This window comes from Leptodactylus fuscus, chromosome 1 (assembly GCF_031893055.1).
Source record: "Leptodactylus fuscus isolate aLepFus1 chromosome 1, aLepFus1.hap2, whole genome shotgun sequence".
NCBI classification, from domain to species: Eukaryota; Metazoa; Chordata; class Amphibia; order Anura; family Leptodactylidae; genus Leptodactylus; species Leptodactylus fuscus.
In genome coordinates, this window is record NC_134265.1 from 182,991,181 (window position 1) to 183,063,269 (window position 72,089).

Genomic DNA, 72,089 nt, shown 5'->3' on the forward strand with positions numbered 1-72,089 from the left:
GAACTTTTCTGCAACATGGGACCTTATCCTAAGGAATGGTGCTCCATATTGTGAAAACACATATTGTGTAAAAATCATGCTTTTTACATTACCTGCAAAGTGGATGGGATGCTAATCCCATCCATATACTGAAGAAAAAAAATGTCAAAACCACAAGCATGTCAATTATACTTACAGAAACACAGGAGTTTTCCATATCAGTAAAATAGAGACAGAAAGTCCACAGGGAAAAACCCTGTGGACTTTCTGTAAAAAAAACACTGACAGAAACAAACACAATGCATTTCCGCTGCAGTCTTTTACGCGTTTTTTGCATTGATTTACCCGATGGCTGGGGCCCCACATGCCGTGAATACTACAGTTTGCCCACGGCGTAAACACTGTTGAAAAAAAATGCAGTGGAAAGTGCAAGAATCCCATTCCCACATAGTGGAAAAATATTCGCAACAGACTCGCTGCGATTTCTACAACTGTTGCGGTTTTGGAAATCGCAGAAAGTCAATTACACCTATGGAAACGCCAGCGGTTGTCCTATAGCTATAATGGAAGCAGAAAGTCTTTCTGTGAAAAGTGCTGTGGGACACTACGTGGGGCTTTAGCCTTATGGAGTTAGGGGTCTGACACCTGGAACTTGCACCTATCAGCTTACCAAGCACAGCACTAAACATTATATAGCAGCTATGCATGATATTGCGGCTCAGCCCCATTCAGTTGAAGGGGAAACAGCCTATGTGACTGATGAATATAATGTCTGTGATGTCTCTTGCCTATGAAAGACAGCTGATCTGATAGTGACAACTTATGCTAAGGTCATCAATATTTAAGTCCCAGAAAATCCTTTTTTCTTTTTCTTTTTTGATTGTACAGTCCTATGAAAAAGTTTGGGCACCCCTATTAATCTTAATCATTTTTAGTTCTAAATATTTTGGTGTTTGCAACAGCCATTTCAGTTTGATATATCTAATAACTGCTGGACACAGTAATATTTCAGGATTGAAATGAGGTTTATTGTACTAACAGAAAATGTGTAATATGCATTAATCCAAAATTTGACCGATGCAAAAGTATGGGCACCTCAACAGAAAAGTGACATTAATATTTCGTAGATCCTCCTTTTGCAAAGATAACAGCCTCTAGTCGCTTCCTGTAGCTTTTAATCAGTTCCTGGATCCTGGATGAAGGTATTTTGGACCATTCCTCTTTACAAAACAATTCAAGTTCAGTTAAGTTTGATGGTGGCCGAACATGGACAGCCCGCTCTCAAATGATCTGAAAACAAAGATTGTTCAACATAGTTGTTCAGGGGAAGGATACAAAAACTTGTCTCAAAGATTTTGTCTGGAACACATCCATGTATCTCTCTTGCGTTTGTCATTACAAACATGGGAATATTGTTACAACACACAATTATACTCAACAAACAGTTTCATTTACTCAGCAGCCCAAAGGATACACATGCAAAATAAACTTGACAAGTGCTTAGTGTCTGTGACCTTATGTCAAAAGTAAGAGAAAGCCTGGTTTGTTATTAAACATTGTTTGCTTACTTCACCTTCATATCCTATTTGCTTCTTGTGGTCACCATGTCATTGTAGCCAAGTGTTTATGGTCATTAGAGTTTATTTTATGTTTGCATTAAAGGTTTGTTCACATCCAAGAAAGAATATATCAGGAAAGATAATGGGGCACATTTATTAAGAAAGCTTTCTGGCATTGAGGGGATGATAAATTCCCCCGTGTTCTAGAGATTTTCACTAATCTGAACCTGATTTTTCACTGATCTTCTCTTGACCTCTGTATTATTCTGTATAACCTGACACATTATGCATGCCGCCTATCTGCAGGCAGTTTGATACAGAGCAGGAGGAATAGAGAAGATTGATATATAGATGTGATTTATTATATAATCTGTCATTTATTAATTCTTATTTTTCTGAAGTTAGTTTTAAAGTAGCCGGTTCTAGCCAGTGATTGACAGCCCTCCATATATGTCTCTGTATACAGGGATGCTGCCTAAAACCTTAGGGAGTCACCTACTTGATAACTATGATCAGAATAAGCAGATATTTACCCCTCATTCACATCTGTGTTTGATAATCCGTTCGGGGAGTCCACATGGGGACCCCCCCTGAACGGAATACCGAATGCATTGACATGCGGTGATCAGTGAAAGCACACGGACCCCATAGGTCCGTGCGCTCTCTGTGTGGTGTCCGCACAGAACTTGTGGACAGAAAAGTAATTCATGATCTACTTTCATGTCCGTATGATTTGTGTGGGCAGCTAGCGAAAAGCACATGGACCCCATTATAGTCTATGGGGTCCATGTGCTTTCACTGCACACCGCTTGCCAGTGTGTTCGGTAGTCCATTCAGGAGGTCCCCATGCGGACTCCCCGAACGGATTACCAAACGCAGGTGTGAACGAGGGGTAAGATCAATAAAAACACTATTGCTATTTCATTAACTGAAATTTAAGTGTAAAACATGGTGTGAGTAAATTTACAGGAACATTTTATAAAGTAGATATTTTGTTTTATTATTCCAAATGAATATACAATAGTTTGCAAAAATGCATAAAAACCACAGAACAGTAATCTAACCAGGAGATAAAACACCACATTTCTATAGTACACTACTGTAATATTTAATAAAGATAACAATATATATATAAATATATTGACAAGTATATAAATCGTATATACTGTGCAATGTAAGAGAAATTGGAAAATTCGAGAAATCATTGTTCTAAAGTTCTATATCCAGTAAATAACATGAAGAATTCCTGCCTATGTAAAGGCAATCTACATTTATAGACCACACACATAGACCACAGACAGGGTACTTAGGAAATTTAGGACAATGGAGAGGGATATGTTTTCTCTTAACTTACATTATCCCTACAATAATCTGGTGATCATATTTCTGAAACTGAAAATGCTAAGAGCCAGTATGTACAATATTCTTACCATGGCCTGTTATGCAAATAAATATTCCTTATTGAGAATTAAAATGGGAAATATCTTACAATGATGCAAATAAGCATTAACATTTTTGGACAAAATACAGTCAATTAATAGAAAAAATAACACTAATAATAATAATAATAATAATCATAATAGCACCCAGCTCTAACATGTGTGTTGACAGAAAAATAAATTTTACTCAGCTACAACCCTGAAAGCGTGCAATACTTCTACCATACGCAATACACTTATGTGTACATTTTTCAGAAGGGATTTAGTAGTATTGAAATTAGGAACAAGAGCCCAGCAAGTATCCTGAGTGTCATTATGTGCTAATAGGGGCCACATATGGAGTGTTGAGAGAAAGCTTCATTCTGTAAAAACAGACATGTATCCGTACACGGGCATTGTTTAGATTTGGCTAAAGCCTGGTAATTACTTGATTGACATGTTATAGTCTGACCTTGGAAAGGATGCAGGACCCATTCAGCACAATATGAGCTGGAGAGCTGCAACCATTCAAGGATGTTCCGTCTGTGTAGCCGTGCATATTCACCTGGTATAAACGATCCTTGGAATTTTAGGAGTTCTAGAGCTAGGTGCATGGTCTGGTGGTGGGATTTCCATCAATCGGGAATTTATTTATTTTTTTCCCCCTATTAGTATGTCTTTGGAGTGTGGGAAGAAACCCATGCAAACACTGGGAGAACATACAAACTCCTAGCAGATGTCCTTGGCAGGATTCGAAACCAGGACTCCAGCACTGCAAGGATATAGTGCTAATCACTGAGTCACCATGTTTTCCATCAATCGGGAATTTATAGCACTTCCTGTGGATTTAAGTACTAAGCTTTAACAGGCTGAAGCCAATAACAATCAAGCCTGTCTATTGTTTAATGACCCAGTAATGTGATCAATTTTTTCATTCTTCCATTCAACAAGGTAGAGGCACAAGGGATTGATGTCTGTCATTGTTATTTCCTTTTTTCACCGTGACAACAACTATTGCACCAATATGTATTGTTTATCGTTAATGGGGGGGGGGGTTGTTATAAAAAATAAAATATTTTAAAGAAAAATTGTTTTATTTATTTTTTAGGAGGGACCATTTGTAATATAGTTACATAATACATGAGGTTGGATAAAGACATCAGTCCATCAAGTCCAACCTATAACCCTACAAACCCCTACAGTGTTAATCCAGGGGAAGGTAAAAAAACCCATGAGGCTCATGCCAATTGCCCAATTCAGGGGAAAAAAATCCCTTCCCGACTCCAATCTGGCAGTCAGTATAAAAACCCTGGATCAATGTGTCCTTAAAATCTAGAATCAATAACCCGTAATATTGTTCTCCTCAAGAAAGGCCCTCTTTGAACTTGTTCAGTAAATCCGCCATCACAACTTCCTGGGGCAGAGAGTTCCAGAGCCTCGCTGTTCTTACTGTGAAGAATCCCCTTTTATGTTACTGGTGAAACCTTCTCTCCTCCAGACGTAGAGGATGTCCTCTTGTCACTGTCACTGGCCTAGGAGTAAAAATATCCTTAGAAAGTTCTTTGTATTGTCCCGCCATGTATTTACACATTGTTATTAGATCTCCCCGTAGATGTCTTTTCTCTAAACTGAATAACCCCAAATTTGTTAATCTATCGTTGTACTCCAGTCCACCCATTCCCCTAATCATTTTGGTTGCTCATCTTTGAACTTTATCAAGTTCACTTATGTCTTTCTTTTATATTGGGGCCCAAAATTGCGCACAATATTCTAAGTGTGGCTATACCAGTGATTTGTATAGAGGCATAACTATGTTCTTGTCATGAGAATCTAGGTCCCTTTATATATGGTCTTAAACATAATTTTAGATTTTTCTTTTTTGTCTTCTACAGAGACTTTAAGATGCAATCGCTTAGCTAATACTTTTGGATGCAAAGTATTCCAAAGAATTATAGCCCATAACTATTGCATTGACAAGCAATCTACTAGTCCAGTGGTCCCCAACCTTTTTTTTGCACAAGGGAACGGTGTCAAGCTAGACCATTTTTCCATGACCCAACAGGGTGGGCTTTGGTCATATGGGGGCAGGGCTATGGAGGGGATTGGGTTTTAGTGCATACTTATCATTTAATTATGATAATTATAATGTGAATATGACTCAACTCACCATAGGTTCAGAATGAGTAGGAGAACCAGGGGGGCCAATTGACATTATATCTAGCTGCCCATTAGCATCCAGAGCTACTACCCCTCCAACTCGCAGAACATACAGCTAGCTGTAGGAGAAAGAGGGCTGGATACATATGACATTCTTGTCACTGCTTCTGTCTGAGCAAATTCTGAAAGTAGAGTAGCAGCATTGTATATTGAGCCTTAGTGTACAGCACTAGTACTTAGCAGAGCTATACAACAAACAGCACTATAGACCGGGGGTGCTGGCGGGAGCTTGGTGTACAGCGCTATAGACCAGGTCCCCGCCAGGAGCTATGCCAGGAGCAATGACATTGTGACCAGATTGCTGACCCACCCCACATAATGTGCTGTGCTGTGTCTACTGAGGCCAGCCCGCCACCCTGCGGACCAGCAAAAAACACCCAATGACTAAGTCCTGATCCACGGACTGGTGGTTGGAGACTCCTGTAGGCTACGAGCCTGGTGTGGGCCAGTAGACGGACACTGCTGGCAGAGCTGAGGGCTAGGGAACCCTGTGAACATTTAAAAGAAACATACCTTTGTGGCCACAAATCAATTAAACAATGCACAAATAATCATCTTTTTTGAGGTATGCAAATCAGCTTGCATGTACATTGATGGTTGAGCCGGATGTTCCAAATTTGCCTTAAGATGGCTGAAAGTGCCGTAACTCTCTTCTAGAATTGCTACTCAATACTGTTCCTTTAGCTGAGATTGCGCCTTTCAGCTTTGGCCCATATCATGAGTGTCTGTAGTCAAATCTGGTAAATGAAGCACACTTTGGATATACTTGCAGGCTGGTGTGCATGTCTATAAAAAGACGAGCTTCCCTATGTTACTTCATTGGTTTTTTGGCCACAAAATTATGTTTCTTATCCTAATGAAGACTCCAACACAATGTAAATAGTCTTTGGAGGCATTTTGTTTCTGACAGACACCCTTTAAAGTGGACCTTTCATGTCCTCAAAGATGTGCAGTATTATATACTGCTATAAAGCTGGCAGTGCACTGTATTCAGTACACTGTGGTCTTTCCCGATATGCGTCCTGGTGCAACTCCATTGAAAATAATGCCGGGTAAATCCATCACTACAGTGTCTAAACAACATGATGTCTCTGGTGCTTATTTCCGACTAGGTTCCTCCAATATTACCACATATTGCGAACTTCATTTGAGAAAAGCCAACATCTTTCTAGTAACTACAGAACAATGTTTAGTTTGCATTTGGTCTATTTACACACAATAATTCCCCTCCGTGTAAATGTCTAAATTGTAGAAGAAAAACTATTTCAGATTCATCACTATGAACTGAACTGTGAATAACTGGAAAATGAACAGAAAATACAACCGGGAATATCATATAAGAATGTCAAGGTATTTCTTATAGCCAACTTACTCTATTTTTATTAAATTATAAAATAAAATACAGTTTTGTTTTCAAAAGGTGCATTGTAAGGACGTGACAGGTTGGCTTGATATTTGTAACTAATGCATTAGGTCTACCAAAACTGGAGTACATGATCGACGAGCACTGTAAAATATGTTGTGTATATGTAAGTAGACATTATTTTTTGATACGTGATCTTATGGTGTGTGTGTGTGTATAATATATATATATAGTATAATTTATGTTGGAGCTTTATTTAGAAATACTTATATTATATGCTTTTTAACCTGCTCTTATATTGCATTCAGAACTTTACTAATGCCATAATTTAATATTCACAAGTAACCAGGCAAAAATGCTATTTTCATAATCTCCTCTATTCTAATATATACTAATATTCTTCTACTTCAGGCTGGTTGCTGTTTATTTGGTATTTTGTTTCGCATTGGTATAAAAAAAAAGCTACGACCAGATGTTTTAGTTTACTCAGTACTCAGTAGTAATTTCTGGAAAGCCCTAATACATTGCTTTTCATATTTTGGATTGTTCTGCAAATTTCCTGACGTCTTTTTGCTTCTCTGGAATTTTTCTTCAAAAAGCAGCATGATGTGGGTTTAGAGGTATTTCTTGCCGGCATTTTTCTATATACTTCTTCATAAGTAAAATGAAAGCCACAAAGACTACGTATATAAAATACATCAAAACATATAAACTCTAGAAAAGAAAAAAAAAGTAATCGATATGTAAGCGGTACTTGTGTTTTTTAAAGGCCTAAAAATGGAAGAAAACTGCAAAGGTAAAAACTAAGTGCTTCAGAAGCCTCATGTGATGATTTATTTGTAAAATGAATAATTATGAACTATAGAATATTATATATATATATATATATATATATATATATATATATACATATATATATATATATATATATATATATATATATAACAATCCGGTCTGCCAAGCAGTACACCACATATTGGTCCGCACTGGGACCTTTCTCAAGTTTTATTTTTATTTCCACTTCACTAATTGTTAGGATTGCTTTTTGGAGAAATATACATAAAACAGAATTCAAATTTATTTTACCTATACAGATGATTGACTAAATTGTAAAAAAAAGTTAGATTATCTCAACTCCCCTACATTGTAATATATATATATATATATATATATATATATATATATATATATATATATATATACAGAGAGAGAGAGAGAGAGATTGTATATTCACATATTTGAAATAATGAAGATTTTAAAGATATAAAAAAAGATGTAATTTGCACCTGTACCTACATTATGAGTTGTTCCAATGATATACAATCGAGCCAGGACAGGTGTATATATCACAGAAGACAACCTTGTTACCAGAACCACTTTGTTGTCTTGAGTATAGACCATCTATTTACATAGATCCATATACTCTAGCCAAATATTGACACAAGAAATGCCTTTATCTGCCTGACATTGTGTACCATCTACTATGGTTTGCTATTACATTACTGTACATAGAAGTACTTTATGGAAATTATCATATTGCAAATTTAGAAATTCCTTTATTTCATGCTGGAGAGAAGATTTACGTACAACTGGGTTGTCAGCTACTGCTATTACAGTCAGTGTATATCTGCGCATAACTCGAAATATAGACAGACAATAAAAAGTATAACATTTTTTAAATATATTCGATAGATAGATATTTTCTGCATGCATAAAGTAAATTTAACTAGCAAAAATTAATAGAACATGAATCTTTTTTTCATCTGACCCGCAAACAAGCAAATACGATTTGGCTTCTTACAATTATTCTACATACTGTTATTGCAGTTCTTATGCCTTTCCCATGTTTGTAGTGTTGTGTCACAGACATGTGTATTAGTAAAGGGTTAAATCTCTGCAAGGTGGGTGGCAGTTGTAAGGGATTGGGGGCTTTTACTTTGTCATCTCAACACGACTCGGAATCTCCAGGTGTGTATGTAGTGGGTGGGACTCTTATTGTGACAGCCAGGTATACAGCAGGCTGTACAGGTTCCAGGTATAGGCTGTGCCACTATTTAAAGCTGTGGAGTAAGTGGAAGCGAGACAGTACAGCTGATGTATTCTGTGTAAGAAGAGATTAAACTTCGTACCTTTGGCAATAAGGTAAGGCAAAAATACTACACAGTGCCTGACCATTTTACAACTACATATACAATTATTAGCAGTGTATATGTATATATGTGTGTGTGTGTTATGTGTGTATATACGTGTGTATATATATATATATATATATATATATATATATATATATATATCATACTAGGTCTATCGTGATCATGTCTTAAGATAGTAACGACAGTTAGAAAACAATATAATAATAGTATTAGATATATGATGAAAGGGTTATGGTTAGTAATATTAGTATTTGTTATAACGTTCATGCTATTAGTGGCAATAATAACAGAAGTGCTTCTAGAGAGTGGTTATGGGACTGCTGTTACTTGAAATATATTATTGATGGTCAATGGAGAATATACTTTGCATATGTACAATACCATACACTATTTCATTTAGAAATGTCTTATACATCTGCTTGCTGTTGTGCTTTTTTTTACATACAATTTTGTTTTTGTTCTACAGATTTCTGCCCCTGTGGCAACTGTTCATACCTGTCAAGGAGTACGTGCAAGAAGGGTTCCTAAGACTCTTCCATCCTATACACAATTGAACCTGCATATTTACCTTATCATATTTATATATTTGGACACAGGCTGACACAATTGTGGTACTTCAAATTGATTTTGTTTCCTGGGATTATACAAGGAGGAACCCACATAATCTAGCTCCTTATTTTTGTGAACACTTGTAGAAGGAAAGGACATTGTTTTTCTGCCTGATAACCGTAAGGAATAGATATATACTGAAGAGATGACAGCAGAGAGTCAACAGTCCCCTACTAGAGCTACTGGAGCAGGCACTAACCTGCAACAAGCAAGTAACTTTTCTATGCCAGTAGTCAAAGTGGAGAAGGAGTCAACATCTGAAGCAAATATGTCCAGTGGGCCTTCTGAAGTAGAAGACACCCCAAAAGGAAGAAGAAGGAAAAGACCGCTGCAGAGAGGTAAACCACCTTATAGTTACATTGCTCTCATAGCAATGGCCATTGCTCATTCTTCTGATAGAAAGCTTACCCTAGGAGGCATCTACAAGTTCATTATGGAAAGGTTCCCATTTTACCGGGACAACTCAAAGAAGTGGCAAAACTCGATCAGACACAATCTTACCCTCAATGACTGCTTCATCAAAATCCCTAGGGAGCCAGGGAGACCTGGAAAAGGCAACTACTGGGCCTTGGACCCTAATGCTGAAGATATGTTTGACAGCGGAAGCTTCCTTAGAAGAAGAAAGAGATTCAAAAGAACTGATCTCACCACATATCCAGCTTACATACATGACACTAGTATGTTCCCATCTCTGCAAGTGAGTAGGTCAACTTATCCTAATTCCGTCTACTCCAATATGACAATGAGCCCAACATATAGTCAACAGATCACCCCACATTCTTCTGTCTACTACCCATCTTCTTCACCTGCCTTTGGGTCTAGTCAGTCCAGAGTATTCAGCATCAATACACTTATAGGGCATTCCAGTGGCCCAGAGCATTCGCAGCAGGCAAGCAGATCCATGAGTCCAGATGTTATCTCTTCCAATACCAACTCTTGCAATTACACTGGTGCAAGCTATACCAACCAAGCAGGAGGGAGTAGCATGCTACAAAGACCTGCCAACCCCATGCCATATTCCTACCCAGTGCCTAACAGCCACCTGCAAGTCAACCAGAGTACTTATTCACATGCCAACACACAGCTGTTTGGCTCATCCAACAGAATAGCCATGCCCACATCTCCAGTCATGAACAGTGACAGCATGGACTTTTATGGTAGGATGTCTCCAGGACAGTACACTTCATTAACTGCCTACAATAGTAATGGACAACTAACTGGCACTAACGCCTACCTACGACATGCAACATACTCTGGGAACATGGACAGGTTTGTGCCTGCAGTTTAATGTATCATATTGCAACTATATGCAAAAAAAAATCTGTAATTGATAATAGCATATGCGCGACACCTTTTACTGATATGGCCAAACTTATTTACTATGTCATGAGGAGTCACAACAAAGCGATGGATATTATAACAGGATGATATTTTTTTTTAACGTCAATGCTATTATGTTTATAAGATGGACTATCAGATGTAATATCCATCATCTTTTTATTTTTCCCTATGGGATGAACTTAAAATCCAATATTTTGTATTGTGTATTAGTTACTTGATATGATCCTGCCTTTTCTACCACTGTAGGATAGTGACTACATTTATAAAACAGTAGCTCCGAAGGTAACTTCATAGACATAACATGAATGAATGGAAGCCAGTTGGAGTAGACACTGTTGTAAAACACTGCACTTATGTTTGGGGATGTGGGTCTTACACTTGTCTAAATCATGTTATATTGTGTTATTGTAAATAAAATTAATATTAATGTACACAACATGTCAAGATTACGTTATCTCATGTACGTTTCTTTTTCGCTATGCATAGTAAGATTGCCTAATAGACACATACACATGACCTGAGTTTATGACACGTTATAAAGACCTACACTATACTATATTAATAGATTTTCATTAATTTCTATATATTGCACAACACAAAATGTTATGGTCCTATACTACACACATCTAACTGATATGTGACATACAATTTGACATGTAGTGTAAGTTATAATTGAAACCCCAAGAGACATCTAACATTTACTAAAGAAGCCATGTACGATCCAATATATCAAATAAACGTCAATCACTAAATGTGTTATTCACATTTATAATGCTATATAATTCTTGCCAAACTTCAGAATCTAAGATATATTATTATTATTATTGTCGTTATTTTTATTATTGTATTCTTTATATACCTTTAAAATGTAATGAAAGAACATGAACGTAATCAGGAAAGTAAATCAAATAATGTTCTTTTATAGGATTATGGTACAAGATGTATATTGAATATAACATAATAACAAGCGCAGAGGAGAAAGAAACATATGGATAGATAGATGATAGATAGATAGATAGATAGATAGATAGATTAGATAGATAGATAGATAGATAGATAGATAGATAGATAGATAGATAGATAGATAGATAAAAAATGTAACCATGCTAATAAATTTAAAAGCAAAATTTCTGAAATATGGCCAAATAAGCCATAAGTGATTATAGTCCAATATAAGATAAGATAGATATGAAAGAGGGAGTGCTCATAAAGATAACTATTGTGTCTACCATTACAAATATTTATCCAATGTTCACAGTTTTTAATGATGCCTAAATGCAAACATATAATTCATGACATGAATTACAATACATGATGAGAAAAATTGGGTACGTATCTTCAATAGATAGACGCATGTACAAACATTTCTCAAAGTTTAATTCAAAAAGCCAAGTTTTGACCATTTTGTTTTCATTTTTTATTTATTTAGTTTTTTGTCCATGGCTAGGGCTAGTCACACAAAATTTGGCCGTTAATACCCACAAGATATGACAGTCAGTTTATATCCTATTTTCAATGTTAAGGCCTGGTGCACATCTGCATCTGGTATTCCGTTTGGGGGGTCTGCTTGGGGACCCCCGAACAGAATACTGAATGCATTGAAAAGTGGTTAGCCAAGAAACCACAGTACTTGTAGTACTTTTCTCACTACATGATTCGTGCGGACACCGCGCAGAAAATACATGGACCCCATTATAGTCTATGGGGTCTGCATGCTTTCATTGCTCCCAAATGGAACACTGAATGCAGATGTGTACAAGGCCTCGTTAATTTTTGTGAAACAACAAGAATGCTCATTTTCCAACATCATATAGTGAAATGCAAATACTGAAATAATGCTAAATAATATCTAAAATATTATACAAGAAAAAATACTAAACAACTCTTTGAAGTTACATTACTAAATTTAGATATAACGTTTGTGAAATAAGAGCTGCAAACTCCTAGCATGCTCCATTCACTTCTATGGGTAGCTCGAAGAAGAGCAGAGTAAGTAGTCATCCTGAGACTTGTAGTTCTACAAACAGCTGGTGTGCCAAGGGTTAGCTATCCTGTGTTAGAAGGTCTATACAGTATTTTGTTAAAGGTTTGTTTTGTCAAGCAACAGAACACAATGACTATTGAAGGCAACCTGTCAGTCATGGCTCATACAGTTATGCTTATGTCATACTAAAACAGCAAGATTTGTTTTCTGACCTGAAGCATTAAAATAAACTCTGGTACACTGACAGTTAAATCAGTTCTTTGGTACAATAATTCAGTGATACTTTTGATATTTTTTATTATGTGATCTGTATAGAAATTCACTGATTTCAAACAAATGTGTATATATTAGAAAGTTCACAGAGGGACAAATGATACTATCTGCACAAAAAAAAAATAAACACATAAAATTTCACTTTTATTGATATCCTTTAAAACCAATCCAAAAAGTAAAACAAAATGATTGTGTTCCACCTGTTCAGTCCATACAAAAGTGAAGAAATAACTAGGGAGGGGCAATTGTATATACACCTATATATGCCCTATAGGATATTGAAACCCTCACTCCCTAATAAACCACAGTGGCTTTTTTCCAAACAGCAACTTGTGAACAGGACCCAAAGCATGAACTGCCAGCAAATCACTCCCCCCCTCTGAGGTTACTGGCCTATTGCCACGCCAACAGAGAGGAGAGAGGCACTGACAGTCAGGTCACCGTACAACTGCTGAACTGGATGATAAGTCCACTGACTAACTGGGAATTTATGACCCTACGCAGCGTTTCTTCTATTAAAAAGAGTCATCAGGGGTCTTTTTCTCACTTCACAAAATAAACAGCTTAACACTGTAACACATGATAGCGGTGTGGTGTGCTGACCGCTGGCAGGACCGCCGCTCAAAGATTCAGCGGTCATTTTGTTTTACTTTTTGGATTGGTTTTAAAGGATATCAATAAAAGTGAAATTTTATGTGTTTATTTATTTTTTTGGGCAGATAGTGTCATTTGTCCCTCTGTGAACTGAATGATCTGTATAGAAACCACATAAATTTTAGAGTTTGGTTTCTTCTATTGCCCACAAGTGTGAACTAATGTGAAGGAGTAATGAATTTATTCAATAACAACCATTTATATCGACATATCACTGCAACCTATGCAACTTCCAACTGGGCTATGTAAACTCATCTCCATAATCTCTCATAAACTGCTTGAGAGACATAAGAGTGTGCCAAGGGTAGCTAACTGTAGGGTACATTGATCTATAAAACATACTACTAACATTGCCTATGTCTGTCCCTGAGGTCCTAGAATTATAATTATTGACTCAATGACCTCTAATTTAACCTGGTCTTTACATTTGTACCATTGTAAAAAATAAAATAATATATATATATCCCTTTGTTAATTTCAGCATTTCAGTATACACTGTCTACCAATAAGTATATTTGGACATCTGTGGTAGAATAGAAAAAAAACATTTATTTATATTCAATAGTTGGTAGTGCCTCCATGAGCGGCAATTACAGCCTCACCCCACAGGGACATACTTTCCACAAGTCCTTGTATGACGGCTAGTGGTATTTTATTCCATTAAGCTTGGAAAAGACAGGTAAGTTCTTTCCCCGATTTTGGATGGCTGCAGTTTCGGGAGTCTGCTGAATCAGGGCACATTCCACCAATCACAGTTCACCTTCCACTTCATAATCACATAGACCACTTTTGGGTAATTTAGTTCACTTGCTATGTCCCTTAAGGACTGACCATTTCTGTGGTACCCACAATTACCCCTTTCTCGAAATCAGACAACTCTGCACTTCGTGTCATCTTACATGCGAGTAATGCCAATGTACTAATGCCAATTCTGTTTCCTACATGATATTTAACGGCTGAAGGCGTGACGTACAAATACCTATTGGTAGACAGTGTATAACAGTGCACACAGAAATCACTATGAGACTTTGACATGACATAGAATTTGTGCCATTGTAAGTTTATGGCACAGGTTTAAAGTACCTTCCCTCTGTGATCAAACAGAAGTATGTGGGGCATTTAGCTAACCAGCAGGAGAATGACAGAAGTGGTTTACAACTGGTCACTCAGTGAGTATACGGGGGAAAAAAGTGCAGAAAAGCGGTATTTTCAAAAATGTGCTACCGTATATACTCGAGTGTAAGCCGACTTTTTCAGCACATTTTTCATGCAGAAAAAGCTCTCCTCGGCTTATACACGAGTCAGGGTCCACGGAGCACAGAAAACTGGAAGGACCTGGAAGGGGGAGGTCCTTTAGTGCTACTGCTCTGTGATTGGCTTGTCATGAGGTCACGTGACTGTGATGTCATCAAAGGTCCTGTAGCCACTGTATGTAACATCTGCAGATAAGGTTGAGTCTAAATCCTAGTAGCTCCGCCCACACCAGAGTCCGATCACATGGTCATGACGCCATCAGAGGTCCTTTAGCACACTAGGATTTAGCATCTACTCTGCAGATGAGTGGCCAGGGTTCATTGTGTCTTATGGAAGATGTCTGTTGTATGGAGGAGAGGAAGCTACAGTAAAGTGACACACACAGGGACCTTCCTTTAGTTACTCTGCCTATTAATGTCAGGCATTTGGGGTTATTAATTTAGTTTCAGTAACTCCATGTGCCTCACATTAATAACAGTTAACCCCATCATGTCCCTCATATTAACCCCTGTGTGCCCCATATAAGGGTTACATTTCGCAACGTGGGGCTTCAGCCTTAAGGTGCTTTGTATTTTAGAGAGCAAAACAAATTACAGAAAACATTTCAAATGCACAAGTCAATAAAAATGGTGACATTTCAGAATCCATTCACCACAGACTTTCTTCCAGGTGCCTGCAGTTATCCAAATGAAAAGTGATCCACTAAGACAAACAGTGACTCGTCTGGTCAGATAATAGCAGGCGGATTTCTGATTCCTCCATGAAACATGATCTTTTTCGATTACTCAGATTAGACTTATAGTTAACTTGTTAATGACTAGTGAAATCTATTGGTCTGGTGATTGATCGCTGCGTTCCCAGAGAATGTGCTGCTTCCTGAGCTCTCACTATTGTTCTCATTCATCTTCTGCTCCATTTTTGTATGACAGCAGTAGTCGCGGGCTGAGCATTGATAAATGAGTGGTGCACTAGTAGTGTGCAGTACAACCTTTAGCTAAGGCATACGGAGGTGAAACAAACACTACACATGTACAAAATTCGATTCATCTGGGCAATATCCCCATAACACTTTAATAGCTAAGATTTTGCCAATATACTTTGAAGGGCATGAATAATTAGCTATTTGCACTGTAGTGTCTAAGGTGTTTCTCAATATTTGTAGGTCAAATACTCCCTAGTGAAAATAAGTTCCAACCAAATATACTAAAGGTAGTGATCAGTTATAATTGTTAACGAAATTCATCTCCATTTGGAGCATCTGTTGGCAGATTTGATGGGAAGAATAACATGGAGTATTATTCATTCTAGCAAAGTGACAGACCCCATTATAAGGTTACAGAGAATAAGGAGGACGAGGGTTAGTTAATAGTGTCCATCTTATGATGGATTTAGCTTCCGATCAGAAGAGAGAACATAAACAGATGTATATGCTATGCCAAAAAATGTGCCTTATAGTTGGTACATACTGTTATGTAGGCATCTATGGCTGGTATACATCAGGGCCAGCTTGAGGTTTGGGCAACTGCAGTATGTTCCTGTAAAAGCTACAGTTGCAAAGACACCTGAAATTGAGTGTTTTTCACTGAAACACAACCAATAGATTTTCACCATGAAAAAAAAAATGGAAAGGGTGCAAACTATGGATGTGACCTGGTGCTATAATTGACATGTTATGCATTTATTCCTGCTGTGCTTATAATTGCCACAAGTAGGTGAGAGCTGTAGAACTCTCATCCACAGTGCTGGTAATGTAGATGGCAGTAGGTTAGCTGATGTTGAGTGTGCAGCATGGCCCCCTTATGCCACTAGACACGCTATATTTGTTGTCAGGTGACCTCTACACAAACAATCGAGTGGTCACAAGCCTTTTTTTGTAGACTTTAACCTGATCAAAAAAAGAACATGATCAGCAGACTTCAGGAAACAGCAGCAGGGAATAGGTTGCAACTAATGGAACAGTAGGACTTGTAAAAAGTGAGTTTTTTCTGCTCACATTATTGCCAGTTTAGATTTCAGTTTAGCTGGACAATTCCTTTAAGTCTGTAATACCAAAGAAATTGAGTATTATCTATAGAAGTGTGAAATAATGAGAGTCTGCACTGCATTGTGAGCATTGAGTGTGTTACTGTATAAAAGTCCTGTTTTATAAGCACTGAAATTTTGTTATACGACCACAAGAGTTTGTTAAAGCCATACCAAAAAATATATATATGAAATGTATAGATTGAGAGTCCTCATTAGTTTATACCTTTTTTAATGGCTAACAAAAATGATTACAGATTGCAAGCTTTCGAGACTACTCAGGTCTCTTCATCAGGCATGGTATAACAATTTTTAAAGGCATGCATATTTATACAGGAATAGAGTGTTTGATGCACCATTGATGGAACGCAGTACATATAAATAGATAAGTTAAAAAAAATATGTCAGTTGACGGGAAGGCTCTCTGAGTTTATGGTCTCTTTGATTAGTGATATGGTGTCTAGTTGTTGTAAAAGGACATAAAACCATGTGACAGATTTAACCCCCCCTTGGAGTGCGTCAAAGGTTGTCATGAGTTTATATTCCCATACCCTTCTATCATTTTTTGCTTTTTTTAAAATTTCCTTAGAACCAGGATCTTCATGTCATTGATGATATTATGATTTTGATTGCAGAAGTGTTTTGGCACAGGGAGGTCCAAAATGGGAGATGGTTGCTGTCAGAGACGTTGCTGAGGTAGCAAGTGGCAGCTCTTTGCAATATCATACACTCATCTGGAGGGGCCCCTTATCCGTCCGGACTTCTCGGTTTATCGTATCTGGGCATATCTGGGTCAGTAAGAGTACTACGGCCCAAAGCGCCATCACACCTCACCACTTCTTGGCGCCAAGCTACTTAGGACTGAGTTTGGGCATTAAATAGGCCACACTTCAGCAGTATCTAAAGAATTAGACTGCCAGATTCAAAATTACCTTCAATCCTAGCAGTTGCAGCAGGACCTGCTTTGGTCTCAGACTATGAGGGTACAATGTGCGCATGCACTGACAGCACCCAAGTGATCAACAAGATGAATATGTTCTAGTAGAGCGTTAACTAGAACTGTGAGATACATTTTTCGCTGTTGCTTGTTTTTCACAGATTAATGATGAAATGTCAGTTTCAATTGGATATATACAAAGGTGCATTTAACCAAAGCATATGACTTGTTTTTTTAATAAAACGTTTTGCCAAACGTATTGTACTTTTCAACAACTCCACATTTTCAACCCATCTATTCTCCAACATCCTGAACCCAACTCAAAATGAAGTAATAACAATTGCCAGTTTAAGAGATGTAGCTACAAAGTGAAGATAAGAACACACTTTCAGGTTTTGTTAATGCAGTTCTTTAACCGCTTCCAGACTGCCCATAGACAGCCGGAGCTCCCTTTTCGATCGCTGTAACTCAGCAGTCATGTGATCCGCCGGACTCAGTGTCTTACAAGAGGACCCTACAGGACCCAGATCAGCTCTATAAGTCTAAGAACAGCGTGCAGGAGGCTGGATTCTTCCTGCAATTGGGGCTAAATGTACCCTAGTTGCATGGGAAATCAGCCTACCTAACAAAGAAAAAAGAGATCAGATGTCCCCCAAGATCTCTTATAACCTTATGGGGACACGATCTGAAAAAAAAAATACTAAAGTTTAAAAAAAAAAAAAAAAAAAAAAAGTAAATAAAATAATTTAAAAAAATAAAACAAATACACCAATAAAATGCCGTTATTAAAGGTTATAGCCCTACCCCCAATTACACCATACAAAATAAAGTTTTACTGTAATGGAGAGGAGAAATTATTTTATAGAGTTTTTCAGTAGCATTTTGTGTTATTAAATTTAAAAAAAAAAAAAAAAAAGTGAAAACCAGACACAATTTCTCTCCTAATTTGTCTATATTTGTCCGGATATATATTTTTTTTAAATACGTTCAAAAACAAAACCCTATGTGTCCCCGAAAAAAGATGTAAAAGTTATTTGAATGAGACATGTGAGAAAAATGTTACAGCCCTCAAAACAACATACGGAAAAAAAACTAAAATGTGTCTGGTCCTGGACCAGAAATTGGCCCGGTACTGAAGTGATTAAAAAAAAAAAAAAAAAGTAACAGTTTCCAAATAAATTATAAAGATTCCTCTAATAGACCTATGTAGAATAGGAAATAGGAATGCGGCCATGAAGGACCTCCCTTTTTAGTACCAGTTGGTGTTCTCACGGTTAGGCTGTTAAAGAGAGACCAAGCTTTAATTTAAAAAAAAGCTGCCATTTTTTATCAAAAAGTCAAAGTTGTCAAAGTTGGCAAAGTTTTTGAAGCAAAAATCGGGTATGGATAATAAAGAGTGAGAATCTATAAATGATAGATGGTTCATCTCTTTTTTTTTTTTTTTCTCAACCCACTCCTGGTTTTGGCCTCAAAAACTACATAAAACAGAACGAGCTTCCTTATCCTTATCCACTTGCACATATGAGTAAAAAAAATGTTTTCTTTTGTGCTCAGGCTTTTAGAAACACGATTTTTCTCACAGTACGCCATTGAAGGAAGTTCTGGAGTCACATTTTAACATTTGCACAGATTTCTTACATGCTAACGCTGCACAAATCAAAGATCTGATCATTGTATATCTAACAGTATAATCACTTGTGTAGGGACAACATACCTTTCCAGTAAATAGCATGCATGCATATACTCTCCAAATATACTAGTTTTACTAGCCCCAAATATTCCTGAATGTAGGCCACAAAGGTTCTCTTTACAGCATATGCCTTGGCTTCGTACACCATCTTTTACGTGCCTCAGATGCCCCCCATCAATGCCTCAGGAGTGTCTCTGAGTGTTTCTATTACAGATGCTGTATTCCAACCACGGACCTCCTGTGATGGGCTTCGTCCTCTCTACATCTGATATACTGTAGTACTAATGCCCACCTGCCATACTCAGTAACAGTGTAGCAGTGCGCCTGCTTGTCCGTCACATTACCATAGACTGATTTTTATCTACTAGAAGTAAGCAGAATGAATGACAGGAAGAAAATATCTAGAAAACCATGATCAGTTGATAAAGAAAGTATATTGAAATATAGTATAACCTTTCGTTATAGAAACCATATTCATCCCTAAATATTTGGCTGAAACTGAACAATCCCTTTAATTGCACTAGTCCTCTTGATCACTAAACATTTGGGTTCTGATTTACAATTAGAATTTTACATACTCGTTTTTGTCCATATTTATTTTTATTTTTTATTTATTTATAGGGGAGTGCATCTTGTCTGCTTACTAAACAATACACAGAGTCTGAAACATATAGCATTGTGCCTTATATAGTATTACAGCTTAGCTTACAGCTTGAATTCAATGCAAATTGAATTGCACTAGTGGTGAATGGGGCATATACAGGGCACATAGCTATCTGCTTTCAGATCCATGCAATACATAGTATATGAATCAAAAGCAACCCTGAACAGTTGCTCCATGTTGGGACTGCCTTTTTGCTCCCCATTAAAGATGGGTTATAAATAAAAAATAAAAATATGACAATCCCTTTAACTCAATCCTGCAGTTCTCATGGTTGATTTGCTATACTGCAAGAGTCAGCTGGCACTCTACTGACCATTTTGTATCCTGTTCTGTTACAGAGAATCCCAAAATAAGCAGAAGACAGATTATTACAGTGCCAACCTGCTATCTGCAAGGAAATCTAGCAGTGAGTTTTACTTTGAAATTAATGAGAATTTTCCACAAAGCACAGATCTGTGGGGCACATGAACATCTATCAGATCATTGTTGTTAATGGTGGGCATTCTGAGGACAGAAAAGTTACAAGTGGTGAACCTCAGGGGTCTGTCCGAGTCCAATTCATTTCAATATTCTTGTAGGTGACATAAGAGAAGGTTTGGTAGGCAAGGTTTGCCTGATTGCTGGTGATACAAATGTGTGTAAAAGTTTATATTCCCGGAGGGCCTTGTAAGGCTGCATTCATACTGAGTTTTTTGGGTCAGGAATCCACCTCAAAATCCTCCTCCAAAAAACTCATCACCATACAGTCCTATGTAACCTGCTTTTTTTTCCCCCTACTAGCAGATTTTCAGCTAGCGGAAAAATAGAAGCGACATGTCCATTCTTCAGGCGTTTTCCACCTAAAAAATTCAATGCAAGTCAATGGGAGGCGGAAAAACTGCTACCGTTTTTTCTGAACGCCAGGCGGATTTTCTGCCTCCTATTGACTTGCATTCATTTTTTCAGGTGGAAAACTCTTCAAAAAAACGCTTCAGGAAAAGCCTTTTTTCCTGACCAAAAAACTCCGTGTGAACGCAGCCTAACGTTTGTGATCTAGCTTTATTGGATGAATAGTGCAAACAATGGAAACTGCAATTCAACATTACTAAATGTAAGATAATGCACTTAGTAGAAGAAATACTCTGAGTACAGTATTGGTCGTTCTTTGTTACCCAGGACTCCTCATGCATATGCGGTTTTATATACCACTAGAAAGCTAACACTGCGCTGAATTCAGCGCATTGTCGGCTTTCCTGGTATGTGTCACGGGGTGTAGATATCAGTGCATTTAGTATCAGCAGCGATATCTCTCCACTGTCAGAAGGGGGTTCCTCACAGCTGGGTCGTAAGAAACACCCCCTCTGACAGTATAGGGCTATGGAAGAGTACTGTCGAGGGGGGGGACTTTCCTCAAAGCCCAGTGATGACGCTGAGCTATGAGTAACACCCTTCTGACAGTGGGGAGATATCAGTGCCAAAATTAATGGCACCAAACTCTCCAGCCCTGAGGCAGATACCTGGAAAGCTGACAGTGAGCTGAATTCAATGCATTTTCGACTTTTTAGCGGTATCTAACACCGCATATGTATGAGGACATGAAAGGTCTTGATATCTGACAACATAAAAATGAGTGAAAAGTGCAGCCAGGCAGCAGGAAAAACAAGTAGGATGCTCAGCAGTATAGCTAGAGAAATAACCAGTAAAGAGAGAGCTTGTGATCCTGCAGTAGAGGCGCTGGAAAAACCATAACTGGAACACTGGGTGCACAGGTGGGCTCCAGCGTTTGAGGGTCTGAACCATAAAACATATCAGAAGAAGCTTAAAGAACTTCATCTGCATAGCCTAGAGGGAAAATGACTGTAAACTTGAAATAAGTTAGTGACGTTTACCAAGCACAAGGGAGCACAATCTGAAATTAGTTGGGAGTAACATTAGACATTATGTCAGGGAATATTATTTCACTGAAAGAACAGTCGAGGCTGGAACAGAATTCCAGCAGAAGTTGTTCACAAATCTATAGTAAGTCACTTTAAGCATGTACCTGCAAAAACATGTGTATTCTAAGATAAAAAGGAAATATAACAGACTAGATCGAAGTTTTCTTTCTGCCATCAATCTTACGGGTTTCTGTTTCAGAAACAAATATATATTGTGTAGTCCCTATCCACTATACCAGATGATCCCATGTACACAGTACATTTCTAGGTTTCTTTTTTAAATTTGTTGCCTCCAACTAACACTAATGATTGCTTCAATGATGAAAAACTAATAAATCCAAGTCAGGAGCTGCTCCTTTTACCATGAACAATGCACAAGATTAAAATCATAAAATTCATATAAGCATCCTGAAAGATTTAAAATGCTACTCTTACATCACCATCTAGTGGCCATTTTAACATATAACAGATGAATCACAAAAAGCCTTAAAGGGATTATCCGGTTTCTAACATTAAAGGCCTATCCTTAGGTCACTGGTACTGAGAGAGCGTGGTTTGCAGGATTGTTTACATACCGTGAGTTGCACTGCTCCATTGCCATACAAAATGTAGTGAAGAGTGTAGGCATACCTCCCAACTTTTGAAGAACCAAAAGAGGGACAAAATGTGCAGCGCGCGTAGCGCGCCGTGCCAAATTTAGCCCCGCCCACTTTTGTGTTGACACCGCCCACTCGTTAATTTTTCATGTGCCCGCACACAGTATAATCCTCCTACAGTCACCCGTAAATTATATGTCCCCCCTCTATCTCTCCCCCAGTTTCATATACACCCTTCATCTGCCCCCAGTTTCATGTCCCTCTTCCATCTCTGCCCCCAGATTCATGTCCCTCCATCTCTGCCCCCAGATTCATGTCCTCTCCATCTCTGCCCCCAGATTCATGTCCCCACATCTCTGCCCCCAGATTCATGTCCCACATCTCTGCCCTCAGATTCATGTCCCTCCATCTCTGCCCCCAGATTCATGTCCCCCATCTCTGCCCCCAGATTCATGTCCCCCATCTCTGCCCTCAGATTCATGTCCTCTCCATCTCTGCCCCCAGATTCATGTCCCTCCATCTCTGCCCCCAGTTTCATGTCCACTCCATCTCTGCCCCCAGATTCATGTCCCCCATCTCTGCCCTCAGATTCATGTCCTCGCCATCTCTGCCCCCAGATTCATGTCCCCACATCTCTGCCTCCAGATTCATGTCCCTCCATCTCTGCCCCCAGATTCATGTCCTCTCCATCTCTGCCCCAGATTCATGTCCCACATCTCTGCCCCAGATTCATGTCCCACATCTCTGCCCCCGATTCATGTCCCTCCATCTCTGCCCCCAGATTCATGTCCCTCCATCTCTGCCCCCAAATTCATGTCCTCTCCATCTCTGCCCCCAGATTCATGTCCCCCATCTCTGCCCTCAGATTCATGTCCTCTCCATCTCTGCCCCCAGATTCATGTCCCCCATCTCTGCCCCCAGTTTCATATCCACTCCATCTCTGCCCCCAGATTCATGTCCCTCCATATCTGCCCCCAGATTCATGTCCCCACATCTCTGCCCCCAGATTCATGTTCTCTCCATCTCTGCCCCCAGTGTCATGCCGTCCTCTCCATCATCTGCCCCCAGATTCACGTTCCACCTCCACATTAAACTTACCTTCTCCTCCGCTCCCTCGCCGCTCTCTGCCCGCCTCTCTCACTGACACATGCGGCTGAAGGAAGGAGCTGACACAGGTCAGCTCCTCGCTTCGCCGCTGCCTGCCTCTCCCTGACACATGCGGCTGAAGCTTCTCGCGTGCTCGCTTCGCCGCTGCGTCTCTCTCTCGCTGACACATGCGGCTGAAGCGAGGAGCTGACCTGTGTCAGCTCCTCGCTTCGCCGCTGCCGCCGGCTCCTGGCTTGTACATCGCGTCTACAAGCCAGGAGCCGGTGGCAGCAGCAAAGCGAGGAGCTGACACAGCCGCATGTGTCAGCGAGAGAGAGACGCAGCGGCGAAGCGAGCACGCGAGCAGCTTCAGCCGCATATGTGTCAGGGAGAGAGGCGGGCAGCGGCGAAGCGAGGAGCTGACCTGTGTCAGCTCCTTGCTTCAGCCGCATATGTGTTCAACTCAGATCTGCGTCCTCTGGACGCAGATCTAAGTTGAAATCGGGACATACCTCCCTCCAACCGGGACCACGGGACATGTCACCCAAATCGTGACTGTCCCACGGAAACCGGGACGGTTGGGAGGTATGGTGTAGGTACTGCAGCCCTGTCATATAGATTTCAATGGGACAGCGCTGAAGTACTTACAAGCCGCTAGTTTGTATAGTGAGTAAGCAGCATGGCTCACGGTATGTAAACAGTACTGCAAACCGCCCATCTCGGTAAAGGTAACCTGCGGGGGTTTTACACCTGGGTAACACCTCAGGATAGGCCATTGATGTTACAAACTGGATAACCCCTTAAAGGCTAAGGCCCCACTATGCGGAAACACAGCTTTTTTTTGTTGCAGATTTTGTTGTGGTTTTTTGAGCCAAAGTCAGTAGTGGCTACAAAAGGAATTCGAAATATATAGGAAGTTCTTATACTTCATCCTTTTGCTCAATCCTCTCCAGGCTTTGGATGAAAAAAACGCAACAAAATCTGCAACAAAAAAAGCTGCATTTCCACAATGTGGGGCCTTAGCCTAAAGTGGTTATCGGCCTAATATTGAAGGCCTAGCCTTAAGCCATCAATGCTACATCTGGGGGTGTCTAACTGTTAGGCCCCACAAATAAGCCTTTCTGAGAAAGCGTGGCTACTAACATGACCGGAGCTTGGTGCTCACTCGTCATATGTCTAGCACCGGGTTTAGGTACTGCAGAAGTGTTCAATTGAAGTCAATGGAACAGCGCTGTAGTACTTATGGCTTATGGCATGCTAACATTACTGATAGCCACACTGTCCTGGAACAGCTGATCTGCAGGGGTCTTGGCTGTTGGACTCTACAGATGTAAAACAGATGCTTATCCTAAGGCCATCAGTATTAGAAAGGTGGGGTTATCTCCTTTTAAGGCGGCCATATACATTAGATTTTAGTTGGCTAAAAAGATACAGTGAACAATTGTACACAAAGCTGAGACTTTTGTCTACCAAAAATAGATTGGCAGCATTGGATTTTTTTCATTTCAGTCAGTGGAAAATATTAGTGTTTGTCATAATCAGCCACTTTTATTGCATCATAAACCAATTTTTACAATCCACTTCTCTGTACTTATTCTATAATAACACTATCAGGGTTCGCTCACACCTGCACCCCAGTCTCTGTTTTGCAGGTTTCCGTTTCCTGCCCGAAACTGGACAGGAGACGGTAACCTGCAGGCATTTTTCAAACCCATTCATTTGAATGGGTTTGAAAAGTGTCCAGCCATGACTGCCGGTGAGCTTTTTGTGCTCTCCGCGGCAAAACCGTTTTTTTTTTTTTAGTCGGACATGCAGGACTTTGTGTCCGGTTAAAAGAAAAAAACAGTTTTGCTGCGTAGAGCAGAAGACGCTCACAGGCGCTCACGGCCGGACACTGTCTGCCAGGTTTCCGTCTTCTCTCGGCAGAAGACGGAAACCGGGCGCAAATGAACTGGCCTTATTGAAGACTAGTTTCATGTATCCATTTATTCAAACTTAACGTTTAATAAATATCATATCATATAAAACATGTATATTTCTAGGTAAGAATGTTTTCCTAGATAAGTCAGTATAGATAGGGTCCTGCTTTAGGTCTGCAGTGTAATATGGAGCTTCAGTATTTAAGTTGTTTATACCAGTGGGAAACTTTTGACAGGCAACCTAAAGTTGAGAGATGGAGTACGGTAGCATCTAAAGTATTCTTAGATCACAATTATACACAGCAAACTATTACCATAAATATTAGAAAAGTATTCAAAGAACTGATGAAGGTCTAACAGGACTTTGTGTACGGTTAAAAAAAAACGGTTTCGCTGTGGAGAGCACAAAACGCTCACTGGCTCTCACGGCCGAATACGGTCTGTTAGGTTTCTGTCTTCTGTGGGCAGAAGACGGAAACCTGAAAACTGAGATCGGGCGCTGCTGTGAACCCAGCGTCACAGTAGATTTAAGTTTACCTTTTTGACACTATTTAACATAGAAAAAAACATTTAAAAGGGTCTGCATTTTTAAACATTGATGGCATATCATTAGGATACCCTATGGCATCAATGAGTGAACTGTGGAAGTCCAGTTACTGGGGACCTCCTATAATCACAGGAAGGAAGGGACCCTGGAGCTATTACTAATAGGAAGAGATTTCTTTCTCAAGGACAGGCCTGATCAATATTGGTGTATCGTTAGGCAATATATGATAGACAAACTCATATACCCAAATACATATATCTCCAAAACCTCCTCATCTCATTATGTTAATGGCATATACTGTGATCTTATTTCTCATGCTATTGCTATTGGATATGTTGCGACTGACCTTCTACATTTTCCACACTAGACTTGATAATCCTTGCATTGTCAGAGTTTGTGCCATTTACAAATGATAAAACATAGCTTTTAATAAAGTAGCCAATAAAAATACAAATAAATTGTGGATTGTGCTCAACCAATGTGTGTGTCAAAAAACAGGCATACACCACCACCCAGGTACAAATCCTCCTCCTAGACTGCCCAATGATAGGCTGGATGACTACTAAAAGCCCTGTAAAATACCTTATACGCTTCCCTGGTATATCAGTGTCACCAGTCCCCCTCCATGCCCTGTTTTAGGAAAGTGGCATTCAGGACAAAGTTTTGTGTCCCCCTTTCTTACAGAAAAATTCTGAAATGCAACTATTTACATGGCTTGTAAACAAGTTTTTTGGCACCCAGACCATGATAATTCAGCCCGATAGCGTGGCAAAATTACAAATTAAGGGATGTATCTGGCAATTTAACCCCTTCCCTTCAGTGACATTTTTAATTTTCGTTTTGGACTCCCCACTTTCCAAATTCCTTACCTTTTTTATGGTTTTCAGAACGATATGAAGGCGTAATGTTTGCAGGACAAATTGTTCCAAATTCTGCATAATGTACTGAGAAGCTGGGAAAAAAAAAATCACAGTGGGGTGGATCTGAAGAAAAAGTGCATTTGTGCGACATCTTTATGGGCTTCGTTTTTACGGTGTTCACTTTGCAGCCAAAATAACATGTCAGCTATATTCTATGCTTTGGTATATCGGGGATACCAAATGTATGTTTTTATTTACATTTCAACCCCTTAACAAAAAACTAAAACTTAGCAAAAAATTTTTTTTTTTTTCTAAATGTCACCATATTCTGACATAGGGTGACTTTTTCTTGCGGGGTCAGGTGTACTTTTTAGTTACATACCATTTTGTTAAAAGTCTATTGCTTTGATCACATTTTATTCAAATTTTTGAATACATAAACAGTAAAAAAAAAAAAAAAAACAAAAAAAAAAAAAACACAGGACACAAGGATACCTAATCATTATGTGTTTCAAAGTAATATTTTACTTTTATTTGTATTCTAGGGAATTTTTATTTATTTTTTAAATCTATTTTATTAATTATCCCCCTAGGGGGCTTGAACCTGCAATCTCTTGGTAGCAAGACTAATAGACTGCAACATAACTGTATTGCAGTCTATGGGAGATTCACTACATAGCTATTGAGGCTGGTCATAGACCAGCCTCAATAGCTATAATGCAATGACAAGCCTGGCTGTCAGTGGAACAGGTCAGAGCGGACTCCCTGAACGCATACGTGAACCGGGCCTGAGGGTGCTGTGACTTCTAGATGCAAAAAATCCAACTGTACTCGATCTTTTTGTCAGTAGAAAGTACAGCGTATCAGGAAACATGGTGATCTTTGGTCGCATGGTAGGACTCACAACCAAAGTTTCCATGTGGTCCTAGCCTTATTAGTAAGGCTGGACTTCCACAATGTTTTGCAGGCTTTTTTTTTTATTTTTTAAATTGCAGTTATAAGTAGCATAATTTTTACTATGCCAGTGAACCAGAGTTATACAATTTAATGTAAATTAGTTTACTGTTGAAATATATGACAAGGTGCTAGTCGTTAATACAACAAAAAAAGATAAAAAATAAAAAAAATATATACAGTCCTATGAAATAGTTTGGGCACCCCTATTAATCTTAATTATTTTTAGCTCTTAATATTTTGGCGTTTGCAACAGCCATTTCAGTTTGATATATCTAATAACTGATGGACACAGTAATATTTCAGGATTGAAATGAGGTTTATTGTACTAACAGAAAGTGTGCAATATGCATTAAACCAAAATGTGACCGGTGCAAAAGTATGGGCACCTGAACAGAAAAGTGACATTAATATTTAGTAGATCCTCCTTTTGCCTCTAGTCACTTCCTGTAGCTTTTAATCAGTTCCTGGATCCTGGATGAAGGTATTTTGGACCATTCCTCTTTACAAAACAATTCAAGTTCAGTTAAGTTTGATGGTCGCCGAGCATGGACAGCCCGCTTCAAATCATCCCACAGATGTTCAATGATATTCAGGTCTGAGGACTGGGATTGCCATTCCAGAACATTGTAATTGTTCCTCTGCATGAATTCCTGAGTTGATTTGGAGCGGTGTTTTGGATCATTGTCTTGCTGAAATATCCAATTCCCGGCATAACTTCAACTTTGTCACTGATTCTTGAATATTATTCTCAAGAATCTGCTGATACTTAGTGGAATCCATGCGACCCTCAACTTTAACAAGATTCCCGTTTGGCATTGGCCACACAGCCCCAAAGCATGATGGAACCTCCACCAAATTTTACAGTGGGTAACAAGTGTTTTTCTTGGAATGCTGTTTTTTTTGGACACCATGCATAACGTCGTTTTGTATGACCAAACAACTCAATCTTTGTTTCATCAGTTCACAGGACCTTCTTCTAAAATGAAGCTGGCTTGTCCAAATGTGCTTTTGCATACCTCAGGCGACTCTGTTTGTGGCGTGCTTGCAGAAACGGCTTCTTTCTCATCACTCTCCCATACAGCTTCTCCTTGTGCAAAGTGCGCTGTATTGTTGACCGATGCACAGTGACACCATCTGCAGCAAGATGATGCTGCAGCTCTTTGGAGGTGGTCTGTGGATTGTCCTTGACTGTTCTCACCATTCTTCTTCTCTGCCTTTCTGATATTTTTCTTGGCCTGCCACTTCTGGGCTTAACAAGAACTGTCCCTGTGGTCTTCCATTTCCTTACTATGTTCCTCACAGTGGAAACTGACAGGTTAAATCTCTAAGATAACTTTTTGTATCCTTCCCATGAACAACTATGTTGAACAATCTTTGTTTTCAAATCATTTGAGAGCGGGCTGTCCATGCTCGGTGACCATCAAACTTAACTGAACTTGAATTGTTTTGTAAAGGGGAATGGTCCAAAATATCTTCATCCAGGATCCAGGAACTGATTAAAAGCTACAGGAAGCGACTAGAGGCTGTTATCTTTGCAAAAGGAGGATCTACTAAATATTAATGTCACTTTTCTCTTGAGGTGCCCAAACTTTTGCACCGGTCAAATTTTGGTTTAATGCATATTGCACATTTTCTGTTAGTACAATAAACCTCATTTCAATCCTGAAATATTACTGTGTCCATCAGTTATTAGATATATCAAACTGAAATGGCTGTTGTATACACCAAAATATTTACAACTAAAAATGATTAAGATTAATAGGGGTGCCCAAACTTTTTCATAAGACTGTATATATGCGCACACAGTTCTAAAAAAGCAATGTGCGAACCAAGTCCAAGAACTGTATCATGTGCAACTCTCACTTTCTCACACACAGTGCTGTCACTATTTAATAGCCTGTGTGTACTTGCTTTGCCCTGAAAGTTATCTGAAAGCTGAAAACAAAATGCAGTTGGCAAGTGGACTTTTTAGCTGGCATGGTGACCTACTGACTAGGCTTTGTCAAATCCCCGATGATAGGGTCTTCTAAAATCCTTCAACTTCAACTAAAACTTCCCCTTTGCCACAATCATCTAAATCGGGTTACATTTTTTTATACTGTTGTAACAGTAATCATCTTTTCAGTAATTAACCATTTAAAAACAGATACAAGCTTGCAAATCCGCACATATAAATATAAAATGCTTTAATGCAACCATGATACAAATGTATATTACAAAAAGATCTTTAATTTAAATAAATAGTTGACTTTTTATCCATCCATTTGTTTTGTTAACATTGAACTCACATTAAAAGTAACTATTTACAGCAGAATTTTGGAAAGAATAGTCGTACTATCAATATAAGCACATTTTTAAAGGGAGTCCTATTGTATCCAAAATCACTTGTAAACCACCTATATGCTGCTTTAGGACAGTTAGTGATACAGTGAACATACCTTCCTTGCCAAAGTGCTATCTCTCTGCTGAAAAATTCAACTCATATTTCATGTACTAATGAGTTGTTCAGTGCATACAGGGTGTGGCCATGCACCCATTTTCTGTTGTGGTTGCTCCCCAGAGGTGCCACTGAAACAGAAAGAATGGCATTGCCCATGGACAGCAGTTTTGCAACAGGCACAAAAAAAACCAAATATGGTACTTCGGCATATGCAGCCTACCCAGAGTACACCAAACAACTTATTATTGATATATTATAAAAATTTAATCTCTGAGTTGCAAGACTGAACAGTGACACAAAAAAGGAATGTTCACTACGTTACTCACCAGCCCAACAACGACATGTGTGGTGTAAAAGCTGTTTTGGTGTTGGTAGACTCCTTTTATAAAGAACATATAGTACACACACATTATATATAACGATATATATATATATATATATATATATATATATATATCTCTTGTGCACTGTTACATTCCCTCAATACAATGGATAGTCATCTGGCTTCTTGTACATAGAGTGTATAGTTGAACTTAGTAGAAAGGTTTACTTTTTATTACAGGAAGTCCATCATTCTATATACCCTTTTTTAACTCCACATGGTGGAATAACCTTTAGAAAGGCTATTCTAGTCCTACCTTTCTTCTTTTCTTGTTCCCAGCCATTTTTGAATAATTTTGTTATTTCGTTTATTTATGCTTCATTAGCATAACCCACAGAAAAAAAACAAAACCCAAAAATAAATCCTAAACCTGGAAGATCTTTTTAAAATCAGTCTCTGAAACAGGTTGTATTTTCAGTACTTCTGCAAACCCATCTCCAAACCAGCAAGTGATATGAATGGTATCAAGACTAAAGTAAAAGAGACGATCCAGACACTGGTTTCTTCTGTAGACTGATCGAGGGTCAGCAGACAGAACATTAGTTATTGCATATTTTGCCTCCTCAAAAGACTGAAAGAATCGAAATGACGGTTCTCCTAAAGAAAAAAAAAAATTAAATAAATCAGATGTATCTGTATACATTATTGATAGAAAGACACGTGTATGAAATTTGTTTCATTTCTGAGCAATTCTAAATTCTTAAATTACTATGTATCTTTGTTTTTAGATTAGAATATACCAGAGCAGATATCTCTGCAAGCTATCTCTGCAAGTTTAAATATAGGTACTATGCTAAAGGGGTTTTCAGAGTTCGTTTTGCCTCTGTAAAGGCTCAAAATAAAGAATATATATATACAAACGTCTCTGTTCAGCCAGGGATCCACTCCAATTGGGCAACAAGTTTTTTTGAGACCTTGTATCTGTTACAGCAGTAAAATGCATGAAGACCATAGCAAAAGTTCTCCCTTTTGGAATGTTGAGTTTTAAAGGTGATATTTCCAACAGAATACATGGGGTTTTCCCATTAGGCAAAACAGGAGAGATCATTTAAATGGATATTCCCATCTCAGCAAATCATGGTGCGCAGTACTGTGCCCACACAAGTGAATGGAAGGTATGGAAATTGTGCAGGACATTTAGCTATGCAGTTTACGAAATTGCGGAGCTACGGAAAGAGTGTAGTTCACCTGTCCTACGCAGTTTCCATAGCTCCCAATCGCCTTTATGATGGTTACGGAAATATCAATACAAATATAAAATATACAACAGCCCCTCTTGTCTGTTTCCATAAATCCGCCCTTGTGACCAGTTATTTACGCATCAATCATGTTTTGCCAAGACAGGAATAACTTAAATTTGAGTTAGTTTTTTATTTTTTTCATTTTAAGTTAAAAATACAATTCCCAAATTTTCCACAGCACCTATAGATAGTACGGTACTATAATAGACAACTGCAATCTGTATCTTTTTATTGTGTAATACACACAATGCGCAGTCTATACTTCATTACCACAGAAAAGAGAAAGAAACTTTTGACGTATACCAAGAACAAACATCTCTGGGTGAGACCTAGTGATCTTTACATATTGGTGAAGCTTTTCAATGTTATTTTCTCCACGCTTTCAGAACAGTTACGTTAAAACCTTTTAGAACAGTTACAGGATAACAAGGTGCACTAAAATCTTTATATCATACCCAAATCACATGGTGGTTTGAACTGTCGTAATTCTCTTTCTGCGTGGGGTGTGAATCTGACTGTCAAGCTGGGTACAGGCGATTCTGTTACCCATTTTGCGACAAAACTGTCACAGGTCCTGGGCTTGTCTTTGGTTTCAATTATGCTTGTAGCTCCATCAGAAGGAAAGTCTTGACTTAGTTTTAGTGTCTTGAAGTCCTCTACAAACTGTTTGGAAGGATATCCCTGCAAAGAGCAAGTGCCTTCATTAAGAGATGGATCACTAGAAGTCTCAAAGGCTCCTTCTTTTATCACTTTGGCTAATATATTGCATTTTGTGTCAGATATGTCATATTTATCTGCAGATGTGTCTTCCGTGTCCAAGAGAGGTCTGTTGTCAGCCTGATTGGTTCTTTCTTGGTAATGTTCTGGATTATTCTTCTGTAATACAGCACAAGTAACATCGCCATTTTCTTCTTGCAAAGATATTTTTTGTAGATTCTCCTTTGGAGAAATTGTAGAACGTGGCGAATCATACTCAGCAATGTAAGGTTTTATGTCAATAACTGGTGTTCCTTGTATCATATCAATTCCAGAAAGATGCAAAGTGTCACCTAGGGAAAAATATATATATATATATGTGAAAGGAGAAAAAAACGTATATCAAAATTATCCTAACACAACATTATTTTAATTCTTAAAGGGGTTCTCTGGGGAAAAAAATAAATAAAAAGACATGTCAGTCATGTTTCCGAAATTCTGTCATTTAGACTGAAGGCAACAGGCATTTTCAAGTTTGCTGACAGGAAGATGAGGATGGTTACATCCCCTCCCCTTCTCCCTGCAGATATTGCTGTTTTTAAGCCAAATCCAAGAGTGGATTAACAGAAGTAATTCTTAGCTTCAAAGAAAAACAACAAAATCTGCAGGGAAAAAAAATGCAGCTTTTCTGCAATGTATGGCCTAGATGTATATGGAATTCCTTACATCAGTGGACAATGATCATTTATGTGCAACACTTTGGGGGAGAATAACAATAAGGGTTAGATGAGGCTTCTCCTGGGTACAGATCAAAGAGGTCTACAGCATAAGAAAAAAAATAGAAGACAGGTGGTGTGATTTTGTGCTGTGCTGCAATCCTGGCTACCATCCAGTCATGACCATGAGGCGTGATTTGCAAGGAGAAAGTGCGACTAGGCAGAAGCTATTCCAAACCCAACATGACTACTTACGCTAATTTGCATATCACTTCTTATATGCATATCACTTCATACATTTAGACACATAGCATATAAAAGACACTGCAGAATTAGTTTGAAAATATGTTTTAAACAAGATTGGAAGAATCCTCAACGGATAAGTCATAATACTAGTGTGAAATTCCACGGAATGCCTAGATTTTTTAAGGTGTTTGTGAATGCAACAATGGAAATTAGATTATCAGACTGAATGCAGATATGTACTGTACAACAATGCTATGTATAAATATATATTATATGTTTAATAAAGTCTTAAATCTAACTCGTACATAGTGTTAGCTTAAGTAGATTTTGAAAAACTATAGAACTGTAACGTATATTGACATTACCTTCTACCTTATCAAGTTTAGCAAGTGTAAGGCCAATTGCATTGGGCCGATGAGGACTTCTTGTAGAGAATACTCCTGTCTTTGCTCCATTAAGTCTTGGTGGCTGGACTTTTGCTTTGCAACTTAAATGCCCATTCTTATGAAAACTAAATAAAATCCTAAATCATGGAAATATATGCAGAATTATTGTTAGCAAACAGACTGTGAACACACAAATTTTTAGATAGAAATAGTTTTAGACGGATAGAACAGCATTGTGACTACAAATAGAATAGAAATCATTTCACAAGGAATACATTGAACTTGCTAATAACAGGATTGTCGTGAAAACAAAAGACAGAAAGAAATGGCATATCTGCACTTTTTCCCATTTTACTCTTAAAAAAATGTATTACTTCTCCTAGAAATTAGATATAAATTGACAAATTATCCTTACACATATTGGTCATTTCCTAACAGTGATAATAATCAGTGGTGTAACTAGGAATGGCGGGGCCCCGTGCCGAACTTTTGACATGGGCCCTCCCCTTCCAGAAGACCCCGACTGATCAACCCCCCCCCCCCCCCCGCATTCCTGCACGCACTATTACGCACCATAGTGACCCCTGCACAAAGTATTGATCCCGATTGTAGCTCCTGCAACAGTAATATGCCCCACTGTAGACACCCATGAACAACTATTATACTCTGGGGTCTTTCTCCATAGAGTATAATAATTGAAGACCCAGGTGAGGATACAAACATAAAAAAACACTGTTACTGACCTCTCACTGGCTCCAATGCAGTTTCTGCAGATGTTGTCCATTTTCAATGACGTATGGAATGTCACTTGAGCCGGTTTTGCAGCACGACGCATAATGATGCAAGCCCGGCCCATAAGACATCAGGGACATCACACATGTAGCCCTGAAGCCTGCCCGGAGCCAGGAGAGGTAAGAAACACTGTTTTTTTAATGTTCCTTACCTCTCCTGGGCCTCCGATCATTATACTCGGGGATTTCAAAAGACCCCCGAACATAATAATGTTTGTCGGGCCCGCAGCCTTTCTTATCAATCCTGGCCTCCAGAGAAGGAGACGCGACGGTGGCCTTGAGCAGGAGCCAGGATCAGTAAGTAAACTGGGCCAGTAACTGCCTATTAAAGAAAAAAAAAGACAAAGTAGTAGCGGGTGTTGCTGAGCCCCCTAATGTCCTGGGCCCTGTGGCATCTGCTACCGCTGTTACCCTGATAGTTATGCCCTTGCTAATGGGAAAAAGTAAATGTTAACATTGAACAGTCTTCATTATCTTTTTTTTTTATGCAAAAAAATAGATACCTAAAGGAAAAGTATTAAGCTGGATTCACACTTATGTTAGAGTCTCTGTAGAAGACTCCACTGCAGAATCTGCTTAAAAGGAGTACTTTTCTCTCCACCGGTTTTGTACTGAATTATAGTTCATCACAGGGGTAGGGAACCTTCGGCACTCCAGCTGTTGTAAAACTACAACTCCCAACATACATACTTGCTCTGCTGTTCTTGGAACTCCCATGGAAGTGAATGGAGCATTTTGCGAGTTGTAGTTTCACAGCATCTGGAGTTCCAAAGATTGCTAATCCCTGGTCTATGGGGTTCACGGGAAACCCCTTTTTAAACGGATAGGGTCTCTGTCTTTTGGATCCTCCTGCCACCTGAAGGACGGAAACCTGAACGCTAGTGAGAACCTAGCGTTAAACTGAAGACAAAAAATAAATTTACACTTGTTCTGATCCATCTATACAGATCTGTCAAGTGACAGGATCAGTTGAAACACCAGCTTCTTTTTAAAGATACAGTATTTCAGGATTTCTTTAATAACTTACCAGACATGGGAAAACTGTTGCAGACCCATAAGTGAATGTTCGGGGTTATTAAAAACCTTTTTGCTAATTCTTAAACAACCACGAGATAAACTGCAAATAGAAGGCTGCCTGGGGGTACCGTTTTTCCCAGTAAAACAGGATTCAATGTATCCAATTGGTTGGGTTAACACTGCACCTGTCAAAAATATAATAGAGAAAATGAGCAAATTGTCTCCAAACAAAAAAATAAATAAACCAGGCAAAGCATACAGATTTTTTCCTCTAGCTAATGGTTTTACAAAGTAACATGATAGGAAGGGCAACCCGGTGGCTCAGTGGTTAGCACTGCAGTCTTGCAGCGCTGGAATACTGAGTACGAATCCCCCGCCAGGATCAACATCTGCAAGGAGTTTGTATGTTCTCCCCATGTTTACCTGGATTTCCTCCATCCACGCATTTCCTCCTCCCATTCTACAAAGACATACTGATAGGGAAAAAAAAAAAAAAGTACATTGTGATCCCTATATGGGGCTCACAATCTACATATTAAAACAAAATAAAAAATAGTAACATGATAGGAGTAGAAAAATTTTACATTAGAGATAGGTTCAGCCTATATTTACACAAAGGTGGTTATGGGATGGGTGATGGCAGTCGGCTGTTCCGCCAGCCATTTTGGGGTGGTCTCACGTAAGAAGAGGACTGAAGAGGAGGAGACACGTCAGAATCAGAAGACAGAGGCTGCGCTGGAATGGATGACACAGGGAGAGCTTTTAGTATAGAAACAGTTTTGTTAATGATAGAATCCCTTTAAAGGGGCTCTACCAGCAAAATTATGCGGATAGAGCCCCATGTATGCGTGAATAGCCTTTAAAAAGGCTATTCAGGTATCGCTAATCTAATTTTAAATCCCCCGCCCAGTTTAAAATAAAACTATAAAAACATATATGTAACTGATACCTGAACGTGCACGCTGGGCGGTCTTGCACAATCTCCGACGTCATCTTCGTTTCCTCCTTCCTCTTCTTTCTTCTTCCAGCGACGTCCTCCTCTTCTGGATCTTCTCCGCCTTCATCTTCTTTTTTACTGGCAGGTTGTGTTCAAATCCTGCGCAGTAGCCGCCGCCATTTTTGTTGTAGTTCTAAGTATCCTTAGAACTACGCGAGCATGTGCAGAACGCTTGTGAATGTCTTCATATCCGGAAGAAAAGAAGATGAAGGCGGAGAAGAACCAGGACAGGAGGACGTCGCTGAAAGAAGAAAGAAGAGTAAGGAGGGACCGAAGATGACGTCAGATCGTGCACGACCGCCCACCGTGCACGTTCAGGTATCATTTACATATATGTTTTTATAGTTTTATTTTAAAACGGGCGGGGGTTTAAAATTAGATTAGCGGTGCCTAAATAGCCTTTTTAAAGGCTATTCATGCATACGTGGGGCTCTATCAGCAAAATTTTGCTGATAGAGCCCCTTTAAGCTTGCAAAAGAAACTTTGTTCATACAACCCTTGTGCCATACGATAGTAACATCCTTTCCAGCCACAATTTAATGACAGACACATTTGTCCTATTATCATCAGTATTTAAAAAATAAAAAAATACTAGGGAGAGAAAAAAAAAAAAAACAAGTAGTATGAAAGTTGCATCAGAGAAATAGTGTAGTACTAAGCTCAAAAGAAAGAAAAAAAAAAGATGAACAAGGAATAATATGAAAAAGAATACAGGAATAATAAAAAATACAAAGAATATTAAGAAAAATATAAGTTCTAATTCTAAATTTTCTGGTTTTCACGGCTTATTATTTTATGGCTCCACAAGCACAACCACGTATTATCATAAGTGTGTATACAGAGTTGTGAGCTCAGGGCCAGACTCAGAACAGGTCCTATTCTTGTCTGTTCTGCATCCCAAGCTTACTGCAGAAAGGGATTGGGCCCATGGACCGCTTGGACATCACAAAGTTATCATCCATGTCCCGCTGTTCCTGTTTTCTTACAAACCCTACAATGCACACAATTACAGACTAAGCAACATCCCACACTAAAGATGGCTGTTGCAGGTCACGTGTTATGGAAGTCGATCTCTGCTTACCTGTCTCAAGTGAACAAATCATGGGCTCTGAATGCTTCTTCTGCTGACTTTCTGAGCATACTGTTGTGTCCATTTTTCATCCACTGTCTTATGGAGGTAATTCTTGGAGGCAGTACGTAGTGTCACTGGAGTGTTGCTCTACTAGAGTGTAAGGTGTGCAATCGAACACGGTACGTTCCACATGTATGTGACAGGGCTGAGGTAATTTCACATACTACATATATATGCTCTTATCGATTGTAGCATTCAAAGTGGATCTGGACACATCCCCATGCTTTGTATCCAGTAAAAGAAAATAAATTTCATACAACGCCACTCCAATTCTGTTTTGCTTCCTATATTTATTGTTTTAATTTCACCTAGAATCGTAGTGCAATGTTTAGGTAACTACAACCCTCATGAGGCTGAAAAAATAAATAAGAAAAAAAAAGTGTAAGAGCAGTGTATGCTCCATAAAAATCTATAAGTTACAAAACAAGTGTAATAAGATATACAACACTTCTTTTTAAATTGTTAGTAGCAAGTAGACATGGGGAGAGGAAGAACATATACCAGAAAGCAACGCTGGGCACTGCAGCAGTTGTGAAACTACACTTCCCACCATGCACACTTGCTTGACTATTCACGGAGCTCCCACACAACAACTGAAGCATGCTGGGAATTGTAGTTTCACAGCAGCTGGAGTGCCCAAGGCTACTGATCCTTGACATATACCATTAGTTTTGGCATTCCAAACATAAGTAGACATGTATTATGACATTCTTGGGGTGTATTCTCTCAAAGCTGAATATCTGAATATCAAATTGCACATTGTTAGACAGAACCATTGAAATGTGCCCACACACAAGTTCAGGAGAGAGTCAAGAGAGGCACTATCCATTCTGGATCGGGCAGTAAACAACCTCATTTGGTAAGTACTATGGGGCATGAATGCATGTGAAGGCTAGTTTGTCGTTTATCACAGACTGGCCTGTGTTCATTGCCAGTAATACACCATGTAATGTGCAAGCAATAAATATACACTATACTGATATCAAATGAATAGCACGTGCAATGAATAATCCATCAATATTAGAAATCGCTTTTATAAGCATTCCTCTCAGGGAAGCAGAGGTCACATGGTTTCATCAATCTATAGTTTTATTATACTGGTATATACTATGGGAACTGTAGTATACAGTTGTTGGGGGTTCATCTCATGTATGCTGATATGAACCTGAATAAACACCTGCAAAAAAGGGGAAGGGAGAAGCTACTGTGAAATATATAATACTGTACGGGGCCCAAAGTGGTGCAAATAATACTATGTGGGGGGCCAAGTGGAGCATATAATACTGTGTGGGGCACAAAGTGGAGTATATAATACTGTGTGGGGGCCACTTTGGGGCAGATTGTACTGTGTGTGGGGTCCCTTCACTATTTATATCACACAGTATCTGTTTTATAGCAGATGTGATATTAGTACAGGCTGTAATAACATTGTATGGTCACTATAAAACAGATCCTGTGTGATGTAAATAGTGTGATATAAATAGAGGTTTTTTTGCAGGTGGGATCCGCCTCAAAATTCACCTGCAAGAAACGCCTCGCATTTATTTCAATGGGAGTCACTCGCATTTTTTTTTTCTGCTAGCCATTTTTTCAGGTAATAGAGGTGCAAAGCGCTGCCAGACACAAGTGTACACTAACCTAAAGCACAAGTGCTGAACTAGTAACATAGGTGGAATGGGCTGCCAGACACAAGTGTACACTAACCTAAAGCACAAGTGCTGCACGAGTAATAGAGGTGCAAAGGAATCCGAGGCATAAGTGTACACTATCTAAACTTAACCATAGATAGAGGTAAGAAGGGCTCCCAAGAAGGCTGTACAAGGAGGCACCTAGCCGGGGGAAGGAAGGAAGGAAGGAAGAAAGAAGCAAACTCTTTACCTGTTAAGAAGCGGAAGTACAGCCAAGAAAGTGTAAGCAAGACGGCTAGAGAGGAGCACCTCCAGCTAGGTGTGATGTCACGGGAAGGGGCGGAGTCTCCAGCTCTGGGTTCAGTACAGGAAGCAGCTGCCGAGCACGTGTATGAGGAGAAGGGACGGCTGCAGGCTGGGGGGAGATGACTGGGCGGGAATAGTGCAGAGCCATTTTAGGTGTCTAGAGTCGCTTCCCTTCTCCTCTTTCAGTGAAACTATCGTCACACTGTTCTTCCTCTTACTGTCCCTGTTGTGGTCCTTATTTGTTATAATGTTACATTATAAAACAAGGAGCTGGAATGTTTTGTAGACTATTGAATGTAAGGCTGATACTTGTGTCATTCATGTATTCTATAGCCCAGGGGTAGGGAACCTTCGGCTCTCCAGCTGCTGTGAAACTACAACTCCCTACTTTTAACCATTTTTCTATTCCACAAGGGGACTTGAACCTGTGATCAGTGCAATAGATAGTATATGTGTAATAGGCAGTAAGCCAGAGTCCGTGTAGCAGGCTATGTAAAGAGCTGGACTTGGAGGTGGGGAAAGGTCCACTATAAATTCACTTGTAGTTTTCCTAACCACTTTTGCTATGTTACATAGGAATATACGTTTAAGGCAGCTGAGGGAAGAAGGCGGTGGTGTTAACATTGAACTGTATGTTGCAGAGGCTGAAGGGAGGAGTTGTGTTGGCTACGGGGACTGTATTTTAGAGGGGGCAGACAGGAGAGGGGTGAGTTTTACATGGGACTTGTATTTTGGAGAGGAATGAGTTTAAGGGTGCATTCACACTACGGAACGCCAGCGTGTATCAGAGCCGTACACGCCGGCGTTACAGCAGGGCTGCCGGACACTTCCCATTCATTTCTATGGGAGTTGGCATGCGAGAGCTCCCCATAGAAATGAATGGAAAAAAGCAGTCCATTCATTTCTATGGGGAGCGCTCGCATGCCAACTCCCATAGAAATGAATGGGAAGTGTCCGGCAGCCCTGCTGTAACGCCGGCGTGTACGGCTCTGATACACGCTGGCGTTCCGTAGTGTGAATGCACTCTTACATTGGATAGTATGTTGGAGGAGGCTGAAGGGAGAGCAGTAAGTTTTACAGGAGACTGTATTTTGGAGAGGTGTGAGTTTTGCATGGGACTGTATGTTTGAGAAGGGTGAAGGATTGTTTCTGCAGTTTAAATAACTAAGGCACAGATGACTGTACGGATGGGCAATTAATCACAAATATCCAAACATCAACATGGATAACTAATGCGATTTTGTGTGTGTGTGTGTTATGTCATTTAGATTATTACAGTTTGATTCGGACTGAAAACATCCAAATTGGAACTGCTCTTGAGACCCCTGAGTATAATAAGCAGAGGGTAAATGAGCAAACATAACAGTGTTAGGCTAGGTTCACATCTGCACTCCGGTTTCCGTTCGGGGGGTTCGCTTGGGGACCCCCCCCCCCCAAACGGAAACCTAATCCACATAGAAAAAGCAGTTACCTTAGGAAACCCGTGGACCCCATAGACTATAATGGGGTCTGCGTGGTTTCTATTAAGTTTCTGACCGAAAAGGGCAAAAAAAGCTGAGAAATAAGTGCTGCTTTTCATGTGGAGAGGAGAACGTAATCCCCGTATAGAGTGCAAATGTGAACTGAGCCTTACTCACCTTCTTTGGGCTCTGGCTCACTTCCTTTTCAGGCCTTGGCAGTCATGTGGCATTGTAATGCATAGATGTCCCTGAGGAGGCCCAAACAGCATGTGGACACAGCCCAGGGGAGGTAAGTAATACTGCTTATGTTTTCTCGCCTCCTATTATACCAAGAATATATTAATAACAGTCTGTATTGGACATGTTCGAATGAAACCATTACCAATAGTCAAGGCGAGAATGAATCAGAGAGACAATAAGTGTCTTTAATGTATCTCTGGTAAGGAAAGGGTGTATTCTGGAGATGTTTTTGAGGTGGAGGTGACATGAACGTGCGAGTGATTCAACATGAGGGGTGAAGGAAAGGTCTGCGTCAAACATGACCCCGAGGCAGCGGGCCTGCTAGTAAGGCCTGAGACTGCAATGGATATATCAGGGACAGATCTATTAGATGGTGGAAACCGTAGTAGTTCAGTCTTAGAGAGATTTAGTTTCAGATAGAGTGAAGACATGATGTTAGAGACAGCAGAAAGACAGTCACTGGTGTTCTGTATGAGTGCAGGGGTGATGTCACGGGAAGATGTGTATAATTGGGTGTCATCAGCATAAAGATGGTACTGGAAGCCAAATCTGGTGATGGTTTGTCCAATGGGGGCTGTGTAGAGTGAAAAGAGCAGGGGGCCGAGGACCGAGCCCTGAGGAACCCCAACAGCAAGGGAAAGAGGGGTAGAAACAAAGCCCGCAAATGATACACTGAAAGTGCGGTTGAGAGATAAGAGGAGAACCAGGAGAGCGCAGTGTCATTGAGGCCGACTGAGCGGAGCATAGTGAGGAGGAGTTGATGGTCAACAGTGACAAAAGCTGTAGAGAGGTCCAGAAGAATAAGAAGAGAGAAGTCACCATTGGATTTAGCCATTAGGAGATCATTGGAGAATTTTGTGAGGGCCGTTTCAGTAGAGTGCAGAGCGCGGAAACCAGATTGTAAGGGGTCAAGCAGAGAGATAGCGGATTAAACGAGAAGATGAAGTATAAGAAATTCACCTATTAGGAGTCCCCAGTAAGTGTTCTATCAATCTCCAGTACTAATCAGAGGCCATCCACCATCAAAGTTACATGTATCTCTAAGAATAGTCAGTATAGTCCATGTGGGACTATATACTTTTATCTCAAAATCACCACAGTCCAAGAGTATATTTAAGCTGAGAAGCATTTTAAAACAGTGGATGCAAATAACTTTCTAGATTATGAAGGCTGCCATTTGAAAAAATGCAAAAAGATGACACGTGGGCACTGATCGCGGGTATTAGCGCATTGTGTCTTGTGTATAAAGCAACAGGCAGCAATGGTGGCCACCAGGCTCCCGAGTGGCCAACATAGTTAAACACCTGGTATCCGCCGTACTAGTAGGAAGGGGTTAATATAGTTATGCAGCCCCCAAAATTCCCTTTTCCTATATAAAATAAATTATATATATATTAAAAAAAATAATAATAAAAACAATACATATTAGGTGTCCATACCAACCTGTACAATAAAACTGAAACAATAGTTAACCTGCACAGTGAATGTTGGGGGGGAAAAAAAGGGAAAAAAAAAACTGCTGGAAATAATGGTTTTTGAACATTTTGCCTTACAAAAAGTGCTATAAAAAGTGATCAAAGAGTCATACATAACCCCAAAACAGTACCAAAGGAAAGCACAGGATGTCCCGCAAAACATAAGCCCTCAACCATCTCTGTAAACCGAAAAATAAAAATGTTACACGTCTCAGAATATGGTGAGGCAAAAATAATTGATTTATGTCCCCAAATGGGTTTTTGTTCTGCAGAATGACGCTAGGTTCACACCTGCGTTCTTCTTTCCGTTCTGTGCTTTCCGTCTTCTGCATGCCAGAAGACGGAAAGCACAGACTGGGTCCGGCCGTGAGCGTTTTATGCTCTCCGCCGCAAAACCGGATTTTTTTATCCGGACACAGAGTACTGCATGTCCGACTCTGTGTCCGGATTATAAAACCCGGTTTCGCGGCGGGGAGCGCAAAACGCTCACCGCCGCTCACGGCCGGACATCTCTCTCACCCATTCAAATGAATGGGTGAGAGAGACTCCTGCAGGTTTCCGTCTCCTGCCTCTGTTTTAGGCAGGAAACGGAAACCTGCAGTACGGACACCACAACGCAGATGTGAACGAGCCCTTAGTAACACATAAAAAAAAAAAAAACAATATAAATGAGGTATCGTTTAGGGCAGGGGTCTCAAACTCGCGGACCAACTGCGGCCCTCGGGACAATAGTTTGCGGCCCCCAGCAGACATCCCAACATCCGCCGTAATAGTACGGCGCATGCCGGGTGTGTAACTATGGCGACCACCATAGCTGCCGGGTGTCTACTGCTTTAAGCAGTAGACAACCAGCGTGGTCTCCGATCGTTCCCAGGACCGATCTGAGGCATTAACCCCTCTGGCGCCACGGTCAAAGGCGCCGGAGGTGCCATTTTCCCGGCGGCGCATGGGCGCCGCCATTTTGCTGGTGATCGCTGGTGCCTGGAGCAAGCTCCAGGGCCGATGTCACGTTGCCATGACAGCCGGGAGCCTTTACAAGGCTCCCAGGCTTGTCTGCAATCTCTTTCTTTTGCAGGCTGCTCTATGCAGTCTGCAAAAGAAATGATGATTTTTTTTTTGCAATGCATTAGCATTGTATTGCATTGCATTTCCCAAAAATGGTAGAACTAAAAAGTACACCCAGCCCCGCAAAAAAAGACGCCCTATGCATCCCTGTAAACGGACGTATAAAAAAGTTATGGCTGTCAGAATATAGCGACTTTTAGAATAAAAAAAATTGGGAAAACCTGATGCAGCCCAGACTCTACCTCCAGCGGCTCCGGGGTAAATTGAGTTTGAGACCCCTGGTTTAGGGGAAGCACAGGTATAGACGGTCTGGTGTTTGGACGTCATACCACTTTTGCAGAACCCTGAAATGCCAGTAAGGTGGAATCTCCTGGCATGTAACCCCATTTTGGAAACTACACCACTGAAGTGTACACTGGGCTACAGTGATCATTTTTAACTCCCAAGCGTTGCATTAATTTACTTTCCAGAAATTAATACGCAGATGACAGTGATAGGGAAAAATGGCATTTTTCCAAGAATGTCATTTCAGTGCGTGATATGTTGAGCCTGGTTTGTATCAGAGACAAAAGCTACAAATGCTGTTATGCCCGGGATACCTGCTTATCAGTTTTTCGAATTTTTGTCCCTGCTGGCACAAGCTGGGTGCAACATTATTGGGTACTGAAATGCTGAATCTATGGAAATATCGCAAAATTCGCTATTCATTATCTGCTCATTCATTTCAGGAAATTAACTAAATGCAACGCTCAAGGGTTAAAAATGCGCACTACCCCACTTAATAAATCCCTTTAGATGTGTAGTTTCCAAAATTGAGTCACAAGTCTGCAGTTTCCACTTTACTGGGAATTCAGGGACTCTGCAAAAGTGGCACGATATCCCAAACCAAACTGTGCTCCAAAAACCAAATTAGCGCTCCTTCCCTTCTGTACCTGGCTGTGCCCAAACAGTAGTTTATACCCACATATGACATTAAGTACGTTATTCTGGGTACACCAGTGTCATACATATGGGCATAAACTGCCATTTGGGCACACAGCAGGGTGCAGATGTGTAGGAGTGCTATGTACTTTTGGACCACAGACTTTGTTGGTTTTTGGATGTCATGTCACATTGGCAGAGACCCTAAAATTGCCCTTACAACATGGGGTCACTTCTTGGGGAATGCCAATTTACTGGCACCTTCAGGGCGCTGCAAAAACAACATGGTGTCCAGAAAGTCCCTCTAAATTTATACTCCGAAAGTTAAAGGGGCTCTATCAGCAAAATCATGCTGCTAGAGCCCCACATATGCGTGCATAGCCTTTAAAAAGGCTATTCAGGCACCGTAAAAGTTATATTATACTACCCCGCCGTTTTAAAATAATAACCTAAAAAAGAATATGATCTACTTACCGAACGTGCACCCTGGGCGGGCATTCAGGGTGTGTCTTCATCTTCTTCCCCGCCTCTTCTTCCTCCGATCCCGTCTTCCTCCAGCGCTCGCGAACGGACAGTGATAGCCGGGGCGCAAGCGCAGTAGCCGTAGTAGAAGCCGCATGCTACTGCGCATGCGCCCAGGCCGTTTTTCCCTGTCAGTGTCCGCGAGCGAGCGCTGGAAGAAGACGGGACCGGAGGACGTCGGAGGAAGAAGAGGCGGGGAAGAAGATGAACACACCCTGAATGCCCGCCCAGCGTGCACGATCTGTAAGTAGAGCACATTCTTTTTTTTGGTTATTTTTTTAAAACGGGGGGGGGGGTAGTTTAATATAACATTACCGATGCCTGAATAGCCTTTTTAAAGGCTATTCACGCATATGTGGGGCTCTAACAGCATGATTTTGCTGATAGAGCCCCTTTAAAAAGCACAATGCTCCTTCCCTTCTGAGCCCTACTTTGTTCCCAAGCAGCAGTGTACACCTACGTATATAACTTTTTTGTACCCGGGATAGCCCACTTAATAGTTTTATCAGTGCATGTCTCTTATGACACAAAGTGGGTATAACATATTGGGCACTGAAATGGCATATTTCTTTTTTTTTTTTAAGTCAATTTTCACTTTGTATATTCATTTTTGGGAAGCACTCAGGCTCAAAATGATAATACCCCTTGAGAAATTACTTTAGGAGTGTAGTTTCTAAAGTGGGGTCACTTTTGAGGGGTTTACACTGTATTGGTAGACAGACAGACCCGATGATGTTGAGACTGTGTGGCAGCCATATCATCAATTGCAGGATTCCTCCTCCAAAGGGTGATCACATGATTTCTTGTGGATTTCTATTATGTTTATACACTTAATTTTAATTGACAAAAATATTTGTATTTTTCAAAACATTTTTATTTACAGCTTTTTTTCCCCACAACCGCCTCAACATTTTATACAGTACGTAAAAAATATATATATATATATATACACACATATATATATATATTTATATATATATGTGTGTGTGTGTGTATATATATGTATATATATATATATATATATATATATATATATTTTTTTTTTTTAAACATTTGTGAGTGAAGCTGCGAGATTTGGGAAGTAATATTGAATTTACGATGTCATCCATATCAGTTGCACGAAATGGACTCAATGCTTCTCCTGACAGTATAGACACATGTGTTACTTATGCCCTCTCAGCATATCTGATAATGGCATACTACATACTAATTCTCAGACAATGCATTTCTATACTTATATTACACTTTGATGGCATTAATGTGTATATTACACCTCAGTTCTCTACATACACTTAATCGCTTCCTTTTGTAGAGGACCTGCCCAGTGGTAAGTACAGATTAGAAGATTCAGTAGGAAAGCAAAATGCCAGTCATTAAAGGGTTAATGCTTAGGAACACTGATGGGCAGTAACCATCTGCAGTAACTATGGCAATTGTGCTGATGTCATAAACACATGCCTATGACATAAAGAACCTATTAGGGAAAGTTCCAGAACAGAAGGGCATACAGCCATATGCAGCAGCAGCAGACTCGATGTGTGAAGACCTGGAGCTTCATCACTCCACAATCTATGAGGGGAAAAGGGGACATCCACCTAGCCAGCCAGATCAGCCATATTCGCCTAGCCAGCCAGATCAGCCATATTCGCCTAGCCAGCCAAATCCGCCTAGCCAGCCAGATCAGCCTTATACTCCTATTCCCAGATTAACCCTAGCGATCAATGGGGTGACAGATGTTGCAGCCAGATCTTCCTCACATCCGGTACAAGCTGTGCGAGGCCTGGAGAGGTCTCATTGTTACATGTTGGCGATAACCTTCTAAGCCCAAGGGAAGGGCAATCCTCCAGCCATGGTTCCCTAGAGCAGTGATTTTCAACCAGTGTGCCGCGGCACACTAGTGTGCCGCGACACATGGTCGGGTGTGCCGCGGGGAAAGTTCCCCAAACGCGTGCCAAGATTGGCACGGGAGACCTATTTTGCTGGCACAGCAGCCAGTCCCCGACGTTCGTGTACTTGTAGACGGAGCGTCCCTTCACTGCTCTGCTAGAGCTCAGGTGTAGGACACGCCCCCTTCTCTCACTGCCCACCAATCAGAGGTGAGCCTCTCAATGCACAGGATAAGGGCTCCTTGGACCTGCTGCTACACGTGAGGAGCTCCTGCCGTCTGCAGCCCTGAATAGGAGAGGAAGCTGAACAAAGTGAAAGTAAAAGAAAACACCAGGTTAGTAACTATTCTTATGAATGTCAGGCATTTGGGGTTATTACTTTTGTTTTAGTAACTCCATGTGCCTCACATTAATAGCAGGTAACCCCATCATGTCCCTCATATTTAACCCCTGTGTGGCTCACATAAGAGTTAATAACATGTGTGACATATGGGGGTACTATATAAAGAAGATATTTACTTAATTATTACCTCCATATGTCTCACATATCAGTATCCCTTATGTAAAGCACACAGGGGGTTAATGTGAGGGACATGATGGGGTTCACTGCTATTAATATGAGGCACATTGAGTTACTAAGCTGTAATGTACATGACCAGACTTTTTATACACAACTGTGGATAAAAGTACAGACCTATATATTTCAATTGACCCATATATACAGCCATACTTTTTGTGGCTGTGTATCTGGGCCAAATTGAAGAGCTGAAAATTATAGAGTAGGTCCTATGTCTGTCCTATACGTACCCTATGTCTGTCCTATACGTACCCTATATCTGTCCTATATATACCCTATATCTGTCTGCATTTGTGGCCCTGTCAATTAATTTTTAATGTTTATATCAGTGAAAACCACATTCGTGCCAGTTGTATGCTGGAGGCGTAAGGCTGAGGCCCCACGTTACATAAACTCAGCGTTTTTGTTGCAGATTTTGCTGCAGTTTATTTCAACCAAAGAATCAACCATTTAGAATCTATATTATTAACTATATGTATAATATGTACTGTTTTAGTGTCATTTTGTGCCATTTTGGTTGGTGGTGTGCCCCGGGATTTTTTTAAGTGTAAAAAGTGTGCCGCGGCTCAAAAAAGGTTGAAAATCACTGCCCTAGAGGTTTCCTCCACAGGGGGTTTTCCTCTCCTGAGTGCTGGAGGGTGACTCTTTGTGAGTCGGAGGTACGCCATTTTCAGTGTCTTTTTCATAGCAATTGGCCTGATTATAAATTTGAGATACTGAATGAAATAATTGTAATGTCATTTTCAATAAAGTCCCTTTTTTCAGCTTAACACCCAATAAAGTATTTGTGTCTTCTTTTCTAGAATATTTAGTTAGTGTGATTTTACTTGAGTCAGGATCGATAAAATATATACTCGAGTATAAGCCGAATTTTTCAGCACAGTTTTTGTGCTGAAAAAGCCCCCCTCGACTTATACTTGAGTCAGCAAAAAAAATAATTTTTTTTTTCAAAAATTTTTTATTATTTTTTTTTTTTTTTTTTGGGGGGGGGGGTGTCTATGACCAGCCGCAATATCAATGTATAGAATCTCCCATAAAATAGTGGGGGGGGGAAAGGAGCTTTACAGAACAAAAAAATAAAAGTTCTAAATCCCTCCTTTCCCTAGAATACATACAAAAGTAGAAAATGACTGTGAAACACATACACATTAGGTATCCCTGTGTCTGACAGTGCCCGGTCTACTGAATATAGGGGATCTGCAGTGCTCCTGTTCCGTCGGGAAGGAGTTAGTAGGAGCACTGCAGATACCCTATATTCAGCCAGGCTGAATTCCAAGAGGGGGGAAAAACCCCAGTCTTCAAGCTCAGGGAAGGGGGAGACAGACAACCAAAACACCCCCTGCCCTTTCCCAGCAACTACACCCAAAAACTCCGACCATTTTAATTTTTTAAAATTTCCAGTAGCTACTGCATTCCACCCCACCCCCCACCCCCCCTCGGCTTATACTCGAGTCAATAAGTTCTCCCAGTTTTTTGTGGTAAAATTAGGGGGGTTGGCTTATATTCGGGTCGGCTTATACTCGAGTGTATACGGTATGTCATGGTAAAAAAGCCAGATATTGAGTGTGAGGGTTTCCAACCCTGCGCTGGAAAACAAGGAGCAATGTGGCAAATCTTTAGTGCAAGATTTTAAAGGTCTATATATTAGAAACTGTCCATAAATCACCCCATTCTCAAGACTGCACCCCTGAAATAATTTAAGACAACAGTTGTGGAGTTTTTAACCTTTTCATTATTTGCGCAATTTGAAGGTGATCTTTAAATATCTCATTTTTTTTTATCAATGACACATTCATTAAGCCCTAAAATGTACACTCACTAGGTGTTAAAGAAGAAAATGCATCTCAAGATATGGTAATAACCTATATGTGGTCAGAAACCTCTGTATGGGTACATGGCAGGGCTGGCAACATTTTAGAAACTGAACCCCTTAAAAAATTATCAAGGGGCATAGTGATCATTTTGACCCCAGACATGCTTTCAAAAAGGAAATGTAAAAAGAAACTTTAAATTTTATCAGATCTGTATTATTTCAGTGCCCAATATATCATGCCCACCTTGAAGCACTGTAAAATGTCAGTTCTCCGGTCTGTTGCAGCAAATATGACTGGGTTCAGAGGTGAAAGTGTTGCATCATGCTGGAGGCCAAATTTTGGTTATTTACACGGCATTAACAGATAAATGCAGAGTCTCTGAGGTAAAAGTTAAAAATTTGAGCACCAAAATATGAACTCATTTTGGAAACTACAGCCTTCAAGGTGTTTATTAAGGGGACTGCTGACTATTTTGTTTTAAAGAGTGCTTCCCAAAAATAATTGTGCTTACCTTGTGTCACAGAGACATGCAATCCTAAAATTTTATGGGTTATTGTTTAATATACAATATTTGGTGAAATCTGTAGTCACGTGTTGAGAGGCCTTAAAAATGACCTTTCACCTCCTGGGGCACATGCGGTGTAATACACCTCTAGAAAGCTGACAGTACACTGAATTCAGCACACTATTGGCTTTCATGTTCTGGGCCCCTGGTGAAGAGCTATCGGTGCCAGTACCGTAGCTCTTCACTGTCAGAAGGGCATTTCTGACAGTCAGTCAGGAATGCCCTTCCTCACAGCAGCGTCTATTGCACTGTACTGTGAGAGGAGGCATTACTTACCACCCAGCGATGACGCTGAGCAGTGAGGAACGCCCGCCCAGTACTCGTCTATGGACAAGTGCTATCAGGAGGGAAGGGAGGCATTCCTTACTGCTCTCACAGTAAAGCGCTATAGATGCTGCTGTGAGGAAGGGCGTTCCTGACTGACTGTCTGTCAGAAACACTTTTATGACAGTGAAGAACTATGCCACGGGGGCACAGAATGGGAAAGCCGATACTGCGCTGAATTCACCACTCTGTTGGCTTTCTAGCAGTGTATAAAACTGCATGTGCCCCAGGAGGTGAAAGGTCCTCTTTAAGAGAGAGGACTAGGCTTCTTATTATATAAAAAAACACATGTTGATTTACTAAAATCTTCAAGGTAAAATGGACAGTCAATGTTTCATTAGCTTACATCATCAGGGAAATTCATAGTTAGATTTCTTCATCTGGATATCTTGTACTTCCAGTTTAGTTCATGCTTGATCATCTGGTTGATGGGCTTTGGGATGGTCAGGACATCTGCATAGATCCCCCATGGACCCCCCCCATAGATGATGATGATGACCCAGACATGTGTATCTGTCACTCATTTATGTTCATGAGAGGGGGTGTTGCCCTCCATCTTGTTGCTTTATAAGGACAACTCTAAAATGGTGTACCCTAACCACACCCATGTACCAAAATATAGAAGAGTGAAGTCAGCAGTCTAGAAAGTTAACCCTATATATGCCATGAATATTGCTCACATAATATTTAACAGTTATCCCACAAGAAATGCCAGTGGAAGCACTGTTAAGTAAGAGGAGTTATTAGCAACTGTTGACTTAAAGGGGCTCTATCAGCAAAATCATGCTGCTAGAGCCCCACATATGCGTGAATAGCCTTTAAAAAGGCTATTCAGGCATCGGTAATGTTATATTAAACTACCCCCCCCCCCCCCCCCGTTTTAAAAAAATAACCTAAAAAAGAATGTGCTCTACTTACGGATCGTGCACGCTGGGCGGGCATTCAGGATGTGTCTTCATCTTCCCCGCCTCTTCTTCCTCCGATGTCCTCCGGTCCCGTCTTCTTCCAGCGCTCGCTCGCGGACACTGATATGAAAAAACGGCCTGGGCGCATGCGCAGTAGCATGCGGCTTCTACTATGGCTACTGTGCATGCGCCCCGGCTATCACTGTCCGTTCGCGAGCGCTGGAGGAAGACGGGAGCGGAGGACATCGGAGGAAGAAGAGGCGGGGATGAAGATGAAGACACACCCTGAATGCCCGCCCAGCGTGCACGTTCGGTAAGTAGATCACATTCTTTTTTAGGTTATTATTTTAAAACGGGGGGGGTAGTTTAATATAACATTACCGATGCCTGAATAGCCTTTTTAAAGGCTATTCACGCATATGTGGGGCTCTATCAGCATGATTTTGCTGATAGAGCCCCTTTAATTTGTGTTAAAAGCCAAGTTAACCCCTTAAGGACCAGGCCTAAAAGTACCTTACTATTTTAAAATTATGTCACTTTATATGGTAATAACTTTGTAACACTTTAACTACAGAAATGACTTTGAGATAGTTTGTGGCACATTGTACTTCATGTTAGTGGTAAACACTGATCAATATTTATTGCATTCACTTATAAAAAAAAAAAAAATAGGATATTTGATGGAAATTTGGAAAAATGGGCAGTTTTCAAAATGTGAAATTCTCTGCTTTTCAGACAGTCATACCACCTAAACAAATTACTAAATATTATCTACCATATCTCTGCTTTATATAACCATCATTAATTAATCTTTCTTTAATTTATATTAAGCTAGCCTCTGCCCGCAACTTCGTCTGCGGGTTGTTGGCATTGATGATCCACCTATATTCAGCAAATTGCTGCCATCAGTGGTTTGCCTGCTCCGGCGTTTTGGCATCTCTTAAGCTGTCCTGCTGCTGAACTTGTTCCTCACACCGTGCCTGTGCTTGTTCTGGTATCTCAGCAGCTCGCTGGGACGCCATATAATGAGCATGTTCTTGGTGTTGATGATCCGGCATTTCGACAGCTGTACTCATTCCTCACGCTGTGCCCGTGATTGTTCCAGTATGTCAGCTTGCTGGGAAGATAAGCTAATCCTTTAATAGTCCCACAGTGGGGAAATTTCAGTATGTTACAGCAGCATAGTAATACAGATACAGGATAATACACAGTAATATATTACAGACGTAGACACACACATCCTGAGAAGAGAAGATATACTAGGAGTCCATAGCAGCTAAGGAACGGAAGAGAAAGAAGGAAGACTTCATCGTCATAATCATTAGTTCTCTGTGCGGAGTGATCTTCGCTTGGTCTGATGTGGATTATACAGCCTGGTTGCGGTTGGAAGGAAGGACCTGCGATAGCGCTCCTTCTCACACTTGGGGTGAAGCAGACGGTCACTTATATTGCTACCAAGTCCCATCAAGGTCCCATACATGGAGTGGGATTTGTTCTCCCGCATGGAGGTCACCACAGACAGTATCCTTCTGTCACCCACCACCTGTACTGGGTCCAGGGGGCTCCCCAGGACAGAGCTGGCCAATCTGATCAGCCTGTCAAGTCTATTTCTTTCCCTGATTGATATACTGCTCCCCCAGCAGGCCACACCGAAAAAGATGGCAGAAGCAACCACATAGTTGAAAAAGGCCCTAAGAAGACATAAATTGAGCGTGTTTTTTGGCGTTGATGATTCACCTGCTCCAGCGTTTTGGCAGCTGTCAAGCTGGGCTGCCACTGAGCTTGTTCCTCGCGCTGTAGCTGTGATTGTTTGGGCATCTCAGCAGCTCGCTGGGATGCCATATATTGAGTGTGTTGTTGGTGTCGATGATCCCCCTCAGCTTTGCTTGAGGAGAACTCTGTTGACTTCTGGCTACATTCATAGCTCTCGCTGTTTGTGACAACTTAGATTTTCTTTTTCCAGGCATGTTTAAAATTGGCAAACTGCCAATTAGGATGAAGGGTGTTTGCCCATGTCAGGTTGTCAGCACTGCCTGGAGCAGATCAGATAATATGCAAATCTGTGTAAACAATCCACTGAGGGATAGCATGTGTTTACACAGAGAGATAACAGCCCCGGTTTTCTCAGGAGTTGAGACAAGGTGCTGCCTAGCGCTGCTTAAAGGGGCTCTATCAGCAAAATCCTGCAGATAGAGCCCCACATATGCGTGCATAGCCTTTAAAAAGGCTATTCAGGCACTGTAAATGTTAAATTAAACTACCCCCCCCCCCCGTTTTAAAATAAAAAAAATAGCCCGGGCGCATGCGCAGTAGCCGTAGTAGAAGCCGTGTGCTACTGCGCATGCGCCCGGGCAATTTTTTTTTATCAGTGTCCGCGAGCAAGCGCCGGAGGAGGATGGGACCCGAAGACGTCAGAGGAAGAAGAGGCGGGGAAGAAGAAGACGGCGCACCCTGAATGCCCGCCCAGGGTGCACGTTCCGTAAGTAGTAGTCACATTCTTTTTTAAGTTATTATTTTAAAACGGGGGGGGGGGGGGGTAGTTTAATTTAACTTTTACAGTGCCTGAATAGCCTTTTTAAAGGCTATGCATGCATATGTGGGGCTCTATCAGCATGATTTTGCTGATAGAGCCCCTTTAATATAGTATGTGAACATAAATTCATAACAGTCGTGAAGTTATGTCATTTACCGGGATAAAAAGTAGCCTATGTTTTAATCAAGGTTAAAAACTATCTATGTGCGGAATTTCATTCAAATCCGTTCAGCTGTTTTTACGTGATTGAGGAACAAAAATACAAACATACAAACGTTATAATATTAGTAGGTTGTTAGAAGGCTTACAAGTGTAACAGCGATTTTCCAGATTTACATGAACATTTTCCAGACACATTTGTTAGGGGCCAATTCAGTTCTGAAGGGGATTATAAAGGCCTATATATTAGAAACCCCCCTAAAATCACACCTTTCTCAAAACTGCACCCCTCAAATAATTCAAAAAAATTCAAAATAATTTCAATAAAGCATTAATTTAGTCCTAAAATTAACACATTCACAAGGGGTTAAAAGAGAAAATGCATCTCAAAGTTTGAGCACATAACTACCCCACATGTGGGTGTCAACTGATATTTGGGCACACAGTAGCGCAAGGAAGGGAAGGAGCGACACTGGGGTTTTGAAAGCAGATTTTACTGGAATAGTTGTCAGATGCCATGTCTCATTTGTAGAGCCCCAAGAGTACCAATACAGTGGAAACCCCATAAAAGGGACCCTATTTTGGAAACTACACCCCTCACAGAATTTATCATGGCGTATACTGAGCTTTTTTTTTACCCTACAACTGTTTCACAGATTTTACTAACATTGGGATGTGAAAAATTTTCATTTTCACTAGGGGTTAAAGGAAAAAAAGCACCCCACAGGTTGTTAAACAATTGTTCATGAACATGGCAATACCCCATATGTGGTCCTAATCTGCTGTATGGGTACATGATGGGGATCAGAATGGAAAGAGCGCTATTTGGCTTTTGGAGGGCAGATTTTGCTGGACTAGTTTTTGGCTGTCAAGTCATATTGGCAGAACTCCTAAAGTACCAGTACAATGGAAATCTCCAGAAAGTTATCCCATTTTAGCAACTACACCCCTAAAGGAATTTCTCAAGGGGTTGCCAGCATTTTGACCAACTGTTTCATGGATTTTAATTTATTAGCATTGGGATGTAAAAATTAAAAAATATTTTTTTTTCCATTAACCATCCATTTAGCACAAATTATTCATTTTTACAAATGGTTAAAGAAGAAAAAGCACCCCACAGTTTGTTACGCAATTTTTTCTTGAACACAGAATACCCCATATGACGACATAAAATTCTCCAGGATTTTATACTAATTGCCAGATTGGAGTCGGGAAAGATTTTTCCCCCTGACATGGGGTAATTGGCATAAGTTGGCATTGGGTATTTTTGTCTTCTCTGGATCAAAACTGTAAGAACCAGGAGCCTTTTGTGGTCACCTGTTCAGTAAATGTGAATGACTATAGCTGGCCAAATTCAAAGACTAAGTGCTAGCAGTAATGAAGATTCCACACCACACAAATGTTTGGTATAAGAATTTCTTTCTTAGTCTGAGCAGTGCACGCAAAGAGACCTTTATTACAGAATGTGCAGGTTTTTATATCCACATGCAGGAAGTAAACAACAGCAAGCTGTGATTGGTTGGTCGAGGTATCCACCTCCTGTGACATCAGCTCCAGGGTACTACCTCCAGGAAGTGATGTAGCTTCTTGCCGTGTGGTTTATGCAATGTTATTTCCTGTGGGAGTCACTTCTTGCCATGTGGGTCCTGTGATGTTGTTTCCTGTGATGTCACTTTCTGTGGGTGTGCCAGGTCCTCCCATGCTCTCATGAGAAACTCTGTATAATCTCCCTGTGTCCAGATGTTTAGGCCTACACCTGAGCACAGTATAGAGGCCATCTTGTCATGAAGTCTGGTACACTGTCAAAAGCCCATAACACACAGGAATGTCTTTGCAGCCTTAATCTTCACAATCCCATGCGTGCATTACAGTCTACAGTCACTAAATGTGTAAGGGCTGGGGGTTATCTGTTCATGCTCCACAACAGCCTAACTGGTTTTTCCACTTAGAGATGCCCATTGTCTCCAACCAAATGGAGACTGCTCAAGTCAGCTGGGGGAGGACTACTGTCTCCAAAGACAATAGATTACAAGATACCAGCAGGGACATATGATTTTAGTTTCAACCTGGGACAAAAAGGCATATTATAGCTATATCCAGATATTGCTGGCATCATCTTGTCACATAATATCATATTCAGTTTGAAACATAAATAGTTATACTGCATTTAGTTTTAAGGATAACAATGTCTATTGTGATCATATATTTACAACCTTCACAAAACTGTAGGGTTTTAGGTTGGACTTGATGGACCTGTGTCCTCATCCAACCTCATCTATTATGTAACTACTAGAGATGAGCGAACAGTGTTCTATCGAACTCATGTTCGATCGGATATTAGGCTGTTCGGCATGTTCGAATCGAATCGAACACCGCGTGGTAAAGTGCGCCATTACTCGATTCCCCTCCCACCTTCCCTGGCGCCTTTTTTGCTCCAATAACAGCGCAGGGTAGGTGGGACAGGAACTACGACACCGGTGACGTTGAGAAAAGTAGGCAAAACCCATTGGCTGCCGAAAACATGTGACCTCTAATTTAAAAGAACAGCGCCGCCCAGGTTCGCGTCATTCTGAGCTTGCAATTCACCGAGGACGGAGGTTTCCGTCCAGCTAGCTAGGGCTTAGATTCTGGGTAGGCAGGGACAGGCTAGGATAGGAAGGAGAAGACAACCACAACAGCTCTTGTAAGAGCTAAATTCCAGGGAGAAGCTTGTCAGTGTAACGTGGCACTGACGGGCTCAATCGCCGCAACCCAGCTTTCCCAGGATCCTGAATGGAATACACTGTCAGTGTATTCCCGTATACCCGATATATACCCCGATACCCGTTCCAACGGTGTGCCCCCCCACCTTCACCCCAGAAATACCCTGCAAGTCCCCTAGCAATAGAATTGGGGCTATATACACCCACAATTTTTACTACTGGTATACAGTGCCATTGTCTGACTGGGAATTCAAAGAATATATTGGGAATACAAATACCCTCATTTCTTGCTACTGCCATATAGTGCCAGTGTCTGACTGGGAATTCAAAGAATATATTGGGGTTACGTGCACCCACAATTTTTACTACTGGTATACAGTGCCATTGTCTGACTGGGAATTCAAAGAGTATATTGGGAATACAAATACCCTCATTTCTTGCTACTGCCATATAGTGCCAGTGTCTGATTGGGAATTCAAAGAATATATTGGGGTTACGTGCACCCACAATTTTTACTACTGGTATACAGTGCCATTGTCTGACTGGGAATTCAAAGAGTATATTGGGAATACAAATACCCTCATTTCTTGCTACTGCCATATAGTGCCAGTGTCTGATTGGGAATTCAAAGAATATATTGGGGTTACGTGCACCCACAATTTTTACTACTGGTATACAGTGCCATTGTCTGACTGGGAATTCAAAGAATATATTGGGGTTATAAATACCCTCATTTCTTGCTACTGCCATATAGTGCCAGTTTCTGACTGGTAATTCAAAGAATATATTGGGGTTACGTGCACCCACAATTTTTACTACTGGTATACAGTGCCATTGTCTGACTGGGAATTCAAAGAATATATTGGGAATACAAATACCCTCATTTCTTGCTACTGCCATATAGTGCCAGTGTCTGACTGGGAATTCAAAGAATATATTGGGGTTACGTGCACCCACAATTTTTACTACTGGTATACAGTGCCATTGTCTGACTGGGAATTCAAAGAATATATTGGGAATACAAATACCCTCATTTCTTGCTACTGCCATATAGTGCCAGTGTCTGACTGGGAATTCAAAGAATATATTGGGGTTACGTGCACCCACAATTTTTACTACTGGTATACAGTGCCATTGTCTGACTGGGAATTCAAAGAATATATTGGGAATACAAATACCCTCATTTCTTGCTACTGCCATATAGTGCCAGTGTCTGACTGGGAATTCAAAGAATATATTGGGGTTACGTGCACCCACAATTTTTACTACTGGTATACAGTGCCATTGTCTGACTGGGAATTCAAAGAATATATTGGGGTTATAAATACCCTCATTTCTTGCTACTGCCATATAGTGCCAGTTTCTGACTGGTAATTCAAAGAATATATTGGGGTTACGTGCACCCACAATTTTTACTACTGGTATACAGTGCCATTGTCTGACTGGGAATTCAAAGAATATATTGGGAATACAAATACCCTCATTTCTTGCTACTGCCATATAGTGCCAGTGTCTGACTGGGAATTCAAAGAATATATTGGGGTTACGTGCACCCACAATTTTTACTACTGGTATACAGTGCCATTGTCTGACTGGGAATTCAAAGAGTATATTGGGAATACAAATACCCTCATTTCTTGCTACTGCCATATAGTGCCAGTGTCTGACTGGGAATTCAAAGAATATATTGGGGTTACGTGCACCCACAATTTTTACTACTGGTATACAGTGCCATTGTCTGACTGGGAATTCAAAGAGTATATTGGGAATACAAATACCCTCATTTCTTGCTACTGCCATATAGTGCCAGTGTCTGACTGGGAATTCAAAGAATATATTGGGGTTACGTGCACCCACAATTTTTACTACTGGTATACAGTGCCATTGTCTGACTGGGAATTCAAAGAATATATTGGGGTTATAAATACCCTCATTTCTTGCTACTGCCATATAGTGCCAGTTTCTGACTGGTAATTCAAAGAATATATTGGGGTTACGTGCACCCACAATTTTTACTACTGGTATACAGTGCCATTGTCTGACTGGGAATTCAAAGAATATATTGGGAATACAAATACCCTCATTTCTTGCTACTGCCATATAGTGCCAGTGTCTGACTGGGAATTCAAAGAATATATTGGGGTTACGTGCACCCACAATTTTTACTACTGGTATACAGTGCCATTGTCTGACTGGGAATTCAAAGAATATATTGGGAATACAAATACCCTCATTTCTTGCTACTGCCATATAGTGCCAGTGTCTGACTGGGAATTCAAAGAATATATTGGGGTTACGTGCACCCACAATTTTTACTACTGGTATACAGTGCCATTGTCTGACTGGGAATTCAAAGAATATATTGGGAATACAAATACCCTCATTTCTTGCTACTGCCATATAGTGCCAGTGTCTGACTGGGAATTCAAAGAATATATTGGGGTTACGTGCACCCACAATTTTTACTACTGGTATACAGTGCCATTGTCTGACTGGGAATTCAAAGAATATATTGGGGTTATAAATACCCTCATTTCTTGCTACTGCCATATAGTGCCAGTGTCTGACTGGGAATTCAAAGAATATATTGGGGTTACGTGCACCCACAATTTTTACTACTGGTATACAGTGCCATTGTCTGACTGGGAATTCAAAGAGTATATTGGGAATACAAATACCCTCATTTCTTGCTACTGCCATATAGTGCCAGTGTCTGACTGGGAATTCAAAGAATATATTGGGGTTACGTGCACCCACAATTTTTACTACTGGTATACAGTGCCATTGTCTGACTGGGAATTCAAAGAATATATTGGGGTTATAAATACCCTCATTTCTTGCTACTGCCATATAGTGCCAGTTTCTGACTGGTAATTCAAAGAATATATTGGGGTTACGTGCACCCACAATTTTTACTACTGGTATACAGTGCCATTGTCTGACTGGGAATTCAAAGAATATATTGGGAATACAAATACCCTCATTTCTTGCTACTGCCATATAGTGCCAGTGTCTGACTGGGAATTCAAAGAATATATTGGGGTTACGTGCACCCACAATTTTTACTACTGGTATACAGTGCCATTGTCTGACTGGGAATTCAAAGAATATATTGGGGTTATAAATACCCTCATTTCTTGCTACTGCCATATAGTGCCAGTTTCTGACTGGTAATTCAAAGAATATATTGTGGTTACGTGCACCCACAATTTTTACTACTGGTATACAGTGCCATTGTCTGACTGGGAATTCAAAGAGTATATTGGGAATACAAATACCCTCATTTCTTGCTACTGCCATATAGTGCCAGTTTCTGACTGGTAATTCAAAGAATATATTGTGGTTACGTGCACCCACAATTTTTACTACTGGTATACAGTGCCATTGTCTGACTGGGAATTCAAAGAATATATTGGGAATACAAATACCCTCATTTCTTGCTACTGCCATATAGTGCCAGTTTCTGACTGGTAATTCAAAGAATATATTGTGGTTACGTGCACCCACAATTTTTACTACTGGTATACAGTGCCATTGTCTGACTGGGAATTCAAAGAATATATTGGGAATACAAATACCCTCATTTCTTGCTACTGCCATATAGTGCCAGTGTCTGACTGGGAATTCAAAGAATATATTGGGAATACAAATACCCTCATTTCTTGCTACTGCCATATAGTGCCAGTTTCTGACTGGTAATTCAAAGAATATATTGGGGTTACGTGCACCCACAATTTTTACTACTGGTATACAGTGCCAATTTCTAACTAGGAATTCAAAATGCGCAAGGCTCCCGGAAAGGGACGTGGACGAGGCCGTGGGCGAGGTCGGGGGAATGGTTCTGGGGAGCAAGGTAGCAGTGAAGCCACAGGGCGTCCCGTGCCTACTCCTGTGGGGCAGCAAGCATTGCGCCACTCCACAGTGCCAGGGTTGCTTGCCACATTAACTAAACTGCAGGGTACAAACCTTAGTAGGCCCGAGAACCAGGAACAGGTCTTGCAATGGCTGTCAGAGAACGCTTACAGCACATTGTCCAGCAGCCAGTCAGACTCTGCCTCCTCTCCTCCTATTACCCAACAGTCTTGTCTTCCTTCCTCCCAAAATTCCGAAGCTTTACAGAACAATAACCCAAACTGTCCCTGCTCCCCAGAGCTGTTCTCCGCTCCTTTCATTGTCCCTCAACCTGCCTCTCCACGTCACGATTCCACGAACCTAACAGAGGAGCATCTGTGTCCAGATGCTCAAACACTAGAGTCTCCTCCATCTCCGTTCGATTTGGTGGTGGATGACCAGCAACCCACCCTCATCGACGATGATGTGACGCAGTTGCCGTCAGGGCATCCAGTTGACCGGCGCATTGTGCGGGAGGAGGAGATGAGACAGGAGTTGGAAGAGGAAGTGGTGGATGATGAGGACACTGACCCGACCTGGACAGGGGGGATGTCAAGCGGGGAAAGTAGTGTGGATGTTGAGGCAGGTGCAGCACCAAAAAGGGTAGCTAGAGGCAGAGGCAGAGGTCAGCAGCTTAGGCGAAGCCAGGCCACACCCGGAATCTCCCAAGATGTTCCAGTTCGTACCCAGCCCCGAAAAACTCCCACCTCGAGGGCACGTTTCTCGAAGGTGTGGAGTTTTTTCAAGGAATGCGCCGAGGACAGATATAGTGTTGTCTGCACAATTTGCCTCTCGAAGAGCAACCTGTCCACCACTTCAATGCGCCGTCATTTGGAATCCAAGCACTGGAATCAGTGGCAGGCAGCAACGGCAGGACAAAGGCCGCCTGCCGTTCACGCCACTGCCACTGCCTCTGCCTCTGCCTCTGCCACTGCCACTGCTGACTGTGCTGGCGATGCACTCCAGAGGACGAGCCAGGACACCACTTCATCTGCCTCCGCCACTTTGTTGACTTCTACCTCATCCTCTCCTGGTCCTGTCTTATCTCCTTCTCCTGCACCATCAAAGGCACCATCAGGCGTTTCTTTACAACAACCCACCATCTCTCAGACATTGGAGCGGCGGCAGAAATACACTGCTAACCACCCACACGCGCAAGCCTTGAACGCCAACATCGCTAAACTGCTGGCCCAGGAGATGTTGGCGTTCCGGCTTGTTGAAACTCCCGCCTTCCTGGACCTGATGGCAACTGCGGCACCTCGCTATGCCGTCCCTAGCCGTCACTACTTCTCCCGGTGTGCCGTCCCCGCCTTGCACCAGCACGTGTCACTCAACATCAGGCGGGCCCTTAGTTCCGCGCTTTGCACAAAGGTCCACTTGACCACCGACGCGTGGACAAGTGCATGCGGACAGGGACGCTACATTTCACTGACGGCACACTGGGTGAATGTAGTTGAGGCTGGGACTGCTTCCCAAACTGGCCCGGTGTACCTCGTCTCCCCGCCTAACATTCCTGGCAGGGACACGAGAAGAACACCCCCCTCCTCCTCCTCCTCTACCGCCTCCTCCTCCGCCACCGCCTCCTCCTCCGCCACCGCCTCCTCCTCCGCTGTTAGATTGACCCCAGCTACGAGTTGGAAACGTTGCAGCACTGGCGTTGGTAGACGTCAGCAGGCTGTGCTGAAGCTGATCAGCTTGGGGGACAGACAGCACACTGCCTCCGAGGTGAGGGATGCCCTCCTCGATGAGACGGCAATATGGTTTGAGCCGCTGCACCTGGGCCCAGGCATGGTCGTTTGTGATAACGGCCGGAACCTGGTAGCAGCTCTGGAGCTTGCCGGACTCCAACATGTTCCATGCCTGGCCCACGTCTTCAACCTAGTGGTGCAACGTTTCCTAAAGAGCTACCCCAATGTTCCAGAGCTACTGGTGAAAGTGCGGCGCATGTGCGCCCACTTTCGCAAGTCGACAGTAGCCGCTGCTAGCTTAAAATCTCTCCAGCAACGCCTGCATGTGCCACAACACCGGCTTTTGTGCGACGTCCCCACACGCTGGAACTCAACGTTTCAGATGTTGAATAGAGTGGTTGAGCAGCAGAGACCTTTGATGGAATACCAGCTACAAAACCCTAGGGTGCCACAAAGTCAGCTGCCTCAGTTTCACATCCATGAGTGGCCATGGATGAGAGACCTTTGTGACATCCTACGGGTCTTTGAGGAGTCCACAAGGAGGGTGAGCTCTGAGGATGCGATGGTGAGCCTTACAATCCCGCTCTTGTGTGTTCTGAGAGAATCCCTGATTGACATCAGGGATAACTCAGATCACACAGAGGAGTTAGGGATAGCATCCGATCCGTCACAGCTGGAGAGTAGGTCCACACATCTGTCCGCTTCACTGCGTTTAATGGAGGAGGAGGAGGAGGAGGAGGAGGAGGAAGAAGAGTTGTCCGATGATGTGATGGTGATACAGGAGGCTTCCGGGCAACTTCGAATCGTCCCATTGTTGCAGCGCGGATGGGTAGACATGGAGGATGAGGAGGAAATGGAGATTGAACTTTCCGGTGGGGCCAGAGGAGTCATGCCAACTAACACTGTGGCAGACATGGCTGAGTTCATGTTGGGGTGCTTTACAACCGACAAGCGTATTGTCAAAATCATGGAGGACAACCAGTACTGGATCTTTGCTATCCTTGACCCCCGGTATAAAAACAACATCTCGTCTTTTATTCCGGTAGAGGGGAGGGCCAATCGCATCAATGCTTGCCACAGGCAATTGGTGCAGAATATGATGGAGATGTTTCCAGCATGTGACGTTGGCGGCAGGGAGGGCAGTTCCTCCAGTAGGCAACCAAGTTCTCACCGGTCCACACAAACGAGGGGCACACTGTCTAAGGTCTGGGACACCTTGATGGCACCCCCTCGCCAAAGTGCCGCCACGGAGGGTCCTAGTGTCACCAGGCGTGAGAAGTATAGGCGCATGTTGCGGGAATACCTTTCCGACCACAGCCCTGTCCTCTCCGACCCCTCTGCGCCCTACACGTATTGGGTGTCGAAGTTGGACCTGTGGCTTGAACTTGCCCTATATGCCTTGGAGGTGCTGTCCTGTCCTGCCGCCAGCGTCCTATCTGAGAGGGTGTTCAGTGCAGCCGGTGGCATCATCACTGACAAGCGCACCCGTCTGTCAGCTGAGAGTGCCGACCGGCTCACTTTGATAAAAATGAACCACCACTGGATAGAGCCTTCATTTTTGTGCCCACCTGTGTAAAGCACCCCAACATGAAACTCCATGTCTGTACTCAACCTCTCCAATTCCTCCGCATCCTCATACTCATCCACCATAAGCGTTGCACAATTCTGCTAATACTAGGCTCCCTCCAACATGATTTCCCCCAACTCTGCTGGTTAGAGGCTCCCTCCACCCTGATTTCCACCAACTCTGCTGGTTAGAGGCTCCCTCCCCCTGCTTTCCCACAACTCTGCTGGTTAGAGGCTCCCTCCACCATGAATTGGTCCAAACTGGGTTTTTTAGAGGCTCCCTCCACCATGAATTGGTCCAAACTGGGGTTTTTAGAGGCTCCCTCCACCATGAATTGGTCCAAACTGGGCTGTTTAGCGGCTCCCTCCACCATTAATTGGTCCAAACTGGGCTGGTTAGAGGCTCCCTCCACCATGAATTTGCCCAAACTGGGCTGTTTAGAGGCTCCCTCCACCATGAATTTGCCCAAACTGGGCTGGTTAGAGGCTCCCTCCACCATGAATTGGTCCAAACTGGGCTGTTTAGAGGCTCCCTCCACCATTAATTGGTCCAAACTGGGCTGGTTAGAGGCTCCCTCCACCATGAATTTCCCAAAACTTGGCTGTTTAGAGGCTCCCTCCACCATTAATTGGTCCAAACTGGGCTGGTTAGAGGCTCCCTCCACCATGAATTTGCCCAAACTGGGCTGTTTAGAGGCTCCCTCCACCATGAATTGGTCCAAACTGGGTTTTTTAGAGGCTCCCTCCACCATGAATTGGTCCAAACTGGGCTGTTTAGAGGCTCCCTCCACCATGAATTTGCCCAAACTGGGCTGTTTAGCGGCTCCCTCCACCATTAATTGGTCCAAACTGGGCTGGTTAGAGGCTCCCTCCACCATGAATTTGCCCAAACTGGGCTGTTTAGAGGCTCCCTCCACCATGAATTTGCCCAAACTGGGCTGGTTAGAGGCTCCCTCCACCATGAATTGGTCCAAACTGGGTTTTTTAGAGGCTCCCTCCACCATGAATTTGCCCAAACTGGGCTGTTTAGAGGCTCCCTCCACCATGAATTTGCCCAAACTGGGCTGGTTAGAGGCTCCCTCCACCATGAATTGGTCCAAACTGGGGTTTTTAGAGGCTCCCTCCACCATGAATTGGTCCAAACTTGGCTGTTTAGAGGCTCCCTCCACCATGAATTGGTCCAAACTGGGGTGGTTAGAGGCTCCCTCCACCATTAATTGGTCCAAACTGGGCTGGTTAGAGGCTCCCTCCACCATTAATTGGTCCAAACTGGGCTGGTTAGAGGCTCCCTCCACCATTAATTGGTCCAAACTGGGCTGGTTAGAGGCTCCCTCCACCATTAATTGGTCCAAACTGGGCTGGTTAGAGGCTCCCTCCACCATGAATTGGTCCAAACTGGGGTTTTTAGAGGCTCCCTCCACCATGAATTGGTCCAAACTTGGCTGTTTAGAGGCTCCCTCCACCATTAATTGGTCCAAACTGGGCTGGTTAGAGGCTCCCTCCACCATGAATTGGTCCAAACTGGGTTTTTTAGAGGCTCCCTCCACCATGAATTGGTCCAAACTGGGGTTTTTAGAGGCTCCCTCCACCATGAATTGGTCCAAACTGGGCTGTTTAGCGGCTCCCTCCACCATTAATTGGTCCAAACTGGGCTGGTTAGAGGCTCCCTCCACCATGAATTTGCCCAAACTGGGCTGTTTAGCGGCTCCCTCCACCATTAATTGGTCCAAACTGGGCTGGTTAGAGGCTCCCTCCACCATGAATTTGCCCAAACTGGGCTGTTTAGAGGCTCCCTCCACCATGAATTTGCCCAAACTGGGCTGGTTAGAGGCTCCCTCCACCATGAATTGGTCCAAACTGGGGTTTTTAGAGGCTCCCTCCACCATGAATTGGTCCAAACTGGGGTGGTTAGAGGCTCCCTCCACCATTAATTGGTCCAAACTGGGCTGGTTAGAGGCTCCCTCCACCATTAATTGGTCCAAACTGGGCTGGTTAGAGGCTCCCTCCACCATTAATTGGTCCAAACTGGGCTGGTTAGAGGCTCCCTCCACCATGAATTTGCCCAAACTGGGCTGTTTAGAGGCTCCCTCCACCATTAATTGGTCCAAACTGGGCTGGTTAGAGGCTCCCTCCACCATTAATTGGTCCAAACTGGGCTGGTTAGAGGCTCCCTCCACCATTAATTGGTCCAAACTGGGCTGGTTAGAGGCTCCCTCCACCATGAATTTGCCCAAACTGGGCTGTTTAGAGGCTCCCTCCACCATGAATTGGTCCAAACTGGGTTTTTTAGAGGCTCCCTCCACCATGAATTGGTCCAAACTGGGCTGTTTAGAGGCTCCCTCCACCATGAATTTGCCCAAACTGGGCTGTTTAGCGGCTCCCTCCACCATTAATTGGTCCAAACTGGGCTGGTTAGAGGCTCCCTCCACCATGAATTTGCCCAAACTGGGCTGTTTAGAGGCTCCCTCCACCATGAATTTGCCCAAACTGGGCTGGTTAGAGGCTCCCTCCACCATGAATTGGTCCAAACTGGGGTTTTTAGAGGCTCCCTCCACCATGAATTGGTCCAAACTTGGCTGTTTAGAGGCTCCCTCCACCATGAATTGGTCCAAACTGGGGTGGTTAGAGGCTCCCTCCACCATTAATTGGTCCAAACTGGGCTGGTTAGAGGCTCCCTCCACCATTAATTGGTCCAAACTGGGCTGGTTAGAGGCTCCCTCCACCATTAATTGGACCAAACTGGGCTGGTTAGAGGCTCCCTCCACCATGAATTTGCCCAAACTGGGCTGGTTAGAGGCTCCCTCCACCATGAATTGGTCCAAACTGGGTTTTTTAGAGGCTCCCTCCACCATGAATTTGCCCAAACTGGGCTGGTTAGAGGCTCCCTCCACCATGAATTTGCCCAAACTGGGCTGGTTAGAGGCTCCCTCCACCATGAATTGGTCCAAACTGGGTTTTTTAGAGGCTCCCTCCACCATGAATTTGCCCACACTGGGCTGGTTAGAGGCTCCCTCCACCATGAATTGGTCCAAACTGGGGTTTTTAGAGGCTCCCTCCACCATGAATTTGCCCAAACTGGAGTGTTTAGAGGCTCCCTCCACCATGAATTTGCCCAAACTCTGCTGGTTAGAGGCTCAATCCACCCTGATTTTCAAAACAAATGTTGGTGCCAACCTCAACTTACTACAAGGGCCAAATTCACTGCTGGTGACAAGCTCTCCTCACTGCAAGTGCCAAATACACATGTTTCAAGGTGTTTTCCTACTGTCAGAGATGTGGTATTGAGTGTGTAAAGTGTGTAGTTGTTAGGCTGTGATGTTGGGGTAATAGAGGGTCTTTGGTGTGTTAGATGCCCCCAGACATGCTTCCCCTGCTGTCCCAGTGTCATTCCAGAGGTGTTGGCATCATTTCCTGGGGTGTCATAGTGGACTTGGTGACCCTCCAGACACGGATTTGGGTTTCCCCCTTAACGAGTATCTGTTCCCCATAGACTATAATGGGGTTCGAAACCCATTCGAACACACGAACATTGAGCGGCTGTTCGAATCGAATTTCGAACCTCGAACATTTTAGTGTTCGCTCATCTCTAGTAACTACATAATTATACTAAATCCTAGTGGGCTAATGGATGAGGTCCCTCTACCCACTACAGATAACTAGTTCTGAACAAAAGTACCAGATCCCTCTGTTGAATAAAATTTAGCCTGCTCTAATCCTAGTGGGTTAAAGGACCAGGTCCTTCTGCCCACTAGAGATGGCTAGTTTTAAGCAGAAAGACCAGGTCCCCCTGCCCACTTGGATTTAGCCTGCTCTATATAGGCATGCTAAATCCTAGTACTTCTGTTTGTCTTATTCTTCCTGTTCCGTATATGTATATCCTCTCATCATGGGGTTGCATCATGTTTTAATTGTCCTTTAATTTATTTTGGCTGTTAGAAGGCTTACAAGTGTAGCAGCGATTTTAGAGATTTACAAGAACCAAACTCGTTAGGGACCACTTTAGTTCTGAAGGGGATTATAAAAGCGTAAGTTATAAACCCCCATATAGTATGCCATTTTCAAAACTGCACCTGTCAAGTAATTTAAAATCACATTTGGGAAGTTCATTAACTCTTTAAGTATTTCTTAAGAGTTAAAACTATATGGAGGTGAAATTTAGATGGTTCATGCTTTTTTTTTTTTTTTCAAAAGTACATTACTTTAGCCCTAACATTTACACATTCACAAGGGGCTAAAGGAGAAAATGCATCTCACAATTTGTTATGCGATTTCTCCGAGCATGGAAATATCCCACATGTGGATGTAAACTGCTGGGCACACGGCACTGCACCAAAAGGAAGGCGCGACACTTTGTGTCTGAAAAGCAGATTTTGCTGGAATAGTTTTTAGGCTTCACATCTCATATGTAGAGCCCCTAAATTAGCATGACAGTGAAAACCCTCCAAAAGTGACCCTATTTTGGAAACTACACCACTCAAGGAATTTATTAAGGGCCTACAGATTTTATTAATATTGCAACATAAAAATTAAAAATGACTAAAACATCACTTTATCCCCAAATTTAAAATTTTCACAAGAGGTTAAAAGAAAACAAAAACCAACAATTTGTTACACAATTTTTCCTAAATATGCCAATACCCCATATGTGGTTTTAAACTGTTGTATAGGTAAACAGTAGGGCTGTGAATGAAAAGAGCACTATATGACTTTTGGATGTCAGATTTTGCTGGAATAGTTTTTGGGTGCCATGTTGCAGAGTACTAGTACAATGTTGACCCCATTTTGGATATACTATACACCTCACAGTATTATTATCATTTTGTTCATAGTGCTTCCCAAAAATTAATGTGCAAACTGAAAATTAAAACTTGTAAAGAAAGCAATTTAAGTGCTCAATGTGTTGTGCCCACTTTGTGTCAACAGAGACATGAACTCCAAAAACTTTTAAGTGGGTTATACCCTTCTTGAGGAGAACAATATTATGGGTTATGGACTATAGATTTTAAGGACTTGTTGATTCAGGGTTTTAATGCTGACTGCCAGATTGGAGTTGGGAAGGAATTTTTTTCCCCTGAAATGGTGCAATCGGCACGAGCCTCATGGGGTTTTTTGCTTTCCCCTGGATCAACACTGTAGGGGATTGTAAGGTTATAGGTTGGAATTGATGGACTGATGTCTTCATCCAACCTCATCTACTATATCTTAGGTACAAAAAAGTTGTTTATGTGGGCATACATTGCTGTTTGGGCACACAGTAGGGATCAGAGGGAAAAGAGATGCACTTTTTAGCTTTTGCATACACAGCAGAGTATAAATGTAACAGAGCTCTAGTGGATTTTGGAGTGCAGATTTAGATATTTGGTACCTGGACACCATGTCATTCGTGCAGAGCACCTGAGGTGCCAGTAAAGTGGTATCCCCTACGGAATGACCCAATTTTGAAAACCACTTCTCAATTTATCAAGAGGCGTAGTGAGCATTAGCTTTCTGAGACATAAATGCATAGTTTTTGTGGTACGAGCTGTTTTTTTTCATTGGTAATTTTATGGGGTACATATGATGTTTTGATTATTTTTTTATACCATATTTTGTGAGGCAAGATGGAAAATCATTACTTCTGACATTTTTATTTCACAACATTCATCGTGCAGGTAAATAATGTTTTAGTTTTATTGTATAGGTTGTTATAGATGCAGCAATGACAAATATCTATTGTTTTTATTCATTTTTAGTTTTCTTTTTACATAACTCATTTTATATAGGAAAAGGGCATTTTTTGGGCTGTATTGAATTATTAATTTTTTTTAACAATTTAGATTTTTTTATTTACACTTACATTTTTTTAATGTAAAAAAAAAAAAAAAAAGATCGCTGGTTCATTAGTATACACTAGTGAAGCAGATTACAGTTTTGTTTCGCCCAGTATGTAATACAACTCCCTTTTTTATTGTATACTAAAATGTCTAATTGCATTTTTTGGCATTAATGTATAAGCAATGGACTTGAAGTCCAAAACACATTGTTTCAAAACATTGTGGCAGATTTACTAATAGTGTCTAAGTTTTGGATAGTGCAGACTGAGGGTATGTTCACATGGAGGAAAAGGTCGCGGAAAAGTGAATGGGTTTGAAAACTGACCGCCGGGTTTCCGTCTCCTGTCCAGTTTCTCTCGGCAGAAGACGCAAACCTGAAAGCAGAGACCGGGCCAGGTGTGAACCCGCCCTTACTTTGCAATGTCTCATTATGTCTGAGCTTAAACCCTACGATTTGGAAAGTGCTGCAGATTATGTTGGCGCTGTATAAATAAAAAAAATTATTTATTATCATTTTACATCTTTAGTATTGTTTTTGTGCTTACCTGTTAAATAAGGTTAATTTGTTGTTTTTACTGCAAAGTAAATAGTGGGGAAAGAATTACAACAGAATTTATGCTTTTATTGCATTTTACCCAACATAAAATCCTTTCAATAAATGATACGGTTTCCCAAAAGGATACTATTGGAAATACAATTTGTTCTGCAATAAATGCCCTCATACAGCTACAGAAAAAAACAACAGAAAAAATAAAAAGCTATAGCTCTTGAAATGAGACAAGGAAAAAACAAGAAACAAATGCTTAGCTCTAAGCACCTCCGAGGGGCGAGGCTATAGTGGGTTCAGAGGCCCTGGAGACTGAGGGGGGCCCATAGAAGTCTACAACTTAAGACACCAGTATTATAAACAGCACACGGTAAGCTGGCGCCCCATTACAGATTTTACACTGGGGCCCAGGAACTTTAAGTTACACTTCAGCTCAAAGCATGCTGTATAGTAAGGGGTTAAGTGGTTATTAACTTCCTTACAAGAATCTGTCACAGACTATTCTTTACTAAGCAGTAGAGCTACAATGAAGTCACTGGTAGAAATGTTCCTCTCACCCCTTGTTCACATCTGCGTTGGTATTCCATCCGGGGGAGTCCGCTTGGGGACCCCCCCAAACGAAATACCAAATGCAATTTTAAGCGCTGTGCAGTAAAACACACAGATTCCCATAGACTATAATGAGGTCCGTGTGCTTGCCGCCAGATCTCCACACAGATCATGCGGACAAGAAAGTAGTTCACAATCTACTTTCCTATCTGTATGATTCGTGCGGACAGCGCGCGGCAAGCACACGGATCCCATTATAGTCTATGGGGTCCGTGTGCTTTTACTGCACAGCACTTGCAATTGCGTTTGGTATTCCGTTCGGGGAGTCCCCATGCGGACTCCCCTGGACTGAATACCAACGCAGATGTGAACGAGGGGTAATAAATACACAAGAAACATATGAGTCTGCAGTATTAATATATCTTATTTGCCAAATGGTACAGTATTTCACTGGCCTAATGAAAAAGAAGACTGGCTCTAATGATGGCTCCAAGTAAATGGTTGATTTTAAACCTTCAGCAATGTTGTTCAAGAACCGTATTTTTTGGTTGGGAATTTATCAAATGTGTTATACCACTTTTTTTCAATAAGTTCAATATTTTTTTAACAAATATAAGCAAAATCAGCCATTACAAGGTATAATATATAGTATATAATATATAGTATATATTAATAGCAGTGCACAGTTCCACAGAATTGTTATGTACCTTATTTGGCCTGTAAATTGAGGAAGTATTTCCTAACATATTATCATAGAGTGGATAATGAAAGTTGAACAGCTGGGGAGGAGGAGAAAAAAGAGAGAGTACACCTAAAGCTGGGTTCACACGGCGTTTTTTGGTCCAGATTTTGACACAGAATCCGTTGAATTTAATGGGTTCCTTTTTCCGGGAGCGTTTTGTTCCTGCTCA

At 41.4% G+C, this 72,089-nt stretch overlaps 2 protein-coding genes across 2 annotated transcripts; one reads left to right on the forward strand and one right to left on the reverse strand.

Annotated features, from left to right (window-relative positions):
* The first annotated feature begins 9,443 nt into the window (after nucleotides 1–9,443).
* Nucleotides 9,444–10,586, forward strand: FOXE1 (forkhead box E1). The gene has a single exon (XM_075263918.1). The coding sequence runs from the start codon at nucleotides 9,444–9,446 to the stop codon at nucleotides 10,584–10,586; it is 1,143 nt and encodes a 380-aa protein (XP_075120019.1).
* Nucleotides 10,587–30,907: 20,321 nt separating this feature from the next.
* On the reverse strand, nucleotides 30,908–40,001 carry TRMO (tRNA methyltransferase O). Its single transcript, XM_075263931.1, has 6 exons — nucleotides 39,921–40,001; nucleotides 37,992–38,395; nucleotides 35,924–36,098; nucleotides 34,085–34,242; nucleotides 32,517–33,110; nucleotides 30,908–31,417 (listed from the first exon to the last, which is right to left on the reverse strand). The coding sequence occupies exons 2-6, from the start codon at nucleotides 38,062–38,064 to the stop codon at nucleotides 31,185–31,187; spliced, it is 1,233 nt and encodes a 410-aa protein (XP_075120032.1). The 5' UTR covers nucleotides 38,065–38,395; nucleotides 39,921–40,001; the 3' UTR covers nucleotides 30,908–31,184.
* Nucleotides 40,002–72,089: the final 32,088 nt, after the last annotated feature.

Excerpts from the sequence above, each read along its gene's own strand:
- TRMO (XM_075263931.1), bottom strand. The coding sequence starts at position 38,064 with ATGGACACAACAGTATGCTCAGAAAGTCAGCAGAAGAAGCATTCAGAG. Across the intron at positions 33,111-34,084 it reads TAAACTTGATAAGGTAGAAG|GTGACACTTTGCATCTTTCT; the intron begins GTAATGTCAATA and ends ATTTTTCCCTAG. Across the intron at positions 31,418-32,516 it reads CAAACCACCATGTGATTTGG|GAGAACCGTCATTTCGATTC; the intron begins GTATGATATAAA and ends TTTTTTCTTTAG.
- FOXE1 (XM_075263918.1), top strand. The coding sequence starts at position 9,444 with ATGACAGCAGAGAGTCAACAGTCCCCTACTAGAGCTACTGGAGCAGGC.